Source organism: Ambystoma mexicanum, chromosome 12 (assembly GCF_040938575.1).
Source record: "Ambystoma mexicanum isolate Mex_15411 chromosome 12, UKY_AmexF1_1, whole genome shotgun sequence".
NCBI classification, from domain to species: domain Eukaryota; kingdom Metazoa; phylum Chordata; class Amphibia; order Caudata; family Ambystomatidae; genus Ambystoma; species Ambystoma mexicanum.
The window spans coordinates 574,088,738-574,160,826 of record NC_090936.1 but is presented as its reverse complement, the minus strand read 5'-3'; the positions used below and the strand labels follow the sequence as shown (position 1 = coordinate 574,160,826).

Here is a 72,089-nt window from a genome sequence, read left to right as displayed (position 1 = left end):
CTCTCCTGCTCAGGTTATTTCTTCCCTTCCCCTGCTGCAGAGCCCAGCCCCAGTCCCTCCCTCCTTCTCTCGCCCCCTCCCATGATTGGATACTCCACCCGCTAGGCCCAAGGCCCACGCTGTCCTCCTCAGAGTCCCCGAACAGTGTTTGAAGAGATAAGAAGCCCCATTAGTTTAGAAATAGCATTTTAGAGACAGCATAATTTCAATTTAAAATGCACCTGCGCAGGTTATTTCTTCGCTTTCCCTACAGCAGAGCCCGGGCCCAGTCCCTCCCTCCTGCTCCCGCACCTTCCCCTGATTGGACACCCCATCCGCTAGGCCCAAGGCCCACGCGGTCCTCCCCAGAGTTCCCGAACAGAGTTTGAAGAGGTAAGAAGCCCCATTACATCAGAAATTGCTTTTTACAGAGAGAGCATAATTTCAATTTAAAAGGCTCCTGCTCAGGTTATTTCTTCCCTTCCCCTGCTGCAGAGCCCGGCCTCAGTCCTTTCCTCCTGCTCCCGCTCCCTCCCCTGATTGGACACTCCATCCGCTAGGCCCAAGGCCCACGCGGTCCTCCCCAGAATCCCCGAACAGTGTTTGAAGAGGTAAGAAGCCCCATTAGATTAGAAATTGCTTTTTACAGAGAGAGCATAATTTCAATTTAAAGCGCTCCTATGCAGGTTATTTCATCCCTTCCGCTGCTGCAGATCCTGTTCCCAGTCCCTCCCTCTTGCTGCCGTACCCTCCCCTGATTGGACACTCCACCCGCTAGGCTCAAAGCCCACGCAGTCCTCCTCAGAGTCCCCGAATGGTGTTTGAAGAGGTAAGAAGCCCCATTAGATTAGAAATAGAATTTTAGGGAGCGCATATTTAATTTGAAGCGCTCCTGCGCAGGTTATTTCTTTCCTTCCCCTCCTGCAGAGCCCGGCCCCAGTCCCTCCCTCCTGCTCCCGTCCTCTCCTCTGATTGGACACTCCACCAGCTAGGCCTAAGGCCCACGCGGTCCTCCCCAGAGTCCCCGAACGGTGTTTGAAGAGGTAAGAAGCCCCATTATATTAGAAATAGCATTTTAGAGACAGCATCATTTCAATTTAAAGAGCTCCTGCACAGGTTATTTTTTCCCTTCCCTTGCTGCAGAACACAGCCCCAGTCGCTTCCTCCTGCTCCCGCCCCCTCCCCTGATTGGACACTCCACCCGCTAGGTCCAAGACCCACGTGGTCCTCCCCAGAGTCCCTGAACGGTGTTTGAAGAGGTAAGAAGCCCCATTAGATTAGAAATAGCATTTTAGAGAGCGCATAATTTAATTTAAAGAGCTTCTGAGCAGGTTATTTCTTCCCTTCCCCTGCTGCAGAGCCCGGCCCCAGTCCCTCCCTCATGCTCCCGCCCACTCCCCTGATTGGACACTCCACCCGCTAGGCCCAAAGCCCACTCGGTCCTCCTCAGAGTCCCCGAACGGTGTTTGAAGAGGTAAGAAGACCCATTAGATTAGAAATGGCTTTTTTACAGAGAGCATAATTTCAATTTAAAGCGCTCCTGCGCAGGTTTTTTCTTCTCTTTCCCTATAGCAGAGCTTGGCCCCAGTTCCTCCCTCCTGCTCTCGCACCCTCCCCTGATTGGACACTCCACCCGCTAGGCCCAAGGCTCATGCGGTCCTCCAGAGAGTCCCCGAATGGTGTCTGAACAGGTAAGAAGCCCCATTAGATTAGAAATAGCTTTTTACAGAGAGAACATAATTTCAATTTAAAGCGCTCCTGCGCAGGTTATTTCTTCCTTTCCCCTGCTGCAGAGCCTGGCCCCAGTCTCCTCTCCTGCTCCCGCTCCTTCCCCTGATTGGACACTGCACCCGCTAGGCCCAAGGCTCAGGCGGTCCTCCAGAGAGTCCCCGAATGGTGTCTGAACAGGTAAGAAGCCCCATTAGATTAGAAATAGCATTTTAGAGACAGCATCATTTCAATTTAAAGAGCTCCTGCGCAGGTTATTTCTTCCCTTCCCCTGCTGCAGAGCACAGCCCCAGTCCCTCCCTCCTGCTCCCGCCCCCTCTCCTGATTGGACACTCCACCCGCTAGGCCCAAGGCCCATGCGGTCATCCCCAGAGTCCCTGAACGGTGTTTGAAGAGGTAAGAAGCCCCATTAGATCAGAAATAGCTTTTTACAGATGGTGCATAATTTCAATTTAAAGCGCTCCTGCACAGGTTATTTCTTCCCTTCCCCTGCTGCAGAGCCCAGCCTCAGTCCCTCCCTCTTACTCTTGTCCCCTCCCCTGATTGGACACTCCACCCGCTAGGCGCAAGGCCCATGCGGTCCTCCCCAGAGTCCCCGAACTGTGTTTGAATAGGTAAGAAACCCCATTAGATTAGAAATTGCTTTTTACAGAGAGAGCATCATTTCAATTTAAAGCGCTTCTGCGCAGGTTATTTCTTCCCTTCCCCTGCTGCAGAGCCCAGCCTAAGTCCCTCCCTCCTGCTCCCGCCCTCCCGCCCTCTCCTCTGATTGGACACTCCACCAGCTAGGCCCAAGGCCCACGCAGTTCTCCCCAGAGTCCCTGAACTGTGTTTGAATAGGTAAGAAGCCCCATTAGATTAGAAATTGCTTTTTACAGAGAGAGCATCATTTCAATTTAAAGCGCTTCTGCGCAGGTTATTTCTTCCCTTCCCCTGCTGCAGAACCTGCCCCAGTCCCTCCCTCCTGCTCCCGCCTCTTCCCCTGATTGGACACTCCACCCACTAGGCCCAAGGCCCACACGGTCCTCCCCAGAGTCGGCGAACGGTGTTTGAAGAGGTAAGAAGCCTCAGTAAATTAGAAATAGCTTTTACAGAGAGAGCATAATTAAATTTAAAGCGTTCCTGCGCAGGTTATTTCTTCCCTTCCCCTGCTGCAGAGCCCAGCCCCAGTCCCTCCCTCCTGCTCTCGCACCCTCCCATGATTGGATACTCCACCCGCTAGGCTCAAGGCCCACGCTGTCCTCCCCAGAGTCCCCGAACAATGTTTGAAGAGATAAGAAGCCCCATTAGTTTAGAAATAGCATTTTAGAGACAGCATAATTTAAATTTAAAATGCACCTGCGCAGGTTATTTCTTTGCTTTCCCTACTGCAGAGCCCGGGCCCAGTCCCTCCCTCCTGCTCCCGCACCTTCCCCTGATTGGACACTCCACCTGCTAGGCCCAAGGCCCACGCGGTCCTCCCCAGAATCCCCGAACAGTGTTTGAATAGGTAAGAAGCCCCATTAGATTAGAAATTGCTTTTTACAGAGAGAGCATAATTTCAATTTAAAACGCTCCTGCTCAGGTTATTTCTTCCCTTCCCCTGCTGCAGAGGCCAGCCAAAGTCCCTCCCTCCTGCTCTTGCCCCCTCCCATGATTGGATACTCCACCCGCTAGGCCCAAGGCCCACGCTGTCCTCCTCAGAGTCCCCGAACAGTGTTTGAAGAGATAAGAAGCCCCATTAGTTTAGAAATAGCATTTTAGAGACAGCATAATTTCAATTTAAAATTCACCTGCGCAGGTTATTTCTTCGCTTTCCCTACTGCAGAGCCCGGGCCCAGTCCCTCCCTCCTGCTCCCGCACCTTCCCCTGATTGGACACCCCATCCGCTAGGCCCAAGGCCCACGCGGTCCTCCCCAGAGTTCCCGAACAGAGTTTGAAGAGGTAAGAAGCCCCATTACATCAGAAATTGCTTTTTACAGAGAGAGCATAATTTCAATTTAAAAGGCTCCTGCTCAGATTATTTCTTCCCTTCCCCTGCTGCAGAGCCCGGCCTCAGTCCTTTCCTCCTGCTCCCGCTCCCTCCCTTGATTGGACACTCCATCCGCTAGGCCCAAGGCCCACGCGGTCCTCCCCAGAATCCCCGAACAGTGTTTGAAGAGGTAAGAAGCCCCATTAGATTAGAAATTGCTTTTTACAGAGAGAGCATAATTTCAATTTAAAGCGCTCCTATGCAGGTTATTTCTTCCCTTCCCCTGCTGCAGATCCTGTTCCCAGTCCCTGCCTCTTGCTGCCGTACCCTCCCCTGATTGGACACTCCACCCGCTAGGCTCAAAGCCCACGCAGTCCTCCTCAGAGTCCTCGAATGGTGTTTGAAGAGGTAAGAAGCCCCATTAGATTAGAAATAGAATTTTAGGGAGCGCATATTTAATTTGAAGCGCTCCTGCGCAGGTTATTTCTTTCCTTCCCCTGCTGCAGAGCCCATCCCCAGTCCCTCCCTCCTGCTCTCGCCACCACCCCTGATTGGACACTCCACTTGCTAGGCCCAAGGCCCACGCGGTCCTCCCCAGAGTCCCTGAATGGTGTTTGAAGAGGTAAGAAGCCCCATTAGATTAGAAATAGCTTTTTACAGAGAGAGAATAATTTCAATTTAAAGCCCCCCTGTGCAGGTTATTTCTTCCCTTCCCCTGCTGCAGAACCCGGTCCCAGTCCCTTCCTCCTGCTCCCACCCCCTTCGCTGATTGGACACTCCACCCGCTAGGCCCAAGGCCCACTCGGTCCTCCCCAGAGTCCCTGTACGGTGTTTGAAGAGGTAAGAAGCCCCACTAGATTAGAAATTGATTTTTACAGAGAGAGCATAATTTTAATTTAAAACGCTCCTGCGCAGGTTATTTCTTCCCTTCCCCTGCTGCAGAGCCTGGCCCCAGTCCCTCCCTCCTGCTCTCGCCCTCTCCCATGATTGGACACTCCACCCCCAAGGCCCACGCAGTCCTCCCCAGAGTCCCCGAACAGTGTTTGAAGAGGTAAGAAGCCCCATTAGATTAGAAATAGCTTTTTACAGAGAGAGCATAATTTCAATTTAAAGCGCTCCTGCGCAGGTTATTTCTTCCCTTCCCCTGCTGCAGAATCCGGTCCCAGTCCCTTCCTCCTGCTCGCGCCCCCTCCCCTGATTGGACACTCCACCCGCTAGGCCCAAGGCCCGCGAGGTCCTCCCCAGAGTTCCCGTACGGTGTTTGAAGAGGTAAAAAGCCCCATTACATTATAAATTGCTTTTTACAGAGAGCATAATTTCAATTTAAAACGCTCCTGCTCAGGTTATTTCTTCCCTTCCCCTGCTGCAGAGCCTGGCCCCAGTCCCTCCCTCCTGCTCCCACCTCCTCCCCTGATTGGATACTCCACCCGCTATGCCCAAGGCCCACGCTGTCCTCCCCAGAGTCCCCGAACAGTGTTTAAAGAGATAAGAAGCCCCATTAGTTTAGAAATAGCATTTTAGAGACAGCATAATTTCAATTTAAAATGCACCTGCGCAGGTTATTTCTTCCCTTTCCCTACTGCAGAGCCCGGCCCCAGTCCCTCTCTCCTGCTCCCGCCCCCTCTCCTGATTGGACACTCCACCCGCTAGGCCCAAGGCCTGCGAGGTCCTCCCCAGAATCCCCGAACAGTGTTTGAAGAGGTAAGAAGCCCCATTAGATTGGAAATTGCTTTTTACAGAGAGAGCATAATTTCAATTTAAAGCGCTCCTGCGCAGGTTATTTCTTCCCTTCCCCTGCTGCAGAACCCGGTCCCAGTCCCTTCCTCCTGCTCCCGCCCCCTTCGCTGATTGGACACTCCACCGGCTAGGCCCAAGGCCCACTCAGTCCTCCCCAGAGTCCCCGTACGGTGTTTGAAGAGGTAAGAAGCCCCATTAGATTGGAAATTGCTTTTTACAGAGAGAGCATAATTTCAATTTAAAGCGCTCCTGCGCAGGTTATTTCTTCCCTTCCCCTGCTGCAGAACCCGGTCCCAGTCCCTTCCTCCTGCTCCCGCCCCCTCCCCTGATTGGACACTCCACTGTTAGGCCAAAGGCCCACACGGTCCTCCCCAGAGTCCCCGAACAGTGTTTGAAGAGATAAGAAGCCCCATTAGTTTAGAAATAGCATTTTAGAGACAGCATAATTTCAATTTAAAATGCACATGCACAGGTTATTTCTTCCCTTTCCCTACTGCAGAGCCCGGGCCCAGTCCCTCCCTCCCTCCTGCTCCCGCCCCTTCCCCTGATTGGACACTCCACCCGCTAGGCCCAAGGCCCACGCGGTCCTCCCCAGAGTTCCTGAACGGAGTTTGAAGAGGTAAGAAGCCCCATTACATCAGAAATTGCTTTTTACAGAGAGAGCATAATTTCAATTTAAAACGCTCCTGCTCAGGTTATTTCTTCCGTTCCCCTGCTGCAGAGCCCGGCCTCAGTCCCTCCCTCCTACTCTTGTCCCCTCCCATGATTGGACAATCCATCCGCTAGGCCCAAGGCCCACGCAGTCCTCCCCAGAGTCCCCAAACAGTGTTTGAAGAGATAAGAAGCCCCATTAGTTTATAAATAGTTTTTTATAGAGAGAGCATAATTTCAATTTAAAACGCTCCTGTACAGGTTATTTCTTCCCTTCCTCTGCTGCAGAGCCCGACCCCAGTCCCTCCCTCCTGCTCCCGCCCCCTCCCCTGATTGGACACTCCACCCGCTAGGCCCAAGGCCCATGCGGTCCTCCCCAGAGTCCCCGAACAGTGTTTGAAGAAGTAAGAAGCCCCTTTAGATTAGAAATAGCTTTTTACAGAGAGAGCATCATTTCAATTTAAAGCGCTTCTGCGCAGGTTATTTCTTCCCTTCCCCTGCTGCAGAGCCTGGCCCCAGTCCCTCCCTCCTGCTCCCGCCTCCTCCCCTGATTGGACACTCCACCCGCTAGGCCCACGGCCCACGCAGTCCTCCCGAGTCCCCGAACGGTGTTTGAAGAGGTAGAAAGCCCCATTAGATTACAAATAGCTTTTTACAGAGAGAGCATAATTTCAATTTAAAGCGCTTCTGCGCAGGTTATTTCTTCCCTTCCCCTGCTGCAGAGCCCGGCCCCAGTCCCTCTCTCCTGCTCCCGCCCCCTCCCCTGATTGGAAACTCCATCCGCCAGGCCCAAGGCCTGCGAGGTCCTCCCCAGAGTCCCCGAACAGTGTTTGAAGAGGTAAGAAGCCCCATTAGATTAGAAGTTGCTTTTACAGCAAGAGCATAATTAAATCTAAAGCGCTCCTGTGCAGGTTATTTCTTCCCTTCCCCTGCTGTAGAGCCCAGCCCCAGTCCTCCCTTCCTGCTCCCGCCCCCTCTCCTGATTGGACACTCCACCCGCTAGGCCCAAGGCCCAAGCGGTCCTCCCCAGAGTCCCCGAACAGTGTTTGAAGAGGTAAGAAGCCCCATTAGATTAGAAATAGCTTTTTACAGAGAGAGCATAATTTCAATTTAAAGCGCTCCTGCGCAGGTTATTTCTTCCCTTCCCCTGCTGCAGAACCCGGTCCCAGTCCCTTCCTCCTGCTCCCGCCCCCTCCCCTGATTGGACACTCCACCCACTAGGCCCAAGGCCCGCGCGGTTCTCCCCAGAGTTCACGTACAGCGTTTGAAGAGGTAAGAAGCCCCATTAGATTAGAAATTGCTTTTTACAGAGAGAGCATAATTTAATCTAAAACGCTCCTGCTCAGGTTATTTCTTCCCTTCCCCTGCTGCAGAGTTCGCCCCCTCCCCTGATTGGACACTCCACCCGCTAGGCCCAAGGCCCACGCAGTCCTCCCCAGAGTCCCTGAACAGTGTTTGAAGATATAAGAAGCCCCATTAGTTTAGAAATTGTTTTTTATAGAGAGAGCATCATTTCAATTTAAAGCGCTCCTGCGCAGGTTATTTCTTCCCTTCCCCTCCTGCAGAGTTCGCCCCCTCCCCTGATTGGAAACTCCACCCACTAGGCCCAAGGCCCATATGGTCCTCCCCAGAGTCCTTGAACAGTGTTTGAAGAGGTAAGAAGCCCCATTAGATTAGAAATAGCTTTTTACAGAGAGAGCATAATTTCAATTTGAAGCACTCCTGTACAGGTTATTTCTTCCCTTCCTCTGCTGCAGAGCCCTACCCCAGTCCCTCCCTCCTGCTCCCGCCCCCTCCCCTGATTGGACAGTACACCCGCTAGGCCCAAGGCCCATGCGGTCCTCCCCAGAGTCCCCGAACGGTGTTTGAAGAGGTAAGAAGCCCCATTAGATTAGAAATTGCTTTTTACAGAGAGAGCATCATTTCAATTTAAAGCGCTTCTGCGCAGGTTATTTCTTCCCTTCCCCTGCTGCTGAGCCTGGCCCCAGTCCCTCCCTCCAGCTCCCTCCCCCTCCCCTGATTGGACACTCCACCCACTAGGCCCAAGGCCCACGCGGTCCTCCCCAGTGTCCCCGAACAGTGTTTGAAGAGGAAAGAAGTCCCTTTAGATTAGAAATTGCATTTTAGAGACAGCATAATTTCAATTTAAAGAGCCCCTGCGCAGGTTATTTCTTCCCTTCCCCTGCTGCAGAGCCCGGCCCCAGTCCCTCCCTCCTGCTCCCGCCCCCTCCCCTGATTGGACACTCCACTGTTAGGCCAAAGGCCCACGCGGTCCTCCCCAGAGTCCCTGAACGGTGTTTGAAGAGGTAAGAAGCCCCATTAGATCAGAAATAGCTTTTTACAGAGAGCATAATTTCAATTTAAAGCGCTCCTGTGCAGGTTATTTCTTCCCTTCCCCTGCTGCAGAGCCCAGACCCAGTCCCTCCCTCCTGCTCCCGCCCGCTCCCCTGATTGGACACTCCACCCGCTAGGCCCAAGGCCCACGCAGTCCTCCTGAGTCCCTGAACGGTGTTTGAAGAGGTAGAAAGCCCGATTAGATTACAAATAGCTTTTTACAGAGAGAGCATAATTTAAATATAAAGCACGCCTGCACAGGTTATTTCTTCCCTTTCCCTGCTGCAGAGCCCGGCCCCAGTACCTCGCTCGTGCTCCTGCCCCCTCCCCTGATTGGACACTCCACCTGCTAGGCCCAAGGCCCACGCAGTCCTCCCCAGAGTCCGCAAACGGTGTCTGAAGAGGTAAGAAGCCCCATTAGATTAGAAATAGCTTTTACAGAGAGAGCATAATTAAATTTAAAGTGCTCCTGCGGAGGTTATTTCTTCCCTTCCCCTGCTGCAGAGCCGGCCCCAATCCCTCCCTCCTGCTCCCGCCCCCTCCCCTGATTGGACAATCCACCCGCTAGGCCCAAGGCCCACGCAGTCCTCCCGAGTCCCCGAACGGTGTTTGAAGAGGTAGAATGCCCCATTAGATTACAAATAGCTTTTTACAGAGAGAGCATAATTTCAATATAAAGCGCGCCTGCCCAGGTTATTTCTTCCCTTCCCCTGCTGCAGAGCCTGTCCCCAGTACCTTCGTCCTGCTCCCACCCCCCTCCCCTGATTGGACACTGCACCCGCTAGGCGCAAGGCGCACGCAGTCCTCCCCGGAGTCCGCGAACGGTTTTTGAAGAGGTAAGAAGCCCCATTAGATTAAAAATAGCTTTTACTGAGAGAGCATAATTAAAGCGCTCCTGTGCAGGTTATTTCTTCCCTTCCCCTGCTGCAGAGCCCAGCTCCAGTCCCCCCTTCCTAGTCCCGTCCCCTCCCCTGATTGGACACTTCACCCGCTAGGCCCAAGGCCCACGTGTTCTTCCCCAGAGTCCCCGTACGGTGTTTGAAGAGGTAAGAAGCCCCATTAGATTAGAAATTGCTTTTTACAGAGAGAGCATCATTTCAATTTAAAGCGCTTCTGCGCACGTTATTTCTTCCCTTCCCCTGCTGCAGAGCCCGGCCCCAGTCCCTCTCTCCTGCTCCTGCCTCCTCCCCTGATTGGAAACTCCACCTGCCAGGCCGAAGGCCCGCGAGGTCCTCCCCGGAGTCCCCGAACGGTGTTTGAAGAGGTAAGAAGCCCCATTAGATGTAGCTTTTTACAGAGGGAGCATAATTTCATTTTAAAGTGCTCCTGCCGCAGGTTATTTCTTCCCTTCCCCTGCTGCAGAGCCCAGCCCCAGTCCCTCTCTCCTGCTCCTGCCCCCTTCCCTGAATGGAAACTCCACCCGCCAGGCCCAAGGCCCGCGAGGTCCTCCCCAGAGTCCCCGAACGGTGTTTTAAGAGGTAAGAAGCCCCATTAGATTAGAAATAACTTTTTACAGAGAGAGCATATTTTCAATTTAAAGCGCTCCTGCGCAGGTTATTTCTTACCTTTCCCTGCTGCAGAGTCTGCCCCCTCCCGTGATTGGACACTCCACCCGCTAGCCCCAAAGCCCACGCGGTCATCCCTGGAGTCCCCGAACAGTATTTGAAGAGGTAAGAAGCCCCAATAGATTAGAAGTAGCTTTTTACAGAGAGAGCATAATTTCAATTTAAAGCGCTCCTGCGCAGGTTATTTCTTCCCTTTCCCGGCTGCAGAGCCCGGCCCCAGTCCCTCCCTCCTGCTCCCGCCCCCTCCCCTGATTGGACACTCCACCCGCTATGCCCAAGGCCCACTCGGTGCTACAACTGAATCCTAGGAACCTGACACCCAGAACATCCAGGAAGCACCTAGGTCTGTAACTACCACCATAACCCCTCCCCATTTACCTGCACCCTTAGCCCAATCCAGACGCCCCATCCACCAACGTATAATACCCCCCAGGACAGCCCTCCCGCTGTAAGAGGACCCCATACCCAACTGACTGAACAAAGACACACCCTCGAAAACATCCAGACAGAACAATTTAAGAGGATTAGAACCAACTGACAGAACAAAGTCCCACTGACCCAAGACCCAACTGACCGAACAAAGACACACCCTCGGAAACAACTATATGGAACAATTTAGGATTAAAATCAACACTAGCCTGGCACGAGGCACCACAATTGGAAACTGCCCCTATAAACCTAACACCTAGTCCAACTCCTCCCACCTAAGACCAAAATGACCCGACACAAAATTGGACGCAAAGAGAAAAGGAACACGGTACAAATAACACAGATGTACAAGCTCCTCCGCCCCCATCAGAAGACGCATTCAATACAGAACACAACCCAGCAAAATTATACTATCGACAGAACAAACATCGCAATACAAAAATCCTTAGACCAACCCCCTTACTCCATACATCACAAGAACAGATGGGCACTATCGATACCCACATCAAATGACAAGAGATGAAGAAACAATAGAAGTCAGCAACCCAATTATCAATCTCACAGACGGATTCAACGACAAAGCCGCCTTCACAGAACCTCTAACTCTCTGAGGCAACATAAAAGCGCCCCAACTGAACACCCACAAAACAAAAACGGGGACAAATAGAGCAAATGACACCAAAATGATCCACTGCAACCTAATCAACGCAAGATCAATGTTTAAACACGCCACCGAAATCTATGACCTCCTAAGTGACGGAGGCATCGACATTCTTTTCGTAACCGAAACATGGCTGAATGACAACTACAAGATCACCCTCAATAACTGGCTGCCCGATACCTTCAAGAGCATCCAAGTAAACAGGAAAACCAAAAGAGGTGGTGGACTGGCAATCATCCACAAGGAACACATGGAAATTATAGCGGAAGACCCATTAAACATCAACAAATGTGAATCTCTAAAGGCGAATGCAGACTCAAACAACATCACTGCTGTGATACTTTTAGACCTCTCTGCGGCATTCGACACAGTTACCCACGACATCCTCATCATGAGACTGGAAGAATTCAGAATCACTAACAACGCCTTACTTTGGATCAGATCCTTCCTAACAAACAGAACAGAAATAATATGGATGAAACCTTACAAATCAAGCCCACGAGAATCGTAATGTGGAGTCCCACAAGGATCATCTTTCTCGCCACTGCTATTCAACATCTACCTGTCACAGCTAATTAAAATCATCGAAAACATGGCCTCACCTGTTACAACTACGCTGACGACACACAAATAATCTACAAAATACAAGACTCACAAGAAGACAATTCAACACTAGAGAACTGCCTTTGTGAAATATACAATTGGATGAACTTAAACTACCTTAAACTCAACCCAGGCAAAACAGAAATAATGATCATCGCAAAAAACGGAGAAGACAACCTCTACATCCCATGGCCAACTAAACTTGGTGAAAACCCAGCCCCATCATGGGCTTTAAAAAACCTGGGAGTCCTGATGCACAACAAACTCACTCTAGAGCCACAGGTAAACGCCCTAATCAGAAATGCTTCTTTCTCATGCGAATAGTTAAAAGGATCCTACTGTTCCTCTCATTCATCAAGAAAACAACTATGGTCATCGCCCTCATCATGTCCAGATTAGACTACGCCAACAGCCTATATCTAGGTATGCCGGAACGACTCCTAAATATAAACTCCAACGCATACAAATTGCGGCGGCCAGACTGCTCCTTAAACTACCTCGAAGAGAACACATCACACCAGCGCTTAAAATGCTACACTGGCTACCCATCAAACAGCAGATCAAGTTCAAATCAATGTGCATAACCTACAGAGCAATCCACGACCAAGATGCAGAGTTCCTCAGAAGAAAACTAAACATACATCACACTACAAGGCCACCCAGATCCAGCAGAGACATCCGTTTGGAACCCAAGTCATGCAACAAGAAAGAACTTGGAGGATCCTCTTTTCCACACCTCGCCCCGAAAACCTGGAACGAACTACCAAAGAACATACGGAACACAATAGATCACCTACAATTCAGGAAACTCCTCAAATCATGGCTCTTCACCCAATAACCAGAGGAACGCCCATAAGAACATACAGAGAGGAACTAGGCCGAAATAAGAACTTACCCCGATTCCCTAAGTCATCAACCCTTACAAAATAAGGATATACAGATCTGTAACATACCCACTTATCAATTAAAAGACAAACCACATTGAATCATATCAAAGAACACCCACAGATGAATCGGAAGGGAGAGCAAGGTATGACCCAGCAATGACACAAGGCTCACCTCGTAAACACGGGCAGCAATGGACCACAGACAGTAAATAGAGAGGAAGAGCGGGGAATGATAAGATAACACCACTACCTAAGCAGGGATTCTGCTCGCCCCTGGGTTTACTAAGCTCTAAATTTAGCTGGAGGCCAGCTTCACCATTGGCCCTGAAACTAGACAGTCAGGAAAGGGAAGAGAAGTACATTCCACCTAATGGTATAGCGACAGTAAATAGATAGAAAGGAGATGGTGAATGATAATATAACACCACTATCAAACTAAGGGATTATGCTCGCCGAACCTGGTGTACAAAACCCAATAATCTGCTGGAAACCAGTCACAGTATCACCCAGAAACTAAATAATCAGTAAACCAAGAGAAAGAATATACCTACCCAGTATGACAACCTGATACATAAACAAAACTACAAGGATTAGGAGACATACAACCCACTAACCAAAATCTCAAATTTCTGCATACTTAATTCACACAAAATACCACACAACCATTCTCTCACAGCAATCCGCACGGACTCCACCACACCGCAACAACAAACAATCAGCACATAGATTGCAACAACAGCATGTAAGGACTCGCTTAGATCCTATATGCACACCCAAGCTCAGCGCATGGTGAAAACCGAACTGAAGCTGCCAACAGTACACCACCTCTCACTTTCCTATGCCCTCTTCACCCACTAACCCACCCCCCACCTTTTATTTATAGATCCGCCTGAGCACCTGGAGACCAATTCCGTTGGTGACGGTGTGCTGAATAAATACCTTTAACATTAATATTTACGTTGCCACTGGCCAAAGGCAAAAAATTAAGAGGCCTCACCAAATTTGTTGCACCTGGGCCTCACCTCACCCTGTGACTGCCCTGCCTCCAAGTAGGTCAAAACGTTCACGTGTGTAAGGGTCAATATATTTTCCACTGTATGGGCTAAGTGTATCCCCAAATATCACACTGTTGTAGGGCACCATTATTGAAAGCTAGTACTAATTGACGTGACAGCAGCAATGAGGATCCCTTTGGTCGGATTTATTATGGTTTATATTAAGGCCAGGAAATTAGTAAAACCTGCGAATCATCTGTGTACAAAGAAATTAGGACAATGTGATTCTATGGCATGACAGGAGGCTTCATATTATGCATTACAACCTTTAGTTCTGAAACCACAGCAGCAAAGAAAAAACGTTTACATACAGAAAAAAGTTTCAATAACAGAACTAAACAGAGTTCAATGTCAATGTAGGGGAACTCCCCAATCCATCATGGAGGACAGGGCATGCCCTGCAGGAGACCAATGAGCAGGGACCCTCCTCTATATAAGTCCTTTCCTCCAACCCCAACTCCTCTTTCTTTGCTGCTGACACCACAGCTAAGTCACTCCTAATTTAGTTGTGCCTTGCATCTCAGTCAGTAGTAGGCCTTGATAGTATTTTGGCCTTAAATGGTGTAAATGTAGTTGTGATATGTAAATTATGGAAACTTTCATGTTGTTAGGGAAGCTTTTCTGCTTCGGTAGCTTTGTTTCCGGGAGGCCGCGTGTGGCCTTTGCCTTTTTTATCTCTTTGTTATCAGTGTTCCCTGATTGGACTCTTCTTAGTCAGGACACTATTTAGCAGCTATATGCTGGGTTTCAGGTCAGGTGTGTGGCTCAATTCCTCCATCCAGCTTCTGCCTCCAGAAGACGTAATACATTCTGGTTTATTGGTTTGGGGAAGTTTTCTGGTATACAGGTGTTACATATGACTAAGGACGTTAAGGGAAGACCACGGGGTAGACATTTCTGGGTGCACAGGACCTCAAGTCTGTTTACACTTGAGGTCCACCTAGGTTGGGGGGTTTTCTCCTATAACATGTTAATAAAGTGTTTTTCCACCTTTTTCTCCCACTTTGGCCTTCTGATGAAGACTTGTCTTTCCAACAATGTTCCCCAGGGTAACCATGGGATATGTCTTGGTTTTTATAATACGTTTTTTCTTTTATCAACACATGAGATAGGGCCAACAAAGCATGCACACCTCGGGGAGGGGGGGTAGCTTTCTTTATCTCTAAGAGAACTACGTGTTTAATTTACGGTTGCTATCTAGGTTTGCTAGAAGATGGTTTGACGTTAAGCGTTTTAAATGTTTTGTGTTGAAGAGTTGTCACGTCTTTCTCGTTCTTGGCAGTCTGCTATGCCATCTAGGACAGTTCCTGGGGAGCTTAGCCTGGAGAAAAATTTTGGAATCAGTTGATTGGTCAAAATAGAATGTTTAAGACATTTAAAACATGTTTTCTCCTTTCCATTGTATGGTCACTATGTGTTGTGTTTTCTCATTTTAAAAGTGCTTTCTGTGGAGAAGAACGTTCGTTTTTGCGCACCTGCCCAATCCTGCATTGCGAGCTGACAAGGGGCTCTTGCAGGGGAGTGAACGCTGTTTGTTGGAGGCGGGCCTTCCACTCGGCACGTGACCCATCACGTGACTTGCCTCAGTGTTAAAGTGCACTGCCAGCCACCCTAGCGGCGTTAAGCCCGGCGGGGTAAAGGCCGCTAGCTGTGCTGTTGTGCAGCTGTTAGGCGCTGGTGGCACTATACCGGGTTGGAGACTGTGGAGGCTTAATCTCTTTGATCCACTCCGGATACCAACATTTCACGTGTCCAATGGTATAAAATTGAACGTTCTTTTTATCACAGGTAACTAAGTTTTATGCCATTCTAACTTTGAAGAGTCAAGCTTCTTTATCTTTTCCATTTTCTGCTTAAGTCGATTCTGACTCCAAGGGACCGAAACTATGTATAATCTAACCGCAGGAATGCCATCTGTGATGGACAAGACTTTGTTTGACAATAATTCTTGCAGAACACCAACTGGTGCACTTGCAAATCATTCTTTGAATACTCCGATTAACGATCTGGTACCTAAATCTTGTGATAAGCCTAAAAGCCTTACACGAACTTAAAAAAAAAACATAACTTTAACACCAATCAAAAAAACACCGGTTTCTAATCATGACATCCATGATTTTTACGAGAAGATTACGAGTGTCTCTAATCAAAGTGATAACTCGACTTTAATATCTAAACCTACTGAACTCATTATTTCTCAAACACCCATTGTTGTGACACAGGACGTAGCAGTGTCATCTTGTGTTTCCAATATTTCGAAACTAGACATTACTATCTCTGATTCTACTATACTCACTATTGCACAGTCACCTCAAAAAATTAAAAAATGTCCACAACCTTTCCCAGTGGTAATAGAGGAATCCTTGACTGAAAATGCAATGGCCCTCATTACGACCCTTGCGGAAATCGACTGACCGGACCGCCACAGCGTAAATAGCGTTTCCGCCATTGCACGAAGGAGCAAAGTGCGGCCCATTCCGACCCATCGGGCACGAGCACCACGCCATGGCGGAAGTGCAAAGTCCGCGATGGCGGAAATGACCCCAAAACGGCCCACACCGCCGCCGTACGGCGCCCCAGGTGCAATACCGCCACCCCACTTAGCGGTCACCGCAGTGTGCGCCTACCGGAAAGTACGGTGGCCGGAAATATACGGAAACGGAAGCCAAAACACGGGCCCGGAACGGGAAACATCCCGGCGTACACCTATAAATACACTAAAACCACACAACCACTAAAAACACTACCCTGAGACACACCCCAACCCGTCAACCACCCTAGCGAAACCTAGAAAAATGGGAAAAGCAGCGAAGAAAGCGTGCGACCGCAAGCGGCAGGTCCACTTCTCCCGTGAGGAACTCACCGTGCTAACAGAGACCCTCCAGGAGAATGCTGCCGCCGTCTTCTCCACGCAAATGACCAGGACGGCACTTGCAAACAAGAAGGCCATATGGGCACTGGTGGCACAGCGGGTAAGTGCGGTGGGGACCGCACCCCGCACCCCACAGCAATGCCGCAAGCGATGGGACGACCTGCGGATACGCGTCCGCAGCATACTCTCTGCCAACCGCAACATTGCCACAGCCACCGGGGGAGGTCCTGAATCACCCATCAAGTTGACCCCCTGGGAAGAAATATGTGCCTCCACCATCGGAATGGAGAGCATAGAGGGAGTCGGAGGGATGGAGAAAGGAGTGCAGACATCCGAAGATTCAGGTAGGTGGGCCAGATAAAACAATGCCAGATCCACAGAGTCCATCCATGTGAAGTACCATGTGTCCACATAGTGCAACAGAAACACATGTCCAGGAGAACGTCCACACACATCGGCCTGATAGCGCACGTTAAAACCCACAATAAATACATAAATAATTAAAAACCCCTAAAACACGCACTACACGTGCAGCAGGCACACCCTAACTGCAGGCTGCCAAACAACTGCACCCTCACTCCACACACAAATCAAAGCACCCCCAAGCCCCCGACCCAAATCACCCTCAGGTACCACCCCAATGCATGTGATACAATGCCATTCCAATTCCCACAGACCCATCATTAACCCTCGCCCTCCTTTACTCCACCACAGGGTCCGATCCAAACGACGAGCCACAGGACACCCCTACCAGCACACCTGCAAAGAGGGCCAAGACCAACGGCCAGAGACCCTCCACCTCAGCTGCACGCATCAAGACACGGCAGCAGCACAAATCAGGTGGCAGCACAGAGGAGGGAACATCAACAGGCACCCCAGCAGCCAGCATGGCCACAACACCACCACCACAGGTCCCCCCAATGGATGCCACAGTAGGCACTGCTTCTGGTGGCAGCAGCACCATATGCGACACCCCATTGATGGCAGCATGCTCCGACACAGAAAACGGGGATGCCGAAGTCAGATCCATCCATGACCTGTCCCAATCCCCCTGTCTGTCCCATCCCGTACAACATGAGGATACCACGCAGGTGCACCCACAAGACAACGACTGGCCATCCCCCCCAAGCCCTGTGGCAAGGCAACATGAGGTCAACAGCCCCTCTGCGACACCCCCGCAAATGGCCATGGCCCAGCAGAGGCAACAGTCCCTCGACCAGTTGATCGAACAACAGCAGCAACTGGCCAAACTCCTCAAGGACCATGCCGATGAATGTGGGGGCACCAAGGCAGACATAGAAACATCAACTGAGACACTTAGGGCAGAAATGGCGAGAGGCACAGAGACGCTAAGGTCACAAATTGAGAGAAGCACCGAGAGCCTGAGGGGGGAACTGCATGCGACGTCCAAAGACGTATGTGCCGAACTTGCCGCAGTGCGCCGTGTGCTCACTGAGCTCTCGCAAACCCTTAGGGACATGCATGGACGTGAGCAGGCAGACACATCATCCGTTGCAAGTTCCGTCCAGGGCAGCCCCCAACGTAGATCTGGAAGGACCCGGCGCTCCACAGGCAGGGGTGCCCCTGATACCCGCAGAGGGGGCATGCAATAGCGACTGCCCACTGACAATGAGCATCTTTGGACACTGGTGTTCGGGGGGAGGTAGGAGGGTGGAGGGGGTGTGTTGGGCTCACTTGGGTGGCGGGTCGATAGGGTGTTTAACATGATATCACATATGCCATAAACAGTGCACGATCAACCAATGAGATGTGTGGACATTGATCTTTGTGTACTAGGCCATCATAGGCGTACAGTCCATATTGTGCATGTTCCAGACACACACAGTGGCACGTGTCCCGTGTCCATGTATCAGCCACCAGGCATGAGTGCTAGAAGCATACATCAATGAGATGCTGACGAATGTCACGGGCCTCCGGTGCCTCGCAGACTCCTTGAGGTGCTGCCACATCCCCGCCCTCATCATGACCATCATCCGGTGCTTGCAGTTCTGCGTCAGGGGGCATGGGCACATTTCTACGTACGCACATGTTGTGGAGCATGACACATGCCATCACCATCTTTGCAACCTTCTCATGGCGGTACAGGAGTGCCCCGCCAGACCTGCTGAGGCAGCGGAAACGGCCCTTCAGTAGGCCGAATGCCTGCTCAACAACTACACGGGTACGTGAGTGGGCATGGTTGTAGTCCTCCTCATGCTGGTCCCGTGGGTTCCGGACTGGTGTGAGGAGCCATCTCTTCAGTGGATATCCAGCATCACCTGTATGTGGACGAGAAACGTAGGATGTGGAATGCCATTGATACGTACGCACTCCCCCCCCCCCCTCCCTGCCAGTACATTGCCAAATCACATACCCCACATCATCATGCATGAAATGAGACTCACCGAGTAGCCAGGATCTGTTCCCTGCGTGTCGCTCCATGTAGCGTGGTATTGTAGAGTTCCTCAAGACCATGGAATCATGGGTTGATCCAGGGAATCGGGCACAACAATGCGTGAAGATCCTGTTGGAGTCACACACCATTTGTACATTCAGGGAATGAAATTGTTTCCGGTTGCGGTACTGGGCCTCCATGGCATGTGGGACGACCAATTCAACATGGGTGCAGTCGATGGCACCAATGCAACCCGGTATGCCGGCAAGTGCATGGAATCCCACTTTCGTGTTGGTAATATCGTGCTCCGAGCGTGGTAGAGAGATGTAGTCGTCTGCGTGCAGCAGGAGGGCATCGAGCACTTGCAATAGTGTCCGTGAGAACAGTGGCTGTGAAATGCCATGCAACTGTCCGACTGTGTGCTGGTAGGTGCCTGTGGCCAGGAAGTGGAGTACAGACACCACCTTCAGTAGGGGTGGGATGGCGGTTGGGCTATCTATCATGCTGACAAGGTCAGCCTGTGTCATGTCCACAATGGCGGTTATGGTGTCCCGGTCCAAACGGTAGAGGGTGTGGATCTGCTCATCAGTGAGGTTGAACGGATGTGCTCGGAGGCGTGGGATTGCGGGCTGCCTGCGTGGTGGTAGTGGCTGTGCTGCTGGGCCTTGCTGGCCCTGCCTTGGCCTCCTCCTCCTCCTGCGTCTCCTCCGTGCGGCTGGTTGTAGTTGTTGTTCGTCTTCTTCTTGGAGTCGGAGCACTTGCAGTGCTATCAGGTCCCCCAGGGCCAACATCGCGAGTCCTGCCGGTAGCATTTCGCTGTGGTTGTGGGAGGAGACTGGCTGTGCAATTTATGTGATTTCAGGCTGTATGGCCTCCACCTGTGGTGATTAATTCCACCTGTGCAAACTGCTATCCCCTTTGGCCGAGCACGTCCCGCGCACAACGCTGCAAATCGGGTAATGGTATCTTGCTATTGCAATCATGTATTTGTACCCGATGGGCGTGTAAGATTGGTTGATATGTTCGTTCTGCTGTGGTCCCATTGTTTCCCATACTATCTGTGCAGTCGCGAACGGACTTGTGAAGGGTCGGTGGAACGTAGTACTCGAGTAACGGTGGGCCCTCAGGCATCACTGTACCGAGTTGCAACGACGGGCGTGGCTTCCCATTTGTGGGTGAAGGCAGTTGCCATTTTCACACACAGCCGCACTCGATGGAATAATTAGTGATCTCAAACGGCCACAGATGCCTTCTCGACGTGATGTTGCAATTGAGGAATTCGAAGGGCGGCGCTTTCGGTTTCCAGCTAGCGGCGAGGAGATGCCCACAGGTCTGACTGCATATATAACGTCCTATTGTTCTATGTCCTTGAGACAAGGCCCATGGCGAGGGAGCAATGATTGATATGAATAGTTTGGGATGCGCAATGGCTACGTGGGCGATGAGTCCGGCCATTCCCAAATACATGTTACATCACATCACTGGATTTACGGGCTGGGGCACTGTGGATTTAGCAGGCTGCATTACGCACAGACTCAATGGATGTTTCTAATGTCATGTGAGTAATTATTCAGGCGTTTTGATCCCGGGATGAGGGAATGATGAATGGATGCATGGGCAGGTGATTTGATACAGAGTTTGCCATGTACAGGGCTTCTTGGGATCTATCCGCCTCCCCTACGCTATGTGATGCAGGGCTGCCATAGTGGGACCATCGTCTATCTGGCCTTGTTGAGCCCTCCCTGTCTCGACGCGCCCTCAGACACTTGTGTCCATGCACGTTAACATTCCCATCTGATGGATTCTGTTTTGGCAGACGCATGCATAGGTACACTCGTTCGTGATGGTGTTTACACCTAGGTATGGATGGTTATGAGTCGCAAGTGGCTTTGGGGTGGTGATGATCCTTTGGAGTGGGCTAGCATGCAGATGGCTGTGGATTTCGTGTGATCATTGGAGTGAGTTGTTCGAATGTAGTTCTGATGGCCATTCTGTTCTTGTTCTTTTCTTTTGGTTGACAGGTATCTCCTCCCCTTTTGCCACTGCCATCTGTATGCCACTCCTGCAGATGGATTTTACTCCCGACACCTGCTGCTTCGTGTTAATCGGTGGAGCAGCATTACGATCTTATGGGACGATCGGCAGTGGCCCACATGCCCTTACGCAGTACTGGTGGCTCGGAGCAACATTTCGGCCTTTCAGCTGGACTAGTGCCTCCCCATTGGGTCGGCCCTGCGGTTCTGTGCGCTTCCATGTTGCCTTTTCGTGCGTGAATGTGGCTCTGTGTACCATGGGGGAACAGGGCGACACTCAGGTAGTGGCTGGTCATTTCTTGCGGATGCAGCCCACAATGGTGATTTGTGTTTTGTAGTTCATGGCCTGATGGCTGTATGGGCTTGGTGATTTTGATGTGCATTAAATTCAATTCTGATTTGGCCCGTGTAGCTTTTTTCTTTGCAAGTGATGTGGCATGTGCCTATTTGTGGGGCGATGTGTTGTGAGGAGATCTGCATTGGGTTCCTGCTTCGGGGTTTAGTTGCGTGGTACTGTACTGGGCGCGTTTGCCTACTGTGCCCGTGAGGTCAGGGATGGGGGCTGCCTGTATGTCTGTTTGGTTGTTGTCATGCTCAGGGGCGGGGGATTGGGTTTTGTGTAACAGATGGCGGTTAGCCAGGTGGACTGGTGGAATGATGTGATTTTCGGAATGTTGCTGGTCACAGGTGCCTGTGTTTGCGTGCGTTTCTTGGTGGGGGACTGTGGTCATGTCCATTGGGATGGCTTCTGTATTCGTGCCATCTGTGCCCTGCAGCTCCCATTGGCCCCTCTTGTGTTTCTTTTGTTCGTTGGCATGCATGGGTGACTTGTACATTTCACTGGTTGCATTGTGACTTCATTGCACCTACGGGGAGTTGTGCTTTGTGGGCAGGGAGCGGTGTACAGGCACTCAGTGGGGCCGTTTACGGTTGATTCGCGATGCCGTACTTCTCGCCATGGCGGAATGGTCCATTCCGCCATGCCTGATGGCGTTAGGTGCATGTCCGCTAGGGTCGGAATTGGCGTACCCTTGCGCCATGGTGGTATTTGCGGTTTGGCATGGCGCGCGCGCGCGTGCTTGGTGCAGTTAGCGTTGGCGTTCACTACGGTGTCGCTAATGGCTTCGTACTTTGCGGTGACGGGTCGTAGTCGCACCGAGCGCTATTCGATGGCGGTTTTGCATTTCCGCCATCGTTTTTCGATTTCCGCCAGGGTCGTAATGAGGGCCAATATCTAGTAATGAAATAGCTTTGAGTGATTTGATAATGGGTATAGAGAATGTTGAAATAATAGAAGTGGTGTCAGAGGAGGTCCCGTTACTAGATACATCAGTCCATGTAGATGGCCGTGATTTAGAAAGCTCGAGAGCATCAGTCCAGACAGATTATAATCTACCTGGCTCTATGGATTCAACAAGACATGGTGAGGATATATCTTTCTTACAACCAACACCGCGCAGATGTCAATCCACGAGGAAGCCTCGTGAACATTCGGCTAATCCTGCTCTCATGGAGATTACCCTTGGAGCCATAAACACTACTATATCTAGTTTGATTAAACTGTACGAGTCCTTAGATTGTAAGATCACTAGTCTTGCCTCTAAGCTAGATTTAATTGGAAATGACTTGAAACTTAGCTCTCACTTTGTCCCTAATACATTGACACTGGAAAAGATCATGCAAAGATTGTCTAGTTTAGAGACCTTCTGTTTGTCCAACCAAACTGATCAAAGTCATGTTGGCTCAAGTATTGCACAGAGACTCGGAGCATTAGAGTCTCTTCGCAACCCACCCATCATGACAGACTCAGTTTTGCCTGCATTTACCCATATCATTCGTCCTGTAGAAAGTGCAGAGATCACCGCCAAAATAAAAAATGATTCTTGGATAAGTGTCGATTCTCCTGAGAGAAACACCATCCAAGTCCAGTGGGGTGCTAAAACTGACAATAGAACTACACACAAAAAAAAATCTCAACGACCGACACTAAGCAATAAAAAGAAAACGTCACAACATAACGTTTCTTTAAGAAACACGAATGCTTTATCTAAGCCCAATTCACAGCAAGAAAATGTCTCTGTAGTGAATCAGACACATTCTGATTGCTTTATACCAGCGTCAATAGAGACATCTCGAGAACCTTTAACCAATAATGTCACTCCACACTCGAGTGTACTGGTGCCATTAAGATCTGTCCACATTCCAGTTAATCATTCAGTGACACAAGAGTTGACTTTGGGTTACACGCCATTAGATGATCTCATTGATTTAGTGTCTCACGATTCAAATATAGATATACCAGGTCAGCTTCAAAAGTCAGCAGAATCTATGACACACACACTCAAGAGTGATGGTAGTTGGTGTTGAGAAACCTTCCACTTCAACTGCTATACTACAACAAGGCCCTGACAATCGATTGAGTATTCTCAAAGCTGCAATTGATTCCTATCTCTTGAATAGATTGTCAGAGGTGTTGCCAGAATCAACTCCCGTCAATCCACAGTCCCTTCAACCCAAAACAGTACATTTTAGCAACGAACAGACTAATATCCCATTTAAAGATGCAAAAAACGACAAACCCTAAGTCTTCCACAGCCTCTATAGTTGGTGGCTGCTCTGGGCCTAGGGCTATTCAAACTTCTAAAAACACTGACACTCAGAAAACAATGTCAAAAGTTCATGTGGGTGACAAAAGAGATTCTAATGTTTTGAGATTTAAAACTTATCATACTTTGATTTTGAAATGCCGTGATGGTGATTTCCCTAAATACGATCTATATCGTGCTAGTGTGCTAAATATTTTTGGTGATGTTGAAGGATTGTAAGCAATTGCTTTGAGTGATATAGATCAAATTGAATTTCTTTGTGATAGGAATTTGTCTGTTGTTCGTTTATGGGTTAAATCAGGAGTAGTACGAAATCTATTATGGAATGCAAGAATGCAACTCTTTGATATGGGGTTTTTATTGGCTCAAGATCCGGCCCGACAGAACCATCTTAAGCCTGATAATGTAGAGATACTTACAACTCCTGCAGTAGAGCCAGTTTGTGTATGTCATTTTTGTGTCAATGAAACCAGCCACAACTCAATATCATTACCAATGCATAACACTCATTCATAACCACGAACGAGAGTCATAAGTATTGAAATTTCACTTGCCAGTTGGAATACGCGAGGTTCTTCTCATCTCCAGTGGACCAAAAATGATCACTTGAATAACTATGATATCCTAGTTTTGCAGGAAACATGGATGTTACATGCTCCCATATGGGACGACCATGATCTGGTCCTACTACCTGCGGAATTCTCTGGTAAAGGAAGACCAACCTCTGGCCTGCTAGTGGCAGTGAAATCTAGTAGAGGATTTGGAATCTCAGCATGGAAATCTCCAAATAAGTTTCTTCAGTTAGTCAGAATCACCATTGGCTCTGAAATATACGCCTTGATTAATCTTTATCGAAATCCAGTGGGTATTCTCGAAGAAATATTCTACAATACTCTGTCGAGTCTTTTTGAAATAATTGCTAGAGACAAAGAGATCTCTGGAATCTTGGTAATGGGTGATTTGAATCTCTCATGCCTTGAAACTAACAAAAAGAGTACAAATTCTAATAGTCAGAGATGGTTGCTATTTATGAATGACCTTAATCTAAGGATGGTGAATGGTGCTATTATTGGCGATATTCCTCCAATGAACACTTGGGAGAGAGGAAATTCCAAATCCACTATTGATTATATTTTTTGAGTAATAATATTTTTATGAATACTACTAAATTTGCAGTTGTTAAACAGGTACAAAGTGACCATCATTTATTATCCCTCGGTTGGTCCATTGAAAATCAAGTTGTGCCGACCACCAAACAATGGTATAGACAAACTCTTGTGGTCAACAATGGTAGAAATCGTTTTAGCTGGTCCTATGATAAACTATCAGCCTTAAACACTGCTATTTTGAACAGCCATGGAACGAACAATGTTGAATCATATGTTGATGTCTTAAATACTTTTAAGAATATTCACTTGGCGAAACATAAGACCTCCGTGATTCACACCCATGAATTTGACTTAGCACTTCATGCCCGCAAAAAGGCACATAGAAAAGAGATTAGAAGCCTCCGTAAACTACCCATGGCTGATCAAATAAAAGCTATTAAATCAGCTAACTGTCATTATCGTAATTGGGTTCAATCAAGGAAGGCTGCTCTTTTTCAAAGTGATAGTGAGAAATTTTTGACAGCGTTGAAGTGGGAGAATGGAAGACCATGCTCCCGTCCTTCACCTCTCGCGCTTGGCCTAAAGGGTCACGACCCAGACACCCGCCACGAGAAGAGTTTGTCCATTTACCAGACGACCAGATACCCTGGTACAGGAACATACGGATGTGTCCATCTGCCTGCCCAGCAGCCCGCACTGGCCATGCCGACACCTGCGGCACAGACCAACTAGACTAAAATCTACACGTCGTTAGAGATGCCATGACGACCTAGCCAACGGTTAAGCACACCTGTGCAAATATATACACTGGACACTCCCGCACCAATCTACACGAAGAATATACCCAGTGCTATGACGTAGGCGACAGGCATACTCACGGACATGCATCTTTATTATTTTCTACATAGGCTTTCAAAATGCAGAAACGCAAGACGCGTCATGAACTCATCTACAAAGCTTGCTCACGCTTCTCTTAAAACCAGTTGCCACCATGAGAAATATAATGAAGACACGATACTGGTCATGGAACTATATGCTACTATAACCTAAAGCACCTATGCACCAAACGGACCACTTATGCACCAGGCCCAAGTAGGCCTCAAACAAGAGCTCCCGTGGACATTAACACAGCAAGAGTCAGGTTGCTGATCCTGCAGAATGAGCCCGGTGAAACAACCAGCCAAGATCGCAATGTTGCAAACCCACATTCCAAGAACAAATCATCAAAGGCACGATGTTGCAACCTCGCACTCCGCGCACCAACGTTAAGGTCACACCTGCAAATTAAACCAGACACACAGTGGGAAAGCAATATTAATTGTGCAGAATTCTGCCTCAAACACGGTCCCTCCCCACGTGACCAAGCCGAACCTGACGAGATGCCAAACCCAGGAGAGAAGAGGCGTCTGGATCCCTCGCTACGAGACACAGGCAGATACACTTGAAAGGCTCAATGGACATCTGCGACAGTGGGAGCGGTCAGCCTTCCAGCTATGAATAAATCCTCACATTGTCTGCACGTACCCATAGTGAAACATTGTTGCAAATTGCAGGTACACCGAGAGCTGGGAACAGCGGTGGTCCCAGGCTGGGAAGCTCACGGGTGCACCAATCAGAACATGGGGCTCTTATCACTGACGCCAGTAATATTAACCAATCCTCAGGAGTCTTCATGTAACAATTCTCATGTATCTAATTGTAGGGACAACCCAGATATATCACCTGACTACCCTTTGTCCACTAACATTGTTCTCTATATGTGTGCTATACTAACCCTACCACTCGAGCAACCAATTAAGAGTGGCGATAGGTTTTTTGTTAAGTTTCTGAAGTGACGCAAGTAGCGCGTCATAATACAGTAAAAAGGGCCTGCGAGCCCCACGATTGTGTGTGTGTCAGGACGGACGCGTACGCTCCTTGACCCATCCCTGCCGTTTTGTCTAATAAACAGCAGAGTCACCTTGCTCCTTGTGTGTGTCTCATACTCTATCTCATCTGGGATACACGGGAGGAGTTGGGGCCTCCCTGCCTGGAGGTCTGCGGACAGCCCGGCCGACCCCGGCAGAATTTCCCCCCGACAGCGTGTTACAAAAAAAATTCTGCCCAGGTATGGAAATTACTAAACATTTTTAAGGCTGGTTCTCAAATGAGTTCTCAAATTAATGCTGTGACAGAAGCACAATAGATTAATCATTTTACTAAACTGTATGCTGACAGTAAAATGTGCAATTACACTCACAATACGGGCATGGCTGGAAGGTGGCGTTTGGAGTGCTCTGTAGCAATAGTTGAGGACTTTATAAAAAAATCATCCTCCTCAAGGGCAGCAGGCCGAGATGGCCTTTCGAATTACATGTTTAAACAAAATGTAAATGAGTGGGCAAATATTCTAAATAATACGTTTCAATACATTATACAAAACAAAACCATTCCTAATTCATGGCGTTCATCTATAATTGTACCAATATATAAAAAGGGTGACCGTAAGGACCCCAAAAGCTATCGGCCAATAGCATTGCTAGATGCGCCAGGGAAAATCTTTTCAAGGATGGTATTAAGGGAATTCAATGAATGGACAGACAATGCTGGACTCCGTGATCCTGCCCAAACCGGGTTTGTCGCGGGTTTGGGGACTGTGGTAAATCTTACCACCTTGAATGCCATCAGACATCAAGCCCAAACTAAGAGATTTCCACTTTATTTTGCATTTGTGGACTTACACTCCGCATTTGATTCTGTTTCTAGACCAAAACTTATGGCTAAACTAATTCATGCTGATTGTCCTCCAACCTTGATTGATGTTATTTTTTTGCTTCACTCCCAGACAAAGGTATTCATAAGATTAAATATGGAAGGGCTACTTTCCAGAGCTGTTGTTACAAATAGAGGCTTAAAACAAGGATGCATTTTGGCATCAGCATTGTTTAACTTCTTCATTAATGATGTGCAATGGATTTTCCCCAAGCTCGTAGCTGATGCTCCAAAATTAAATGGTGTAAAGATGTAACGCTCACCTGACTCCCACGGAGGCGTTGGTCTAGTCTGGGTGGCCGTGGCCTCTTCGAGCGTGATACGCAGAACTCAGAACACCGACTGAACAGGACCCTCAAATCTTGCTTGTCTGGCCCGCAGGAATATCCTTCTGCAGATGAGAAAGGGGATTAACAGTCTGCAGAATAGTGTGCTTGCTCCCCCCTTCCCCCTTCGTTCTTCTCTAACCTCCTCCGAAATCCCCGGTTGAAGCTCACCTTATGGTTTGAAAGGATGAACTCTCCATCCTGCTTCTGGTGCAGGGGCGCGTGTTTGTCCAGTTACTTCACTGGTTTTCAGAATGGCGCTGGCAAAATCCACTTGACTTTTCCGAGCGGAACGCCGTAAGTATGAAGATTACAAAAGTTCAAGTGTTGAGCCTCCTTTTCTGTTGCCTTCCTAACCTGTGATCTGTCCTTTATTTCAGGTGCAGAATGAAGGCGATGCGTTGAGGGATTGAATTGCCGATGGTAAACTCAGGTGAGTTAGCGATGGGGGCGATCCCTCTTAATGTCTTTATATTCCTCCAGTAATGTCTTTTGTCCTTTCCCCATAGGGGCCGGGGTGCGGTACCTGCCAACGAAGCGGCGCCGACCCGAAATGAGGAGTGATCCACCAACAGAAGACCGGTAAGTGTTATGGCGAAAAATTAGGCTTTCCTCATATGTTCCTTCTGCTCACCTTTTGTCTCTTCTTCTCTTCCCTAGGCGCAGAGATGTGGCGACCGGTGCAGACAGTCGCGGTGGAGCCAGAAGAACTCCTGAGGATAGGTGAGTAAAGCGCGGCGCTGCAGCGAGCAACGCGGTGCTTTTAAATGAAAGTCTTTTCTCAGGAACGCTGGCGTGAAGGTTCCGGATGCAGGTAAGAAGTTTGATAAAATTCTTGGTTTTCACCTTTCTCTTCTCTTCTTTCCTTACAGGTTTTCCAGGATCGAGGCGGGCGTGGCTGGAGACCAGATGCAGGAGCAGACACGGTGAGCATTCAGCTGCTTGGATGCAGAACAACGCGAAGCGTGAGCTACTGTCTGGGCGTGGCTTAAATAGCCCCAAAGTAGTTCCAGGTAAGTATCCTTCCCTGGCCACGCCCGTGTGGAAAAATAGTCCCAATGAAAAAATAGTCCCTTTCAGGTCTCAGGGAGGTCTGAATCTTGCAGCATGGTCTGCATCAGGTAAGTGCACAAAACACCTTCCTTTATGAGCCTGGCGCCTATAGCGCCAGGACTGATGTCCAACATGAGCCTGGCGCCAACAGCGCCAGGCAGAGTCCAAAGAGCCCCTATAAGGGGCCGCTGGGCTTTTACCCGGGGGCATGATGCCTGCTCCCGGGGGTGCTGGGCCTGGCCTGGTGCTCCGGGGGTAGGCATCATGACAGCACTCCCCCCCAAGGCCCCTCCCAAGGTCGTTCCCTCTGGAGGTTTCGGTTTGTTTGGGAAATTCCAATGGAACCTTTTTACCAGCCGAGGTGCATGTACGTGGTCGCTGGGTTCCCAAGACCTTTCCTGAGGCCCGTACCCTTTCCAATAAATTAGATAGAAAAGTTTTGATTTTGAGATCTTAGAATCCAAAATGTTCTTCACCTCGAATTCAGGCTCCCCATCTATCTGGATTGGTTCTGGTGGCTTTATTAATCTGGTTCCTGGTTGCACTGGTTTCAAAAGTGACACATGAAAAACAGGGTGAATCCGCATGTTAGCTGGTAGATCGAGCTTGACTGCCACTGGGTTAATTATAGCTTTGATCGAGTAAGGGCCCAAATACCTTGGATTAAAAGTTCGGGGTCCCTTAAGCAATACGTGTTTGGTAGCCAACCATACTTGATCCCCTATTTGGTATGGAGGCGCATCACTCCGATGCAGATCCGCATTCTTTTTGTATTTCCCTTTCGCTTGTTGCAAATGTGCAGTTGCATCCTTGAAGGCTTGAGTTATCGTGGAATGCAAATGGTCCACTGCGGGCATTTCAAGGCTCAGAGGTGAGTCCAGGTCTGAAGTACGAGGGTGATGTCCATATAGGGTATAAAAGGGGCTTTGTCCAGTTCCAGAGTGTACCGAGTTATTGTATGCATATTCGGCCACCCATAAAATATCCTTCCAATTACCCTCCGATTGGTGCAACATACATCGTAGGTATTGTTCAAGGGTCTGGTTCGTTCTCTCCGTCTGACCATCGGTCTGTGGGTGGTGGCTGGTTGAGAGTCTTACGTCGATTTGTGCCAGTTGACAACACTTTCTCCAAAAATGAGAAATAAACTGACTTCCCCGGTCGGAGACTAGTATGGACGGGAATCCATGCAAACGGATGATATTTTCGAGGAATTCCTTGGCTAGGACAGAAGCTGAAGGAAATCCTTTCAACCGAATAAAATGGGCCATCTTGGAAAATAAATCCACCACAACCAGAATAGTATTGTATCCATTACAAGGGGGCAGGTCCGTGATAAAATCTAGTGACAAGGTGTGCCAAGGTGCTGGTGGAATGTCTAAAGGCTGAAGAAGACCGGCGGGTTTTGTCTTTTGGCCTTTGTTTTGGGCGCAAACTCCACAGGACATCATGAAAGATTTAATATCCTTTCGCCAGGACGGCCACCAGAATTGTCGTTTAATTTTTTCCTCAGTTTTGGCAATGCCAGGATGTCCTTCCATCAGGGTATCATGATGACGGGAAATAACCAGTTCTTGCAATTCCTTTTCTGGCAGAAATAAGCGTCCTTGGAAGTAAGGTAGGTGTCATGATCTCTGCTTCCAAAAGGTCAGGGTTTTCCCAACTCCCTTGGAAGCAGATCCATAACCCAGGTTCCGAGTGCCAACCAGTCCCAATTGGGACCTTTTGGACCCAGTCCTGGCGCCAGTGGCACCAGGCTCATAAATATGCCCAGTCCCAGCGCTGGAAGCGCCGGGCTCATAATGCTTGGGTGGACTTACCTGCAGCAGACCATGCTGCTTACTTGCCTGCCAGTTGAGCCTCTGATCCTCTTCTGTTTGGAACTACTTTTCCTGTTGGGTGGGGCAGGAGCCACTCCCTAAATTCAGAACACTGGAACTCTTCTGGAAAGCAGGAACTCTTTTCTTACCTAGGCGTGGCTGTGGAAGGAGGGACCTAAGCACTACAGGAGGCTATTTAAACCACACCCGATGGATGAATCTTGCTTTGCGTTATTCTGCATCCTCTGCAGCAGAACGCTCATCGTGTCTTCTGCATCTGATCCTGGGCCTAAGGAAAAAGGCTTACCATCCTGAATCCAGTCTTCAGCAACACCTATAAAGACAAGAAAGAACAGGTTAGCATTACGGTCTTCAGTGACAGCTGTTCACTTACCTGGTCCATCGGCTGTCACCAACGCCTCGCGCTGCATTCCGGCATCTGAAAGACAAAGGCTTACCTATTCTTTGTGCGCTCCGGAGGTCTTCACACTGCATTCCGGCATCTGAAAGACAAAGGCTTACCTACTCTTCGTGCGCTCCGGAGGTCTTCACACTGCATTCCGGCATCTGAAAGACAAAAGCTTACCAACTCTTCGCACGCTCCGGAGGCCTTCGGCGCTGCATCCCGCATCTGAAAGACAAAACAAGGTGCGTTTAAAGACATTGGGGAACTTTAATACTCACGTGCCATTACTCCTTTCCACATCTAACCCAGTGGGTATTCCGGCACCCTGCAGCCGCTCCGAACTTGTACCTGCAAAATAAAAAGACAGTTAGAGCGCATCGTGAAGCAGGCAACAAGCGCTTACTTACGTGCTTCCAGGCGCTTCTATTCATCACACGGGCTCCATCTTCAACTCACTTCAGCCCGTCATCCGCCATCGCCGGAACCCTGCAAAACAAGAAACATCATTACTAAAGACTTTAAAGACATTAGAATTACTCGAAACTTACCGTTCGTGCAGTAAACGACGGACAGCAGTCCTCTGAAGTCAAGAGGCCTGCTCCCCTTATCCAGTGAAGAAACTGGTTACAGCACCCTGCCCCGAGGCAGATGGAGAGCACGGCGTTCACTTACCTAAGGTGAGAGCGTTAACCTTTGGGGTTCTACAGGAGAAGAGAAAGGGAAGAAGAGAGAGACATTCAATAACCCAGTTCCTTAATCCCATATTTTCTATCTGCAGACATCTTACCCTTCGAGTCAGACATACAGTGCACACAGGTCCAGCCCAAAGAGCCAGCCGTGTGTTACACATTACCTTTGAAGATACGGTATACGCCCAGTCAAGACCGGCGCCTCTACGGGAATCAGGTGAGCGTTACAGTAGGCCATCGTTGAACGAAAAGTAAGAACCCCTTTGGATCTAATCCTGCAAGGCTGTAGAGTCCAGGAGTTGTTTTACCCGTGCTTGAATGTCTTCAAGGGTTTGTAAAGAGGTTATCCCCAAAATTCTTTGTTCGGGAATTATCGGCACAGGTTCTGAGTTTGTGTCTATTTCTCCCATTCCTATTCGAGATAGTGCGTCCGCTTTGCCATTCTTACAGCCGGGGCGGTAAGTGATTACAAAATCGAACTCAGCAAAGAACAAAGCCCATCGGAGCTGACGTGACGATTGAGCCTTGGCAGTTTTTAAATATTGTAAGTTTCGGTGATCAGTGATCACAGTGATGGTATGCCTGGCGCCAAGAGGATAATGCCGCCAAGCCTTAAAGGCGGACTTGATGGCTAATAATTCCTTGTCGGTGATTGCATAATTTACCTCAGGCGGCGAGAACTTTCTGGACCAAAATGCTACGGGGTGCAGTTGGTTGGTTTCAGGGTCTCTCTGAGACAGGACAGCTCCCATGGCTAAACTGGACGCGTCGGTTTCGACTATATATGGGAGATCGGGACGCGGGTGCTTCAAAATAGGTGCGGACGTGAATTTAGCTTTCAATTCCTGAAAGGCCTGTTCGGCTTCCTCGGTCCATTCGAAGCGTTTATTTTTCCGCAAGAGTGCAGTGATGGGTTGTACCACACGTGAAAATTCCGGGATAAATCTGCGATAAAAATTGGCAAAACCAAGCATGCTTTGGACACCTTTCACCGAACTACGTGATGGCCATTTGAGGATGGCATCCACTTTTCGTGAGTCCATTCGGACCCCTTTAGGTGTCAGGATGAATCCAAGGAACTCAACCTCGGTGGTATGGAAAACGCACTTTTCCAGCTTTGCAAACAGTTTGTGCTGGCGCAATTTCTCAAGGAAGGCCCTGACATGCTTTCTGTGATCAGATTCCGAAGAGGAGTACACAAGAATGTCATCGATATATACGACAACACAAACATCGATGAGTTCCCGAAGGACATCGTTCATGAAGAATTGGAAGGCAGCAGGCGCGTTGCACAACCCGAAAGGCATCACCTGGTATTCGAATAATCCATATTTTGTACGGAAGGCCGTTTTCCATTCGTCGCCTTCTTTTACTCGCACCAGATGATAAGCCCCCCGGAGATCTAACTTGGTGTATACGCAAGCGTCCTTCACCTGGTCAAGGAGTTCAAGGATCAGAGGCAGAGGGTAACGGTTTTTAACAGTTATCTGGTTCAATGCGCGGTAGTCGATACAAGTTCTAAGGTCGCCTTCTTTTTTGGGCACGAAGAACAAAGCCGAGGATGCCGGAGACTTTGACGGGCGAATGAAACCATTGGCTAGGTATTGATCTAAATATTGTCTCAAATGCAGATTCTCAGGTTCAGTAAGGGCATAAATCCTGCTACAAGGGGGTTGTGCACCGGGTACCAGATCGATTTGGCAATCGTACGATCTGTGGGGAGGTAACGTGTTGGCCTGTTCCTTTTGGAAGACGTCCTGAAAGTCTTGGTATTCCGGAGGTAGTTGCATGGAGACAGTGGTTACAGACGCTAGACTAATCTTCCGATTTTCTGGGTAGCAGGTTTGTGCACAATCCGGGAAGGTTATTCTCTTCGCTCGCCAATCAATTCGAGGATTATGTGTCTCTAACCAAGGGATTCCGAGAATAACCTGAAACTGTGGAGCCTTGATTACATCAAACACAACTGCCTCCCGATGGCCGTCCGGACCTATAAGTGTCACCCCAGCAGTGGAATGTGTTACTGGTCCAGAGGCAATTTCGGTTCCATCGACTGTGGTGATGCCATCTTTGCTGGTTTTAGGACGCAGAGGGAGGTTAATCCTAGAGACCAATTCACGATCCACATAATTTCCTATAGCCCCACTATCGATGTGTGCCTTTATTGCATGCAACCGCTTAGGCTGTTCCGAATCTACGAGGACCATTGGCACAATGAAATGCGAGGTCTGAGAGTTAGTTTTCAAGCTCGGCAAGAGGACCCCTACGCTTGTCGGGCATGGTAGTTTCCCGAAACAGAGTCTTCATGGTTTTTATCAGCGGCTCCTACCACCTTCTTGGGCGGTTTTGCCAGGCAATCTCGTAGAAAGTGTCCAGAGGACCCACAATAAAGACATAATTGCATCTGCCGTCTTCTTTCACGTTCTTTTTGAGTTAAAGGTCCTTTAACCCCTCCGATTTGCATAGGCTCTGAGACATCAGCACCCTTGGGGTTAGCGTGGGTCTTGACCAACACCCGGGTCTCAAACTTGGACCGATCTGCTTTTCTGTTTTGAAGTCTGTGATCCAATTGGACCACTAAGTCTATATATTCTGTGCATTCTTGGGGCGGATTTACAACTTGGGCCAGGACATCTTTAAGTTCTCTGCGTAGACCTCGATAAAAAATAACGTGATTCTTTTATCCTCTGGCCACCCAGTTTCCACAATTAGTCTATTAAAGGTTGCAATGTAGGATAGGAGGTCCTGATTGCCCTGTCGCAGGGATAGGAGTTCGTCATCCAGAGCCTGCCCCTGAGAGTGTCGAGCAAATAACTTTTCCATGCTTGCTTGAAATCCTTGAAAATCACGGAGAATCGGGTCATCTTGAGTAACCAGTGGAACTGACCAATCGGCAGCACAGCCGCTGAGATATGACAATACAAAGGCTACCTTGGTCTGGTCATTAGGGAAGGCCCCAGGTCTGCATAGGAAGTGCAAACGACACTGATTCATGAATACGGCGAATCGTTTGGGGTCCCCAGCAAAGCGTTCGGGTGGGGCCAGCGGCATGTTTCCAGGTAGATTAATCTGCACAGGGTTACTGGGAACCACAAGAGCGGGGTTCCCCCCGGAACCGGGTAGAGGAGTGTGTCCAGCTTGACCTTGCAAAAACTGTCTAGCCAGGTCATCAGTTCTTTCCTTTGATACAATCACTTCCCTCCTGAGAGCATTAGTCTCTTGACGAGCGGCGTGTACTTCGGCCCGTAATTCCCCCAGTAGTTGGGCCAACTGATCAGTCTCAGAAGTTTCCATAGCGCCTGGGTGGGAATTTGTAGGAAGGCTTCGCGTTCTGTAACGCTCACCTGACTCCCACGAAGGCGCTGGTCTAGTCTGGGTGGCTGTGGCCTCTTCGAGCGTGATACGCAGAACTCGGAACACCGACTGAACAGGACCCTCAAATCTTGCTTGTCTGGCCCGTAGGAATATCCTTCTGCAGATGAGAAAGGGGATTAACAGTCTGCAGAATAGTGTGCTTGCTCCCCCCTTCCCCCCTTCGTTCTTCTCTAACCTCCTCCGAAATCCCCGGTTGAAGCTCACCTTATGGTTTGAAAGGATGAACTCTCCATCCTGCTTCTGGTGCAGGGGCGCGTGTTTGTCCAGTTACTTCACTGGTTTTCAGAATGGTGCTGGCAAAATCCACTTGACTTTTCCGAGCGGAACGCCGTAAGTATGAAGATTACAAAAGTTATAGTGTTGAGCCTCCTTTTCTGTTGCCTTCCTAACCTGTGATCTGTCCTTTATTTCAGGTGCAGAATGAAGGCGATGCGTTGAGGGATTGAATTGCCGATGGTAAACTCAGGTGAGTTAGCGATGGGGGCGATCCCTCTTAATGTCTTTATATTCCTCCAGTAATGTCTTTTGTTCTTTCCCCATAGGGGCCGGGGTGCGGTACCTGCCAACGAAGCGGCGCCGACCCGAAATGAGGAGTGATCCACCAACAGAAGACCGGTAAGTGTTATGGCGGAAAATTAGGCTTTCCTCATATGTTCCTTCTGCTCACCTTTTGTCTCTTCTTCTCTCCCCTAGGCGCAGAGATGTGGCGACCGGTGCAGACAGTCGCGGTGGAGCCAGAAGAACTCCCGAGGATAGGTGAGTGAAGCGTGGCGCTGCAGCGAGCAATGCAGTGCTTTTAAATGAAAGTCTTTTCTCAGGAACGCTGGCGTGAAGGTTCCGGATGCAGGTAAGAAGTTTGATAAAATTCTTGGTTTTCACCTTTCTCTTCGCTTCTTTCCTTACGGGTTTTCCAGGATCGAGGCGGGCGTGGCTGGAGACCAGATGCAGGAGCAGACACGGTGAGCGTTCAGCTGCTTGGATGCAGAACAACGCGAAGCGTGAGCTACTGTCTGGGCGTGGCTTAAATAGCCCCCAAAGTAGTTCAAGGTAAGTATCCTTCCCTGGCCACGCCCGAGTGGAAAAATAGTCCCAATGAAAAAATAGTCCCTTTCAGGTCTCAGGGAGGCCTGAATCTTGCAGCATGGTCTGCATCAGGTAAGTGCACAAAACACCTTCCTTAATGAGACTGATGTCCAACATGAGCCTGGCGCCAACGGCGCCAGGACAGAGTCCAAAAAGCCCCTATAAGGGGCCGCTGGGCTTTTACCCGGGGGCATGATGCCTGCTCCCGGGGGTGCTGGGCCTGGCGCTCCGGGGGTAATCATCATGACAAAAGATTAATGCTTTATGGTACGCAGACGATCTTGGTTTGGTATCAAAGACCCCAAGTGGATTAAATAATTTGTTAAATTCACTATGTTCATATTTTTGAGACAATGAATTAGTTGTTAATAGTACCAAGACCCAAATTGTTACATATGTACCAACGGGCATGCGAAGAAAGAGAATGATCTGGCGAATAGAAAATATTGCTTTACAAATAGTACCAAATTACATTTATTTGGGTCTCATTTTTGATGGCCGTCCCTCCGACCATTCGCAACTACGTAAAATTGAACAAAAGCTATCTAGTGCCATATACCAAACCAGAATAGTCCTTTACAAGTATGGCAAATTTACATTAAAACCCGCTATTATTTACTGGAGTCAGAACATAGTTGCTACATTATTATATGGTCTTGAGACATATTGTACAATTCCAATGACTTTTCTGAATTCATTAGAAACAAAATTTTGGCGTGCCATTTTACACTTACCACAATGTATTCCAGGAGTGTTTATTCGCTACGAACTTGGGTTAATCTCATTAACTGCAATGTATAACTGGCGTCCATGTGCCTTGTTACGGAAATGTTTGATGTCTTTATGCAACAATACCACATTAGCTATAGTTACCAGCTATTTACTTAAAACCTCTGAAAGCTTTCCGAGACAGTGGTTAAATAACATCTTCTCTGTCATGCTTCATGCTGATATTTCTCTTGAGACCCTCCTATTTAATCCAGACCGGGCTAAAAAAAAATGTATCTGATGGATTGGATTGATACGAGGGATAGATGTCTCCAATATAAGGACTTTGATGCCTCAGTATTCAGTCCTAAATGCTATAGAGAAATGGCTTCCTACTTAAATCTAGCAACATCAGCTGCATCAAGATATGCCATATTACGTTTCCGATTTAATATCCGGCCTACCCGCAAAATTAAAGCCAGAAGGAAACTGATACCTCTTGATGAGAGATGGTGTCATTTTTGTAATGATAATGGTGTTGTTGAGACGCTGAAACATGTAATTATTGACTGTCCGGCACTTACAAATTTAAGGAGGATTCATTTTTCAAAACATCTAGCGTATTTTGCACAGATGAACCCTGAACACCGCTGGATAGCATTGGCCGCCTCTAAATCAATGAGTATTAATCTAGCCACCATTAATTTTTTGACAGCTTTGAAAATGCAATGAATGGCATTTATTGACCTGCACAGATGCACCTTAAATTAACTTAAAATTGAAAAATTGTAATTGTATATGTAAAAATTGTCTTTTATCTTTTCCTAATTTTCTCTTGTAAAATTGAATGATTGATAAAATTGTATTGATTGAAAAAAGTTGATTAAATTCAACTATATTCAATAAATAAATAAATAAAAATAAAATAAATAAAAGTATTGTCACTATTGTATTAATCATGTTTCTAATCATTTTGATGCAAGGGCTTCAAACTTGCATAATATGAAGCCTCCTGTCATGCCATAGAATGCATAATCCCCCTCACTAACGTGACAGGGGCTTTAGATTCTATTAAAGACAGGCGGCGAGTATTAGTATTATCCCACCCTCCCACCCCCTTTTTTGGTTTGTCACCCACCAAAAGCATCCAGACACCCACCCACCCGCCAGCTCATCTGTTTCACCCGCCTTGGAGCCATAGACTAACTTTTGCCGGGACCCGATTTCGAAATCCCGGAATCGGTCCCAGCGCGACTCTTCCTGCGCGAATGGGGGCGTGAAAAGCAAGTGAAGTGCTTTTATTGCCCCAATTTCCTCCCCCTTCCCGGTGCTCTCCTCCAATGAGTGCCAGGGAGTACCGTCCCCCCAAAAGTTCCGCGGCATAGAAGTAGGACTACCGTTGTATTTGTTTTTGCAGCAGTCCTACTTTTATGTTTATGGCCCGTCTGGGTTTTCTTTTTTTAAAATCTGGTCACCCTAGTTTTCACCGGCTTGGTGTCAAAAAAACATAGCTCTCAACTCACACGCTTTTGGCGGGTGTCACCGCCTGGTAAAGGGCTAACTCACCCGCCAAGCCTCCTGCACGCCCATTTATTCCAATGGGCGTCTCACCCGCCAAAAACAAAATCAGGTGATTTTCACCGGCCTTTGCAAAACAAATGGTTGAGAGCTATGCAAAAAAGGTTGAAAGCTATGTGTCAGGTTAGTGAGGGGGATTATGCATTCTATATACACAGACCTTCTGCGTGTCCTTCTCAGAGGGCAGGAGCAAGGGACTCAACCACTAGTGCAAATGAGAGCAGCAAAAGCAGATACACCGAATACACCACGTGAGAGATTAAAGGTTTGAGACAGTGTCCCGCTGGTGATTTATCTTCGCAGTAAATTGAGACTATAATAACTGCATGGTAGCTATAACATTTTCAGCTAGCACCATTTTAAGCAAAATCACAAACTAAATGGGCCGTTCCCAAAAAATCACATCCCGTTTTAAGCTTCTGAAAAAATAAATGTGTGGACATTTTAAGACATTTCTCATAATTTACAATTATAAGAGATACATAGTGCCCTACAGCCTCAAACCATGGTGTTGAGACAGGACTATCCCACTAGCCTCCACAGGGCCAAGGATACTTAAAAATGGCCGCGATGTTCCTATCAGTCGGCTCTAGCAGCTAGGCCCCTTTTGCCTTCATCATCGCGTGCGCCAATGCACGTTTTGGCACGTATTTGAGGGCGTTCCATGTGTGAACGTTTGCAGCCTTACTTGGACTTTCACTGCACCCGTGTTAAGATTAAGGCCGTATGTGTGATCTAAACGCTGTTTTCATTCTGCAGCCGGTAAGTTTTATTCCCAGTGGACTTTTTCTGACACTTACTGGTACAACGTACACACGAGAAGAGGTGGGCGGTTGAGCCAGGTGTGGGGGAGGGAAAGAGAGAATATTCACTGAGGCTGCGAGAAGAACTGAAAGGCCTCTGGCAGATGTGGGCGCGCAGGAGCTGCCTGTTACACAGAGACAGGTAAGGCACAACCTCGCTTGCTTCTCCATATCTCAGCCCCTCACTATTGCCTTGGATATTTCCGTCTAGCAGTGCAAGTAGAGCTAATCCAAGTAACCGCTGTTAAAAGACTTGGTACGGTAACGCTGAACTCACATGTGTATTGCCTAAATACATGTGAAAGGTAAGAGTGATATTTTCTAACCTTACGTTCGTTATCTATTTCAGTCTTTAAAAAGAAAGGCCATGCTTAGCCACACCAATGAAGTTGCAACGCTGAGGTACATTCAGATGGTAGAGCTCGTGCCTTAACTGCCTGAGCTACCACAAGAGCTTACTGCTTCTTAGGCCTTGGCTGCGGATCTGGTATGCGAACTGCTTGTATTACGACAGGCTGCCCTCTCTATTAAATCCCGGTTGTAAACCTTCATCTATATAATGTTCTTATCAGCGAGGGGCACTCGGCCTCTTGGAATCCTCTCGCCACTTGTCATAAACCAAGAACAGCCGGGGGAAGTTGGCTCATCTTCCCGGTGGTAAACATTCCATGTCAACCCAAAGGGCTACTGTTTCCTCTTCAAGCTGACCAATGCAATTCAATTTGACATGGGTCCCCTAAAACTGCACCTCCAAGAGCTTGTTTTACACAAACAACAATGCTCAGCATTACATCAAAATAATAACTCCAGTTCATGCTCATGAAACTAGACTGACCAGAGGGCCACAGAAATAGTTCTACATTACTGCACTCTAAATGTAGCTATCATAGCCTCATTTACATGCATGTTTTAGATAGTGAAAACTTAAATCTTATCCAAGAAGCCTGAAGTAACCAAGGCGGGGTACTTCCACCAGACAGGAACCAGGTAAACTGCATGTAAGTTTATTAGGCCCAAATGTACAGGTAAGTTCTTGAGTACACAGGGAAGAACACTGGCCCATGCACACAACTCACTCGGTCCCTGAAATATTTGAAATCTCCATGCTCCAAGGACAACACTCCACACCAACATTCCACCAACTCAAGATTCCTCAGCACCAGCACGTAACCGCACTTCTAGTTAACACAAGCCACAAAGAAGACTTGCTGAACAGAACTTGAGAACCAACAACAACACGCTGCTGCAGATCGTGAACAAGACCCTGCACAACAACACTGTGCACAGACACAAAATGCATCCAGAACCAACCAGATCAAATTTGGCACCTACCCAAGACAAGTTTCACGGCAACAGCAAGATGCACTGCAGCTATGGAAGCACCCTGAACTAGACTTGTATACAAACTGCAATTGCTCCAAAGACAACTTGCCAAGCATAACCACAAATCCTAACTGGCAGAAGATAAAACCAGAACAGGTTATGGCAGAGATGCGTTATGTACAAAAACCCTCAATGTGTAACCCACCTCCTACGGTGGATAAACCTGCAGATAACTAACGCCAATTGTGAGAAAAATGTGGCACGCCTCCACAGAACACAACACCTTTGTGAACACTGCAAATGTAGACAACCCATACCGTACGCCGGACACGGGAGTCAAAACATGCCTAGCAGTGGGAATGCGCCAACATGACCCGTTACCTCCCCAGCACCAGCCTCAACTCCCTATAACCACGCACCCCGTCCAATGGAACACGGACAATTGCAACCCACAAAATCCAAAACGGAAGAATTTCAGTAAAATCACAATTACAATTTCCCCAAAATGGAAGAAAATGTCCCTGCACCATAAAAATCCTCCAGTAACGTCCACATAGGTCCCCCATGACTAGGGTTGAGACCTAACCAGTCCCCCATTGCATGATATAATAGCGCTCACCCTGAACTCGCATGTCTGTAAATGTACACCAGTAAAGCAAACAACGTTAACATGAACAGTAAAACACCAATGTTACTGTCCCACTTGATACGGTACGGTCCCCGCACCCCCATGTCCAAGTTGCACCTCTGCAAAGGAAAACATAACATCCCATAAACAATACTGAGAACACTAATCAGGGAACCCAGGGGTCACAATATAAACATCCACCACCACACAGTTAACATGCCCGAGAACAGCACAACCTCAAAAAATTACCAGCCCCACCCCCCAGACACCTACCTGTGTCAGTCTTCCGATAAAGTGAGGTTGTTACAAATGTACATTTAAAAAAAAAAAATAATAATAATAAAAAAAAAGAGATCAGGGTCCATTTCCCTCAAGTTCTCCACAGAACTACTGCATCTTTCACAAAACTCACAGGATGGTTTGCCCACCGTACAGATGAGACATTTAGCCTCACTCATAGTTGCATCGTCGACACACGGCACCTTTGTTTCTCACGCTTCAGGTCACCATCCATAGATGCACAATTCACTGAAACCTAGTGCTGCCTTTTTGTACTTCTTGCACCAAAACACCAGGCCCTGCAGTGACTGCTCCTGCCTTCTGCTCCCTGCAAAGAAAATTACTGGCCGCCAGATCGGCAATAGGGAACACCGAATGTACTGGGGAATGTACACTGCGCGTTCATGTCCACAATGAGAACGCTGCACTCCATAATGTTAGCAACTGCGTTCCAGTTGCCATGGCTGGCACGCACGCACCAGTGCCGATGACGTCACCCTTTCACTTGCTGGACCAGAGAGGGGATCACCTCACCTCTGCCCTTCATGTAAGCGCCGCTCACCGACTTCACTCCTTAACACCACACTCCGCCCTCTGTTGCTGCGCCACCCGGCCCACAGCTACCGACCTCTCCTACAATTGCTGCGCCACCCGGCGCACAGATACCGACACCTCCTGCAGCACTGCTCCTTGTGCTGCACACTGCCGATATCCTCTAGGCAGGGGGACAGACTCCTCCTGCTCTGCCCGGCCACATGACTCCCCCACTCTGTACTGACCGCAGAAATGCTGCCAACTTGAAAGGCCCTCCAACGCACACTGACAACGGAAAGACTGCTTGCTACACTGGACTACTGGCACTGTGTCCGTTACACCAGACAGGAACCAGGTAAGTTACATGTAAGTTTATTAGGCCCAAATGTACAGGTAAGTTCTTGAGTACATAGGGGAGAAACGCTGGCCCATCTACACAGCTCAGCTTGCTCTCTCTAACTGCCCCTTTGGAATCTGCACACTCAAAGGACAACATTCCACCAACTCAATCCACAGCACCAGCATGTTGGAACAAAACCCATTCAAAAGAAAGTGAGTTTTTGGTTGCAATGTTTGGAAGCCTTGTTTTTTCACACAAGGCCCTAGACAAACTGTCTGCAGCAAAAAAGAGAAGAATGCATTGTCTCGCACCTGCTGCTATTGCTTCCCCTGCAGAATGGGTAATGATATACTTCATGTGTGGCACTCCTAGTTATTGAGAGAATATTCTGTTTGTTTGCAAGAGGAGAATGCAGAACTTGTATGCAACCAAGGAGCACTTAAATGTGGCATACCATTTGAAATATGTTCAATGGATGCACAGCATCAGGCGGTTTCTTGAATTTGTTCTGCTCACTCAGCTGTTTGTGGTCTTTCCTGCGTTTCAGTTACTTCCTCGCTTCAGGTCTCATGTCTAGAAAACTCAGTATTCAGGCACAGAAAACGCGAGTTTATTTCTGGCAAGTAGACATTCGTAAGTGGAAAATCCTTTGCCAGTTGGAAAAATTGGTTGCGGGTACTTGCCAGTTACATTTCGAGCTGCACTGAGCCAGGGCTGGCCCTAGGATTTATGAGGCCCTGGGCGGCAAATTGCATCGCAGAAAATGTCTCAGAATGAGTCCTACAATTTGTGGTGATCAAATAAACTTGACGGTTCATTATCTGAATTTTAACTGTTAATATTCTGGATGTAGCAATATCAGAAGTGAGTATTGATCCGGAAGGATAGCTCAGGGGTAACGTGCCCGCCTTGGAAGCAAGACGACACGGAACACCACAGGTTCAATCCCCGGGTCCGCGCTTAGAAACCTCTGGGTATTGCGTTATAAATAACCTATCATATTATTTTGGAGTAGCTGACCGAGTGAGCTGAATCATTTGTGGAGCTGGGTACCTCCAAAAGAAAGTACTGTGACGAAGAGCAGGGCCAAGAGTTATGAAGATCACAATAAAAGTAATCCAAACATACCTAATGTGACTGCACATTCCAAGGATGTATGGACATGGCTAGGCCACCGTTGTCACCTCGTTTAAGTTTCCCTGTCTGTCGGCAGCAGAACCAACAGCAAGGTAAAAGGCTGAGATTGGTCAGGTTAAGTGCGTTCCATGCTGTTTTGCTTAAGGCTCGGCTTCCGTCTGCAGAAAAGTTGCCACTGAGGGCAGAGGTGGCTGAAGTAGTACAATATTTCCCTGCGTGTTCTTAAGACCAGATAAGGGATTTAAGCAGACAGACCATAAACCCAACCCAGTTGCAGCCTTTCCTTGAGGCAATCAGAAACCAAGTTATATAGTGGTCCATATCGAGCCATGCATGAGGAGCAGGACCATCTCGGTGCATGGTACACTGGGAGGATGGATACAGGTGCATACAATGCAGGGTGTGCTTTGGTCACATGTGCCTAGAAGCAGCCGGAGACAGGCCAGTTAGTAGTCGGACGCATTGAGGACTAAATGCATCTGGAAACCGGGTGCTTGGCCGGGTTGGGGGTGGAGGAGTGGGGGTACTGAAGGTAGTATTGTGGATGCACATGGTACGAAGGCTTTGGGCATTTGGCATCATGTGTGCCTAAAGGTAGCGGTAGACTGAGTGCTCATTTGTCTTAGGTAATTGCCAGCTGTTTACCTGGGGGGGATGGGGGGGATTGAGGGTAGCTGCACACTGCCTGGGAGCACGGATGCTTTAAGGGCATTCAGAGAAGGGGCACATGGTGTGAGCATATGGACCTGGAGGCATGTGTGGCTAGGGTAACTGGCATATTGAGCGGGCAGTGGGCATCTGGATACATGGGGCGCTGCAGGTAGCTGCAGCATAGGAGTTTGACTGGCGATTAGGAGGGGATTGTGTTCCTACGAGCCAGATGAGGAGACTGGGGACTGCCTAAGGGATGGGGGAAAAAGCTGCCTATGGCAAGGATATGGGGCTAGGCCTGCTAGGACAGAGGAGGCAGAAGGTAACTGCAGACCGAGTTCAACAATCTCCCCTCTCCGTGTAGGTATCCTCACAGTGCAGACACAGAGAGTTTCCGTACATACTGTGTCGGTTTTTTCATTTTACTAATCACTTCAAATTTTATATGTTCTGAACACCCGTGTTGCTTACTAGACCGATCTTTCATACATTGAGGGTTCCCCTGATCCCAACTATTGCTTTACTTTTATATTTGTTTTATGTGGAATCTCCATCTTTATGCTTGTATGGATTGATTTAAACCTGGTTATGCATCACTTGTACTCTTGTGACCCAACCGTTTTCTGCCTCTAGCCCGAAGAATCGAAAGACGTTCTTCAAGGGGAACGTTTTGTTGTTTTTTTTTGCAGCGCCAGATCACCTCCATAGAGAATCCACTTTAGCTCTGGCGACCAACATGTGACTTGGCTGGGCCAGCGATTTCTGGCAATCGCAGTCTGAAACACGACTTGCCCATAGGTGCCAAGCAGCCAGAATGAAGCTGTAATTGTAGTCGAAAAATGCATGGGACCAAACAAGTAAATCTGGAGACTGTGTAGAATGATAATTGAGTTGGAAAGATTAATTCTAGTGTTCTGAGAACGTTTTACAATGGTGTGCCCTTCACGAAGACCCTACGTTTGCATGAAATCAGGGGAGTATCCAGCATTGTTGGTTCAAACTTCTTGTGGACGATGGGCAAGTAACGCCACAATATTGATTTTCGAAAGAGAATTATTCATTAGTAACCATTGTTGTCACTGCTACTGCACTGACTGGCACAGTGGAAGCTTTTTAAAGGTAAATACTTTAACGCCCTTGATTATTTCGTAGTTTAGTGTTTTCTGCATATTGTGCGCTCCATTCCTAATTTGTCTAAGCCTATGCACACATTTCTCCGACTGCTTTTTGAGTGGCCGTGTGTCATATGCTTGCATTACCCATAAACTTTTCTGAAATATTTACAGCTACTCTAATTTTCTTTTCCTTTTCCTTTCTTTTCCCGTTTTAAACACTGGAGTGGAGGTCGGAGGGGAAATTGCCTGGCCACCATCACAATATACTGTCTTTATATTGATTGTTGGCGAAACGCGGAAAAGGTCTTTTGCCTCTTAGGGCCGTTTTAGGCATAGTCACTGATACTCTTCTACAATCACGGTGTGAGAATTCTCTAACTAATAGGGCTGTGTAGGGAACTATAGGTGCCCATCTTTTACTCTAAGCCGGTTTACATGAAACAAGTGTCTGTAAATTACCCCATCTCACAAAGATCGTGGGGAGTTGATCTTGCTGGATGACCCTGTCTCCAGGCAGTACACACACTCCTCCCCCCCCCCTATTCTATAAATGAGGCTTCTCTGATTCGTGTAGGAGTTATCCCGTTAGTTTATCCTGTTGGATTACACTACAGACTACCTTTCACTTAATAACATTTTAGGCCATTATCTTGTCATGGTCTCCTCTCCCCGCCAGTATTTCCCGGCTCTTAACCATGGATTAAACACGTAGAGTTCATGCAACCCAAGAAGCCGAACCATTCTCTTAAACAATGAAGATGCATAACATTCCTTTTTGTCAGTATCAGTTACACAGCCGTGGATTAATGGCTGACTATTATCATCTTGTCTGCGGTGTTGTGAACTTTGTTTACATATGACGTCATACGCACTTGGCCCAGACACACAAGATGCATGCTAATTCGATACCAATACTCTACTATTCTAGTGTGACCTTTTTTAATGGTATCCTTGTACAATTTTAGTCAAGAGACCCTATTTTAAATCTTCGCCCCTCCTGTTGGAAAGATAATTATTTTACCGTGATTTAATCAGACATCTGCATATTCACGTCACACGTGCATGCGCGTGATGACGTCACCGTACTGTACCACATAAATAATGACACGGCTCTGCAAATGGGGTCTGGACATCCCTTTGGGTATCCTGATTCCGGTTTGCAGTGCAGCGCACCACAGTCAAGAAAGCTCCCCCCACATAGCATTTGGTATGAGGGCTTGCCCTTTCTCCGCCATGGTGGCTGTAATATTCTTATAAGAGCGGAATTAGCCAATCTTAAAGTTGATCTCTCTTTATCTCTTACCATTAGATCCCGCTTACTACTAGAGACAAGCATCCGTTTGATCTCCAAATTTTGTACACTGGGGTCCCATTGACCACCATCCAAAGGAGACTTCTCTTATACCACTGTAAGGGCTTTTTGCAAACCTTGTGACTTCCTTCAAAGGTTTTTAGCTATCTGTGTATTTGTCACACCCTCTTTTGACTAAACACACAGGAAACGGTTTCCAGATTTGAGAGAGATAAGTCATTTTTCTCGCTATGAGCTAGTCTCATAACAGTTGCAGCCAAGTGAAATAATTACAGTCCAGAAGTATCCTGAAACTTCTATTTTTATCCAAAGAAAGGAATACAAGGTTAGAATACTAATCTTTACTTTTAGTTGGTAACTGTCACCAGGTGTGCTTTCCCAGGCCTTTTCTTAACTCTGTTTTTAGCTACACTTGACACAATATGGCTTTAGGGATTTATGAATATCTTAAGAGATGTTTCCTAATGTACTGAGATCCCAGTTAAAGTATGTATTGTAATACAATTGCAACCTAAAATGAAAAACCACAGTTCTGTTACTTAAAAGACGAAATTGAGTAGGTTTCAGACAGGAGTCTAGTTAAACTGTTTTGACTTGAAATAATTTTCATTGCTTAAACCTAAAATATTGTATATAATTTTTTCTCAGAAACAAAATTGCCCCTGATGAAGAGTGTGAAGCACTCGAAACGCGTTGGGTCCTCCTTGAGTACATCATCATGAATAAAATGAAGATTATTCCTTGTGACCTAATCTAATTGAGCATTTTTTCAAAATCGCTTTCTTTCTAAATATTTGTAATGCAAATAGCTATCTGAATTACTAACTATTTAAATAATATGAATGTTTGTTCTGGTTTTCCAGACAAAGGATACTGTGCAGGGGACGTGAGTTCCCGAATTGGGAACTTGTATTCTCTGTATTTAGCGCAACCTAGGTGTCAAGGTTGCATCTCTCTCCCCTGCACCTTAACTTATTCTTAAAAACATTAACCTACCCAATTATACTACTTAGACCATACAAATATCTGACAAAGGGTGTGCTTTTGGTGTCCCTATTTCTATTTGCACAAATCACAATATACCACCCTAACCATTGGTTGGCAGATATGCTTTCGAAGTCTTGTTTGAGCTCATTGATATTGTAGTCCAAGCTCAAATGCTTTTACTCTTAAAGTGGAAGGGGGGCTGGAATCGCATCGCTCTCAATTTTCCAGTGGCCATGTGTGAGGCCATCCAGCGTTTGCTTAGAATTCTGGGACTTGTAGTTTTTGTACTTTTCAAATGGAAAAGAAACTACATGTCCCTTGATCCAAAGGGGGGGAGGGGAACAGGACTGGATGTCCTCATGCGTGGCCTCTTGAAACTTGAGAGCTCTGGAATCACAAGTGGACAATTGAGTGGCGCACTAAAAGCTGCAACTATAGTCTGTTTGCTGTGGCTTTTGCTGCGTTGTCTCTTTTTTTTCTTTTCTTTTAGGTTCACGTTGCATTAGTTTAAGTGTAATTGTGCACCCTGACCACTCACTGCCATTTTCTTCTATGCCAGGTTTCTGCAACCTGTGGCACAGGACTGGGAGCAGGAAGGCCGGTCAGGTCTGAGCAGACCAAGCAGGAGCAGCTACTTTGTCTGGAACCTTGAGATGACGGTAACTGCAGGCAAGCCAAGGTAAGTGAAATGCTTACCTTCATAGTAATTTGGTAATATGGGCCTATACACGCTGGTAACGCTACATCTGGTGATCCATTCTTGTATGAAATGTATATCATACTAGTCATGTCATAACCATATTTTTCGCAGTGTACTAAGGAACAATGCTATATGATACCACAAAACTGTTTTGTCAAGGGGTGAAAGGTTGCATGCCATCAGTTACCGTGATGTTACTTTGGGGGGGGGGGGGCTGGGTGCGGGGGTGTGATGTCCCTTCCACTACCCCTGGCATTTTGGTGAAATTATATCCATGTCTGTTTAAAGCTCCTCAGTCCTCTTTGACCACTTAAAATGCGGTCTGATTCGTGTCTCCATACGCAGGCTAACAGCCAATTAGGCCTTCGCCTCACCATAGGATTGCGAGACACATATTAGGCTCCCACTGTACTAAATTCTAAAAGCAATTCAATTTTTAATCCCCTTTAGCATAATTTTTTTTTTTTTCTGTAATAGCATAAGTAGCTTCAATTGTTATGAATCACCTTCCTTAACTTCCTGCTCATCTGATGGATTTCAAAACCAATTTCTACATTTCAAAAGCTGTGGATATAAACCTCAAAGGTACCCTAAAGCACCATTGGTCCTCAACAGAGGCCTCATTAAATTGGATGGGGCAGAACTCCCATTCGAGTTCCCGCCAGATCCTTAATAAGCCAGCAAACTTGCTACAGTTTTATTTTCTGCAGATCCCTGAAAGACCGGAGTGCACGGGGAGTGCCCTGCAGGTGGCAGTGCTGTCTGAGAACTCTGCATGAACCGAGGCGGCTGTTGGAGGCCCGGCGCTTAGGATCCTATGGCGGTCATGTGAAGAGGAAAACTATTGATAGTGGCTTGGCGCTGTCGGAGGATCGAGTGCTGCTGGGGACGGGGGGGCATGAGGGTGGTGCCAGCTGCTGGAGATACGAGAGTTGCAGGACTGTACGGCACACCTGGACTGTCTCCGTTGGTGCCCGGCAGGTAGGCCTGCTCCCGGCATCGGAGGGTGGCCGTGTCCACGCTTGCACCTGACTGCTGATTGCTACAGCTGGGGACACCAGAGGGAAGGGAATGGGCAGGAGCAGGTCTGACCCCTGCAGCGTCCTTTTAGAGGCAAAGGGTTCTGCTTGTGAGGCACAGTGCAGGACCTGACTGACCTCCTGGAGGTCTTGGCTCACTCAGTGCATGTGGCACTGTGGAGGTGAATGAAGATGGATTTCTAAACTCTGACCCGGTGGGCAGAAGTTTAGGAGGCCACCCTAGTTTAGTGAAACAGGGGAACCTCTTCTGGACAAACAAGACCAATCTATGGTAGCTTGGCAGGCGGTCAAGAAGTCTCTGGAGGGGTGTGAGTGATCGGAACCCCACAATGACAAATTACTCTTAGACAGATGTATATCAAAAATAAATGTTAGGCCTTTATAATCAAAACACAATTAAACCACAGTTGTGAATCAACGATACCCCACATGATCATTCACTAGCTATCTGCGAATAGCCTAATACTGATGATGGGGTAGGAAAATGACGACAACCTGTAACAGAAAGGGGTTAGTTCAGCACATATATCAGTTTAGGCAGTCCTACTTATGTAGTCCAGCCCTACGAAGTGCGGAGCCTAGCGCTCAAAGTACTGTTGTGCGTTAACAATGCGCGGTTGTGCGTAAAGAGTTCTTTTCAGGGGCTGTAGCTACTCAGGAAGGAGCTTGAGATAATGAACAATAAAGTTCCTATTCCTAGAAGAGTCTACCCTTGAGTACAGAGCGTCTTTCAGAGTACGGGACTAGCTGCGGATGCGTTTCGCACTCAAATCTCCGATAGCCAATGGAAGACCTGCTCTCTTGCATGCACGCCAGACGTGGGACAATTGTGGACCACAGTGGTTCCAGCCATTCATGGCTACCAGACATACTGGCACCAGTAGTGTGGATTATACCAGACAGTGCCAACCATCTTCCTGGGCACTAGCACACAAGACATGCAGGAGCCCACGAATGAATACCCGGGTCTCTCGACCTGGGGGAAGGGACAACAGGGCTAAAGGACAGAACAAAAGACTTTGTGGCACGGCCATTTTTGGCACTGGCCACAGTCTTGGGCCAAACGCAGTATGGTCCATAAAAAGGACGTAAAAGAACTGTTGCCACCAGTTCATCCTAGGCACACTTGCACAAACACCAAAAAATCCCTAGGGTGGCTAGGGCCATAAAACAGATCCCTATGCCCGGTACAGTAAGTAACTTGGCACAGAGATAAAAAGTTACCAAGAAAAGGCAACATAGTCTAAGAAAAGGGAAACGTAGTTTCCCAGTACTGAGAGCCTGAAAGACGTGTTATTTTCCCCATAACAAATTAATGAACGCCCAGAGGAGTGCAGCTGAAGGCTGTGCTCCACTGAAAAAAGTTAGTTAGGTAAGCCAAACAAAAGCAAAAAGTTTGGGGCGTTCACAAATGGAGGGAAAATTACACCAAAGGGAAATCTTTCCTAAAGGTGAAGCGGCGCTTCTGCGCTGTTGGGGGACGTGTTAGGACGGTGCTGCAGGTGCAGATCAAGCAGTGTGAAGAGCAAACATGGCAGACGTTGCGGGACACTGCTGTGAACACAGTTGGCAACGAGATGCATGATGCTCAGCAGTATGGCGGCCATCATTCTGCTGGGTCCCCTGTCTTCTTGCGAGTTCCCTCCTGCAGTGGGGGCAGTGTGGGTCTACTGCTGCTGTGGCCCGCTTGGGGCACTGAGTGCGTTGGCATACAGCAGACCTGGACTGTATGGGCACGGAGTGCGTTGGCATACAGCAGACCTGGACTGTATGGGCAAAGTCACCCTCTTCCTTCTCAGTTTTCTCTCTTTTATTTGGTTTTATTTTGTTTTTGTGCTTCTCACCTTACGCTGCTACCCTGTGGACTGGAAACGTTACCTTAGTACATTGGGAGTGTGGTGAAGCGGCTGACTACTGTGGTGCTGATCTTGGGGGCTCTGCCGCCTGCAGGTTTTGCAGGGCACTGCTCTAGTTGCCTCTCCGGCATTGATTGGACCCCAGTGGAGAGTGATTGCAGTGGGGTCTTGCTGTCTGGCCCTGGTCTGAGGTGATCAGAATACAAGGTGGGCAGATTGCCTCTGGTTACACAGCATGCAGTGTAGTTGCGTGCAGTGTCTGACCTGGGCAGGAGGACAGAAACCTGAGCGGACGGCATACAGATGCCAAACAAGTATAGCAGGGGCATGGCTAAGCAGACGGTCATGAAGGCCTTTACTTAGAACATCAATATTCAAGTGGGGGGGGGGGTGGGCGCACACAGCATTGGAAAAGGGGAAAAAACAATGTTTTTATTTGTTGGGGTCACACTGAGCGTGTGCGATGGAGAGCCACTGTCGTCGCCCATGCCCAGTGCGACGCATGGGGTGTGAGCACAGATCCAGGAAATAAAGAACACAGCCTGGACGTGCACTTTCCACCATTTCAATCGCGTGTCCAGGCTGTGTTCGTTCTTCCTGCTGCCCCACTGATGAGACAGACTGACCAGTTTCTCCAGGTGTGTGGCATTTTGCCGATCCACATTCGCCCCTCTTCTCTCTTGCCACCCCCCCCCCCCCCCCTTACACTCTACATTAACAACGCCACTTCAAGAAAGGGAATCCGTTCTAAACTATAGAAAGTGGTGGTTATGACGGAGCTAGAAGGGAGACCAAACTTTAAGCAATATTGGGCTGAGAAAATAGGGCAGGAAATTTCAGAAGCTACCTGGGGTAAGATATATAAACTAATTTCCTTTGGTAATATTTATAACTCTGCGATGGAGCACAATTTCAAAGTATTGCACTGCTGGCATCTACCTCCCCTGAGACTTTCCAAGATGTTCTTGGGATATTCCCCTCTCTGCCCTAGACACTTGTGTGGTCAGACTGCTTCATGCCGAAAGGTAAAGGTTAACTGGTCTATCCTCAGCTGGATCAGGCACAGTGGGAATATTCCCTGAACTGGAACCTTTACAAGTACTCTTGGGTGTCCTGGATTAGGATTCTAATGATCTAAGAATCCCAAATCAGTGAAGCGATGCTGCGAGCTGGCAGGGTGGCCTTAGCCCAGAAATGGAAAGGTAACTCCATACATTCCAAAAATTACTGCATGAACAAACAACATATTCATAATTGTCTGCTGTGGTTATTGTGTGGAATCGTTCCATCTTGATGGGGGAATTTTTATTTTTAGATGGGGAAGTGACAAACGCTGACCTGACGCGATACCCTTTATGATGTGTAACGCTTGACCCTAGACCAGGCCATCTTTTGCAGGGGGAATATCGTGATATGCAATGAACTGGTGCTGCCATCATTCCACATAAACAAATACAAACAACAAGACATAACATGTAACTAGGCTTGAATGTACGATACATTAACAAATCTCTACATTATCAGGGGAACACTAGGGAGGCTGAGGTGCAGTAGAGCCGATCTTAATTGGGAGGTAAAACTCAAGTGCGCCGCTACATACATATCAAGCACAGTATCTTGAACAGTAATGGTAACGCATTCAAGTAATGGTAATGCATTCAGGGAGGTTTATCATCAGAGGGATGGAACTTTAAGGTGAGTGGCTTCCATCGCATGGAGTTGCACTGCACTAAGCCACGCCTTCGTTTCAACCTCACTCCAAAGAGGAAAGTCCAGGAGCCACAGTGCGTATTGCGGCCCATTTTTGAGTTTCCAAGTCATGGCTATGTGTATTTCACCAGGATGCACTTAACATGTTTATTTTTACTAGGCCAAGGATACACACCTAGCAAGCATTCAAGTGGGCTCCAATGGTACTTAGAGACTCCAGCTGCAGTGCTGTCTGTTCAATCTGAGCCCAGAACCCTTGCACCTTCACACATTTCCAAATCGTATGGCTCATGTCTGTGTCCTCGTTTGCACCATAGCCTGATGTAGAGTTTAGATTTAATCTAGCCACCCTGCAAGGGGTCATGTAGGTACGATGCAACACATTTACCTGGAGCAGTCTTAATCTAACGTTTTGGGAGACCTGTTTGGTAAAGATAAGCACTTTGTCCCACTGTGCGTTATTTCGGACCTCCTAGCACCATTTTAATGCGCTGTTTCTAGTCCTAGTCCCCTTTAACAAACGACTTGTAACATCTAGTGACAGGTCTCCAGCCATCTTCAAGGCTACAGGAGGGCGAAGAGTGGATTTACCTCTAGTTCAGCAGGCCATGACTCCCACTGATGTTTAGTATTCCTCATCACCCGCATGTACCTCAAGAACTGATCCCTGGGAAGACCTTCCAGTCGGTGCAGGCTGTCGAGCTCTCAGAACTTCCCGTCAACATACATATCCCCGAGGTGGATATACTCAAGGCCTTCCAGGACCTGACTATGATTGGGGCGTTGAATAGGGGGGGGGGGGGGGGGACAGTAACTTCAGCGCTCTGGCCCAAACCCGGCTGTCCTCGCCCACCAGGGGAGGGGAGGGGAGTGGAATAGCTCACAGGAATCCAAAGCGCCTCCCTGAGCCAGGTGGGTCTCACTCTCATACAGCCATTTTGCGATACAGCTCAGTTGAGCAGCCAGGTAGTAAAGTTCAAATTTCAGCAACTGCACCCCACCATCGCTATAGGGCAAGCACAACACCTTCAGTGCCAATTTATGTTGTCTCGTGCCCCACAAGAAATCTCTCAGAAGAGCATCCAGGGAGAGAAAGAAAGCAGCCTCGATGTAATGGTGGACGTTGGTGAAGAAATACAGCAACATGGGGAGAATTATCATTTTAACAGTAACTACCCTGTCCATGAGGGAGAGTGGTAATTTGGACCAGAAAATCATGAGTTCCTAACACCATCTACTGCTCGGAGTGTGTTTTCAGGTGTGTGTTTCCTGGGGAGTGTGTAATGTTAACACCCAAATATCGAGCAATCCTAAATCGGGGGAGTCCCCTCATTGAGCTGGTGGCATGATTTATTCTTTTTAAAAATAATCCCAGACAACGCTGCAAACCCATCTAAGATGTCCAGCACAACATGCAGGTTGTGCTATGATATGACATTTATAACGCGCCTGTATGTGTTCCAAGATGCGACAAGGCAAGGGAGGGGAAACGGAGGCAGGACAAAAAAAACGATCTTACTAGGCCTAGTGATAATGAGGTCACGCAAGTGCAGGGGGTGGGGGGAGAAGTGCCGGGGAGCGGGGGGAGGAAGGACAAGTGCAGGACAAGAAATCGGCACGGGTAGTGCAGGTGGTAAGTGCGAGAGCTAAAAGGGCACATGAGTTGTCTAAGTGCAGGAAGGGGTCTGTATGGCTACAAATACAGACCACAAGTGCAAAGGGTGTCAGGAGGCAGTGCACCTGGTCCCGAATTCAGAGGGTAGCCAGGTGACAAGTGCTGTATCAGATAGAAGATCAGCAGGGGAGAGGAAGCGGGAAGGCAGAAGTGAAGGAAGGTCTTGAGGTGCTTCTGGAACCAGAGAGGGTTCTGCTCAAGTTTCAGAGAGGCAGGGACGCTGTTCCAGAGGGAGGCACCAGCCGAAGACAGATCTGTCCCCAAAGCGTTGCTTGGAGGAGCAACTGACCCTCAAGGAGTTGGAGGAGCGAAGAGCTTGAGTAAGAACATATTTCCTTAGAGATAATTGGAGGTATTGCGGTCCCAGGCTCCAGAAGGCCTTGTGGACAATGAAACGTTGGCAGCCAATGGAGAGATTTCAGTGCTGGAGAGCTACGATCACTGGGCTTGAGGCCATGGACAAGTCTTGCAGTCCTGTTCTGGATGAGCTGTAGAAGACTGAGTGTAGAGGCAGGTAGATTTAGAAAGAGGTTGTTAGGAGTAGTCCAGCCTGGAGACAGAACCAGAGCTCTGGAGACAGTGAGCTAGTGGGGAAACGTGAGGAAAATACCTCTGAGGAGGTGCAGCTGGTAGTTTGACTTCTTAGAGACGTCGGAGATGTGCAGAGAGAAGGAGAGTGTGGGGTGGAAGATGGCTCTGAGGTTCTTAGCCTCGCAGGTGGGAGCAGGAAGACGGCCCAAAGTGGACGGCCGAAGAGTGACCGGAAAGAAAGGTGCTGGTGAGCCTGAGGAGGATCTCTGTCTTACTGGAGGTCATTGACGGCACACCATTGCTGGATTCCAGAAAGACCATCCTGGATGAGGGGGAGACCGCTGAGGGGAGCCTGAATGCGAGCAGAGTTATCCGCACAGCACTGAGTTGGAATGCGGCTATGCGGTGAGTGAGAGGTGCCAGGCTTTGGATGAAAAGCCAGGGAGAAAGATGCTACCCCTGGGGAACACCACAGGTGTTGAGAGAGGAAGGACCCAAGTTGGACCTGGGAGGGTCAGTCGGAGAGAAGGGAGGTCAGCCAGGCCAGAGACCGATAGGTGATACCCAGGTTATCACGGAGCCGGTTGAGCAGGATGGAATGCTTGACAGTATAAAAAAAGCAGAAGAGAGATCGAGTAGGATGAGGACAGAGGGGTGGTTAGTATCCAGGTCTGAGAGCTGGTCTTCACGGATGTTCAGGAGAGCAGTTTACGTGCTTCTGGCCCCTTTGAAGCCAGACTGATGGTCAGGAAGACAACCAACAGATTCGGTGCGTAGGTTAAGCTGGCAGATGGCCAGCTTTTCCAACAGTTTGCCCAGAAAAGGAGTAATGGAGATCAGGCGATTGTCAGCCGGACAGGAAGGGTCGTCTGCGGTTTCTTAAGAAAAGCGTGCACAAAAGTGCTTCAGGGAGGAAGGGAAAGTTCCAGTATCGAAAGAGTGGTTACAAAAGTCCAGCCAAGGCTGGAGCAAGGGAGTCAATGTGGTCCTTGATGGTTTGGGGTGAACAGGGAAGAACTTGTTTTGATTAGACTTTCATAGATCAGACTTGTCTAGAAACCTCATCGGGTGTGAATAAAGGAGGGCGACGGAGGAGGAGAAGTGGCTGCAGCAAGGCCAGCGGTAGACTAAGGTGGAGAGGGTGGACAGGATGTCCTGGGGTTTCGAGTTGAAATGTGAAGCCAGGGCCGTGCAGAGACTGCAGCAGGATTGTCCAGCTCCTTGCAGATAGTTTGGCCAAGTTGTTAGATGCCGCAGAGAGGTAGGCTTGGATGGTGACCTCTCTTCTCCGTGTGGACATTCAGTACTGCCTTTGGAGCAGGTGGCAGGCCAGTTTGTCAGAGGGTAAACCATATGCCTGCCATCCTACACTTGTATTTAAGGGTGGCGAGGTGTGAGTTGTACCAGGAGTTGCACTTGGCTGTGGGTCACAAGCAGATCCTCGTGAAATCGAGAGTGTCGGCAATAGAAGAATGTAGGTTTAAAAGGCTGTCAGGATGTGAGTCAGAGAGACATCTACTCCGGGAAGATCAAGGCTACACCCCCCACCGGGATGGTTTGATCTGGCCGCAGGCGAGGATTTTGTAATCGGCGAGGAGAGTGTCAAAACACATGACTGATCTGGCCGTGATCCATGTCTAGGTAAGACCGAGAACATCAAGGTTAGTTCTTCCAGGAGACGGCAGATGTCAGGAGTTTTTCACAGCGGAGCGAGAGTTGAGTGGCAATGTGGAGAAGGTTGCCACTCTTGAAAGACTTCCGTGGCGGGGTACAGGTCAGAAGTACGCTCTGCAGAAGTGGCAGAGGAAGGAGGCAAAGGAGCCGGAGAGGGGAAAGAAGGGAAGTTGATGACATGCGGTAAGCGTCTATCAAAGAGAAGGGGGCTGGCCTGAGGGCCTTGGACCAAGACTGTGCCATAGATGGACATTAATGATGGACTTACAGGAGTGGAAGGGGGCCAGGAGGACCTTCCACCGGGTGCCACCATTAGTGAGAGGAAAAAGGAGAAGGCATGGATTCCATAGGTCTGGCGATTGAACTACAGGATTGTCAGTGAGGGTCTGTCTGGAGGAAGCGCTGGTGTAGCTATTGGTGATGGGTAGGCCTGGGTTGGAGACAGGATATCCCTTTTGAACTTCTTCCTCCCAGACATACTAAGAAGGACATGATTGTCAATAGACAAGCAGTTAGAAAGGATGGGAGAAATCTAGCACCATAGAGGATGCAAAGGAGGAGAGAAGGGGGGGGGGGAAGGGGCGGTGGAGGTGAGGGGAACAAAGGAAGGGGGGGGGTGAGACACTAGGGGCGTCCGCAAGAGGGGAGCAAGCAGATGAGAACAAATTAATATGGTACACAATGGGCTCAATGAGAAGAGCAGTCGGTAGATATGAAACCAGTTAACAGAGTGAGAACGGGGGAACCTGAAAGGAACACAGCAAGAAACCACAGTCCGAGTGAGGGCTAAGTGACGGGACAATATCAGGGGAACCTAAAGAGAAACATACAGAAGTAGGCAGTACAAGTATACAGTAGTCAAAGATAGCGGACACAAAAACAGTGCAGTTTAGCAAAAGGGGGCCAAGAAGAAGGAAAAAACAGCCGATCACAGAGAAAGAGTTCGGCTGGCGAAGAGGGTGGAGAGAAGGAGCCTGCTAGGGGGCGGGGGAGCGCAGGGGATGTGGAGGAGTGAGCAAACCAAGGAGGGAAGGGGCGTGAAGCACACGTGATCAAGGACTGCGACAGGACCACACAGACTGACGAATTGCAGACGCAAGCGTAGCCAAGCTAGGCAGCGGCGTGGAGCACACGCGGTCAGGGATTGCAAGGGAACCGCAGGGGCCATGGATGTGCAGACTGGGGGAATGGGGGTGCTGGGGTTCACACAGATGGAGCAGTATGTCCTTGGCATATAGTGATATAAGGTGTGTTACTGATCCGGATGCTTGCTGCCAGGTACTCTTGTCGCAAGTACAGAGCCATTTATTCCAGGGCAAGTATGTACAAAATCGGAGAGAGGGGGCATCCCTGGCGGATACCCCTTTGTAAGTTCAATGAGGCTGACACCTGACTTCAATCTGGCTGTTGGAGAGTTGTAAAGCCGTAACACCCAGCGAACCAAACCCTCCCTCCAAATCCTCTCGGCTGCAATCCTCCTCCTAGCCAATAGACTGAATGAAAGGCCTTGACAGCATCCCGAGATGCAACTGTAAGGCACTCGTTCCCAGGGTTAGTCTGCTCTATGGCCTGTTGTAAGCGGCAGAAATGGGGTGGCTTTGCGGCCAGGTACAAACCCGGTATGCTCTCCGAAGGTACAGAGGATCTTATCCCAGGACGTCGGGCCGCGGGTAATGCGCTCTCGGCCCCCTAAATCCTTTGGCTCAGCTATTTGACCACACCCCCCCCATGGAGTATTCAGTGCAGGAGCGGAGTCATGAATGGGGAGCAACTGCGCGGGCAGCAAGGTGCCGGCAAATGCAGCCCCCGTGTGGCCGCTCCACTGGGTCCACTCGTTTCGGTGCATGCAATGGTGTCTCACTTCTGCTCGCTCCAGGATCAGAGACAGTAAGGCATGTCCGGCTGTGTCGCAGTCGTCGTGCTGTTTTCCCCCCCCCCCCCATGCAGCACAGTCAGGTCCCTGCAGGGAGTCACAGGCCTTCGTGGCAGCCATCTTGGAGCACGTGGGTCGGCTTCCGGCACAAAATCCCAGCTGAACAGTGTCTTAATTGCAGCTGGTTATTAATCCGGAGGGTGGACAACAGGTTTATCTGCCTGAAAAGGCTGCTGGAATGTATGGGCGTGGACCTTCAATACTGTAACATGTTAGTTTTTCGTTTTCAACTGTTTGTATTGACATGTATGCACTGTATTGTTATGCTTTTTATCCTCTGTATGTAACCTAAGCTCAAGTAACCTTGTACCTGCTGCGCCCGGCTACCCCTGGGTTTTGTGCGCATTATCAAGTAATAAACATAAACATAATATTGCTGCTGCAGGAAGGATTGTAGAAGGGATCGCAGTGGGAGCTCCTCTCAGCCGCTACCTACCACATGAGCTCGGGCCGCGCCCACAAGTGCAGCCATTAATTTTCGTTCTGTATAATGTAATTGATCCACTGTCCTGACTTGTAGAATGGTCGTTGTGTGTAACTCACTGAGGGGCGTGGGGGGGATGGATGTGGAGTTTGTTCAAGGAAGCTTGGATATTCTTGTGCTTTAATTCAGTAAGATGTAATTACTAAAGAAAATGTCAATTTTATGTTCAGAATAAAGTACTTTTTATTACCCTGGTATCTGCGTCTTTGTCTGGGTGTTATATAGCCCCTACTAGCCTGGCCCTGTGGGGCCATAGGCTAAACTATCCTCTCCGCGCCGTCTCCCCCCGGGCATGCTGCACAGTGACACCAGGGGGTGTCGCTATGAAGAGCCCCCCCCCTCCCCTGCCGGTACTCAAGGGTCTAGCCCATCTTGGCGGTGCCTCCAATGTAGCCCCTGTTTGCCCGCCCTGGTCCATGCAAGGAGTGCGCACCTCGCCACCAACAGTCCCCATGGGATCCAGCACCTAATAAAATTTAGATGGGCCACACCCTCCATTCCTTCATCACTAATAGACATGCAAGTGCATTTTCTAGGGATCCCAACGGGGACCCGTATAAACAACTTGTGTACTTTTTTCCTTCTTTTAAATTCCTTACGATTCCCCTGGCATGAGCACTGTAAAGAGGGACTAATTGCATAAGTAATCTGAAAAAAGGTACAAGAATACTCCACAAGAAGGAAAAAAAATGTTTTATCAACTCCCCAACAGCTGGTCGAAACATTCAGACAGCCCTGCAAACTGAAATTGTTCAAAAGGTAATTGCATTTTGGGGCAGATCAAAAGAAAGGGATTGGTGCAACATTATTATGGCCCTATATTAGTCCATAGATTGGGACACCTCTATTGGACAGACATTGCTTGAACCCTTTAACACCTATTTATGATGTCATAATACTTAAATATCCCCATTATTCTTTCCACATGCATTCGACTGATTGTGTATTGGGTCCCAGCGCCGAAATCCTGCAGGAGCAGACAAATAGTCCTCCTTAGCCTCCGTTGAGTGTTATCGGGAGGCCGATCACTGTTCTTTTTTCTGCCTTCCCATGAAGCTGACCGGAACACTCGCAACGGCTTCGCTTCACATTTTCAGACAAGCGTCGCTAAATCCTCTTCTCTAACGCGACATGGCTTGTGCCCGACGCACTCGCAATCAAAAAATAAACCAAGCAATGATCAAAGCTATACGCATGCAAGGATTTTCAAACGAAGCAACGTGTGCGCAGATTCCTCCTCTCACTAGTTCCTTGAAATCATTCTCAAACCAGATAACTTCAAACTTGAAAGATAACTTTTTGCTAGAGTTGATACAGTTTCAGCATTAACTACTACAATACTGTACAAAATGACTTCCCTTTGTCTTGTAAAAGTTTTAAGAAGAATTGCTTTGAGCAAATTAAACTTTCTTTTTGTTCAGTCACAGAGTCTTGTACTCTGGCACTTTCTGAAGTCTAGGCTGTGGTTTCTCTAGTTTGCTTTTCTCTGGAGCTTCTTCAAAAGGCTGAGACCTCTCTTGTAGATCCTGAATGAAAGGTAGTTTAGAACCTCTCCTGAGGTTCCTGCATCACAATAGTCTCTAAACCAATCCCTGCTGTCCAGGAAGCTCTCCATCTTGAACTAAGACAATAGTAGCTGGCTGATATTATTGATAAGGAAATTTACATATACAGCCAATCCACCCATCAAGCAGCAGCATCAATTACTAAAACCACCTAATAGTGCCTAAACTATATCCTCCTGTTACCTGGGGACCTGACATTGTGCCACCCTTGATCTTAGACACTGGCCTAACATACCAAACCTTCACTCCGATAATGTCGAATCAATTAGAAAGTGAGAGGGGAAACACTAAGGCACCCGTGAAGCGCCTGCAATTCCTGTTTCGATTCAGAGAAACAGCCTAACATTGGATCCCCGTCCACAGCCGCTTTCTATATTTTTCAGCAATCTAAGAAATGTGTTGGTGGGAGAGAAGATGAAGCAGGGAACAAAAAAAAATCAACCCCCCCCCCCCTGTCAAAGGCGTAAATCGAACGAGGCAAGGAATATCTTCAGATGTATTGATGCCACTGATCCGTGCTTGTCTGCAAGACAGTAGCCTCAATCCATTTAAAAAGATGATTGACGAGAGGACTAGCCATTTACAGCCGATGAGCTTGATGGAAGAACTCGCTTCAAATGAATGATGGCTGTCTTGGAGCTGACGAGAACATACTGGACTTGTCTACATACGCAATACAAGAGGAGCTACAGTTCTAATTGATTTGTCAGGCTTAAAGCAGCCTGCATTTTAAATTCAAATGTAGGGGAATCTTCAAGGACTAAGGGAACGGTCCAATGTCATATGGATGTACCCTTGAACCCCTCCCCACCCCAATACCGGTGGGTTTGCCCTACTTTGATCACCAATGCTTCAACACTGGCTCAAAACACTGAAAATTCCTTTTGGAACTGTCTGAAAAATGAGCTGCAGTGAATTTGGAATGGAATATACCGAGTAAATCCTGTGGGAGCCCTTCTATTTCCTTGAAAGGGGTGACTAGCTCATATAAGGGTAAATTGCTCGAGAAGGGTCCAGGCATTTGGGCCTATAATTCCTTGCAACTGGAGCGTGTAATCCCAGCAGAGGATGGTTTGATTTTTAAATCGCTCAAAGGTTGTGAGATTATTCAATCACGTCCCTTTGTTATTCAATCGGAGGATATCAAAACAGAGGAATTTTTAAAAGACTGTCTTTGAAGTGATTCTACATTTAACATCTGGCATGGTGAAAGCTTCACTAATGGAAGTGGCCCATTAGGATTTGAATTAAGGAACTGTGCTATAAGCAGGAACGGTCGTCTCTTGGCTCGTGCAAAGGGGATGTCAATTGATCATTATTTGGCAAAATTGACAGGAAATAAATCTGCATAAGCATCAAGATGGAAATGGTAACCAGAGAGCCATCAGGAAAGGCCAATTGGAGGCCCAGCCTCACTCGACCCGAGGTCCTGAAGGGGGTGGGAGCTTGGGACGTCCAAGCTGTGAAAGAGCTCACCTATATGAATCCACAGGATTTGGAAGTCTCCCACTCTGAGGTCATGAATACTACTAACCATGATAGGTGACATGGACCTTGGGCTCCTGGAATCACCTGAGGGATTTATTCACTTGGCAACGTACCAATACTTCTGCAAGAGGGAAATTTGCCATTTGTCTCTAAGAAACATGGTTGAGGCGAGCACCGGTTTTGAATGCATATAGTGCTTTTTTAAACCTGCCGTATAGTAGTGGGGGTGGAGGGGTAAGGGACGGGCTGTTTATTGATGTTTGAAGAAAATGAGCTTGGTTATGAGTCTGAACCCATTTCTTCAAACTGTATACTTGAAACTTGACTCTGCATTGTCTACAGATTATAACTGTGGGTTGATACTTAACTGGTAAGCTGTTATTGATCAGTAGCTGAGGCAATTGACAACTTTTATGTCGCAGATAAGGCTTCTTTTGTAATAGTGATGGGGGATTTAAACATGCCTTGCATGAATGAGAGAGGAGATATGTTGGATGAAAAAATATCGGCCCAACACTCAATTACAACGTGCTGCCCTATGGTTGAGAACCATCAAGTTGACAAATTTACATATGCTCAATGGGCTATCTAGTGATGACACTCCTAACACAACATTGTTGAATGGGACTCGATTGTGTTTGTGTTTTTTTTTTTACTATTTTTTTTCTCTCTAATATTTTGAAGAAGACTATGGAATAATAGTCCAAAAAGCTAAAAGTGATCACCCTCTTGTAAGGTTTCCTTGGGAGGTCAGGGGGGGGGTAAACAAACGAGAACTAAGAAGTAAGTCTGGATTTGCCACATGTGAGAAATAGTTTGACCACATTATTGCTGCTGTGTTAATCATTTTCAACAGGCAGTGGGATAATTTAGTGGGCTTAAATTATGTACCTTTACTGATGAAACCTGTGAGGCCGGAATGAGCTGGAAAACGGCGCCCTCTCCCCCATACTCGTATTCAGGATGATATAGTCAAGTTGGAAAAGAGACAACTGCGTAAAGATTTGAAGGAAATTGTAAGATTGGAGGGAGACTTACGAGTCCCTCTTTAAAAAGAAAAAAAAGGAAGCAAAGATCTAAATATTGGATGTTGGGACATAAGGCCCTGCTTTTACGAGATGCCAAAAATATGCTAGAGGCTGTGGTCAACGAGGCCTCTAGGCAGATTTGGCAATGGTAAAATAAAGCTATTCCATCTGATCTCCCCTCTTTGACTAATGTATTGACAGAGGACGCTTGGTGTAAGTTTAATGTTGACTTATTTTATGCCAAAAACCTTTCCCCTTCATGAGGGCCCTCTTAAGACAAAGGGTCCTTGGTACTTCCCTATGGACATGTTGAATTTAGAGATGTTGATTAAAAAAGGCTAATCTGTCGAATGCACCTGTCTCTGATGGCCTCACGAAATCTATGATCAATATATATATATTTTTAGTACCGGAGGCAGAGAGTGCCTTGTGTGAGGAGGTGGTGGTAGGATAGAGTTCACATAGGGCTGTGTGCATTGGGTGGGTGCACATTGGGGGTGCCTGTAAAATGTGGGTGGTATCTCTGGGTGGGCTGGTTCGGGGCTAATGCTGGGCGGTGCGCAACTGGAGCTCGCATGCCTCAGTGGGACTGGTCTGGGAGTGCTGCACAGGTTTTGTGGTGGGAGACTGTATGGGGCCTGTAAGGTGGAACGGCTGTATTTTGAGAGGCTGTAGAGGTGGGTGGATCTCTAGAAGGAGCAGACTTCGTTTGATGCTGCATCGGCATGCAACTGGAGTCGTGTTAAGCATTTGCATACTCTGCCTGTTCGGTGCAACTCTCGGTTTTGACAAGGGATACAGTGTGGCGCGGGTACTTGCAGGGAGTAGGGGGCTGCTAACTGAACCAGAAGTGATGGCAGTCGGTAGGAGGCTTGGGCAGGGGGGTGGGAGGGTGTTTCTGGCAGCTTTGGGGGTGTTGGTCCATCGTGGATAGTAGATACAGCGGTAACTGTTGGTACAACAGGCTTACTTTCTGCCTGGGGGCAAGTTTCTGCGGCAATGGAATAGGATTCCCAATGGACATGCTGTATGGGGGTCTCCGTGGTAACGTGGGGCTTTGATGCAGGCCTGATGCAAAGTTACAAATCCAAGGTGAACGGGCTCCATTGGGGTAACATAGCGGACGAGATCTGAGGCACCATTGTTCAGCGCCACCTGTTGAGCACAACACCGCCCTTGGCCTGTGCAGGCTTTGCCGCAGAGGTTTGGGTGCATAGGTTTTATCGTATAGAGTGTGGTGAAGAACGTTTATTGGGCAGCGTGAACACTGCGCCTTTGCCCTGGGGTGTTCATGCTGAATTTGTTCCTGCTGAACATCTTAAAAGGAGAGGCTCTTAAACATTAAAAAAATCTACCTAGAATTTGTAGATTTGGGAGAAGCCTTCGATGGTGTAGACAGAAATTTGCTTTGGGCAAAGATTCGAAGTATCTGTTGGCAGCAATACAGGCGTCATATACTGCAACGAAGGTTCACGTTAGGCTCAACACTCGGGGGGGGGGGGGGGGGGGGGGGGGGGGGCGCTGCTGACTAAAGGGATAATTACATGTAGGGGCTTAAAACAGGACTGTCTAGTGGCCCCCTACTTTGTTTAATCTTTCTATCAGATCTGAGGGACAACTGGGACCATATGAGCTTTTCCCTGGACATGAATGGCCAAAAGATATCCATAGTTCTCTGTGCGAATAATCTGGTCATACTAGACCAGACTTCGATGGGTGTTCGGACGTCTCTGGTTCAGCTAGAGAAGTTTATGAAAAGAAATGGCCTAGAAATTTCGAAAAAACTACAGTGCTGGTCTTCCAGACGCGGTAGACTGAAACCGTCATTAAATGCTATTTGGGTGATCAGGTCACATCTGAAACCGTCATTAAATGCTATTTGGGTGATCAGGTCACATCTGATCTATCTAGGGGTGCGTATAAATACTAGCACATCAGAAAGACCTGAAAAAATTCAGTTATTCAGTAATAATCAATTTTGCTACTCACACTAATTAGAATCGATGCAGATTCTCTGACGTCTCTTCATACCAACACCATGCTTGTTGGCTCTCTGTAGAGAATGAGAAGGAGCTTAGAGAGAGATTTCACAAAATCTATCTGTGGTCTCATTGCCCTCTAGCTCGCAAATATCTTCTCTACTCTAATCTTCTCTACTCTCCCTCTCATACTCTACATTCCTATTTTCTTCTCATGATTTCAGTACCCTGTGCTTCGTCCTGGTTTTGCTCCTTCTCATTACACAATTTGATGAGTGGGTAGGAAACCGCTGTAGCAGTGGTATTATTTTCCAAACAAAATTGGTCTTGTACAGGAGTTCAAGATGGGAAACTGAGGCATATGACCATGATCATGGACGCTCAGCGCAGTAAGGCCCTAAGACATTGGACGCATTGAAATTGCAACTCTGATTGTCGGTTTGGTAAAAATTGTATTACAATTAAATCAAAATAAAGAATACCACACTTGTTTGTGTAATAAATCTATATAAACTGCTTGCCTGTTTAGGCTCTCAAATTCAACTTCCTCTGCCTAGTTTTCAAAGCCCTTTATTGTCTTGCTCCTCCCTAGCTATCCTCACTTCTCAATTTCTATACTCCTTGTTCTCTCCGTTCTGCAGATCACTTCTCCTCCTTCACCCTGTGCCCATCTCCGCTTCCGCTCCTTCCAACTTCTCGCTCTTTTCCATTGGAACCACCTTCCCCTCCCCGTCCGCTCTATTACCTCCTACCCTTCATTTCGCACTTCTCTAAAATCCTATCTCTTCCACTCACCCCCTTAGCTTCTTTTGCTTCCTTTTTCTCCACTGAAGCCACCTTCACCTCCTACCCACCCTCTCTCTCTGGTCCCTCTCCACTTGCACTTAACCTCTAACCTCATAAATAATGTAAATTGTTCCTTGTACTGTTTTCTGGTTTAGATTTGTCTTGTATTGCTAGTTGTATTTTCTTGTTCCTCATGTAAAGCGTCTTGGATTAAAGCGCTATATAAATAAAATTAAACACCTTTTAAAATATTTCTCTACCTTGTCTTTCGTCTGTCTCTCCGTAACACCCTTTCGTATTTCACTCAGGAATCCCCCCCAACCTCCTGCCCCCAAATTCCCCTATCCTCCTCTTTTGTGGTGTTACGCCATCCAGAGACTTCCTCTGTTATCGTATTGACTCCTATGCACGTCCCTTCGGTCAGTAATTATCCAGAAAGTTCCATAAATACATGCAGTACAAAAAATACATCAAGTAATCACTTTTATTTTACTTCTCAAACAAGCCGACAGCTGTGCATAGTTTTTAAGTAGTTTTACCGTTTCTTCACAAATTCGCCAATCCAATGTGGGCCATCTCATCTGGTGGGAGTTTGGCTTAAAAATGCATATGACCCATCACAATGATGACATTAGCAGCCAAACTGGAGTGCTGTTCATGTAGACTTGGAACCTTTTACATGCAAGCGTTGCTGGAGATGAACCTGCCCTCACTCCCCGTTTGCCATACATTGGTGCCTGCTGGGAATTAACCCGTTTTGAAAGCATCCAGCTCATATTATCGATTCCTCCCTCATTAACATTTGAATGCCTAAGGTGCACTTACCTATGCCGTTCTGGGCAATTTCAGGCATCTATTTGTTTAGGGTGGGTTTTCAGCAGGAATGGTTCAGTCCTCTTGTTTCATATTTTTTTCCTCAAGATATTAATTCTTTTGAAGTTTATGCACTCTTTGCAGGTGTTTTAATTTGAAATATTTTGAAGTTCATAGTGTCCCTGTCTCTGCTGACCGGAGGCTTGCTCTGTGGCAACGCACAAGTCTTGGAAGCAGGACCACGCTGAGCGAACACGGGTCCGAATTCCGGACCCGCGCTTGGAAAAAAACCTAAAAAGCGTGTTATAAATAACCTACCCTTACACAATGAATCTAGCGCTTAGATGCCTATGGGTTATGTGCGCTGTAAATAAATGCTATATATTTTTTTTTTTTTTAAATTGGTCTTTTTGTGTGTTGGGGGCTTTTTCACCTGTAAGATTTTGGAGAGGCATGTGCTAATGCCTCATCTTAGAAATATATAATTCTCTCTGGATGTCTGTGTAGTATGGACAGGGCATATATGCACTTAACCCCCGCCCCCTCCACAATAATAAAACATTCTCTAGAAATAAGAAGCAAGGCAGACAGCCTTTCCATGCAAATGGAGTGACAGATGACACAAATTGTAACCCCACGATCCAAATCTTTAAGTTGTTGGAATCGGTTTACCTGGTATATACACATGTTTGTGTTAGGGTGAGTGTTCTGAACAAGTAAATGAGCACCAATTTCAGTGTGTATTATGTACTTGGTGATTCAAGCATATGACCAGTTTATTAACGACATATTGGTGAAAAATGTCGATCTGTGGTCATTCTTAAATTCTCAAAAGCAGCCAGAGATCCGATTCTATTTGTCCCCTTTCACTTTCTCACAGGGGTATTTCGAATCCGTACAATAGTTGTCAGACTATCGCTCTTGAAATAACCTGCATCAGAAAATAATGTATATGTTTCATTCTAGGTGTTGATCATTTGAGTAACCGCTGTTGAAGGTCGCCCATTGGAATTATTGGAACTGCCTGCGAAGACTTTGCACTATGGCTGAATATTCCCCCGATATGGACTTTTCTTCTATCGGAAGTTCCAAGGATGTGGCCAACGCTGAGTTGCAGTCCATGCTGGCCGCAGAGCAGCAGAAGGCGCAGTTCACTGCTCAGGTTCATAACTTCCTGGAAGTTTGCTGGGACAAATGTGTTGAGAAACCTAGCACAAAGTTGGACTCCAGAACAGAAACCTGCCTAAACAACTGTGTGGATAGATTCATTGATACAACGCTCTCCATCACAAACCGCTTTGCTCAGATTGTACAGAAAGGGACACATTAACAATTAGTGTGAAGAAGGCATGGACAGTTAACAATGTTCATCTGCCAAAACTCTGAAGCTTTACATGGTAAATGTGAATAAAAGTTGTACACTGCATTTGATAGTAAAAATAAATTACATTCTTATTATGAATACAGTATATACTCTAAGTGATAATTGGAAGTTAATATTAAAACACTTCACAATGTTAGTGTAATTAAATAATTTGCGTTTTTCATAGCTTCTCCCTACGAACAGTCCCTCTCCCGTTCAAGAATCTGTGAGACTGGTGTCGGCAATGGCAAACCGACTCCTTCCTGCAGAGAGATACAGAATTGAGAGATATGATATGCGCGGTACAGCTTTAAAATTAATACCATTGTGCTTGCTTTCTCATTCGACTTTCACTGTATATGTAAAGATTGGGGTAATGGTCCGAGCCCTTTCAGAGTGTTTTGACTTTTAGCCTGAACTAACAACGGTGACAAGATGAGGATTTGAAAGGTGTCGGAGCATGATGGCTACAGCTCACCCTATTTCCCTCCCATATTACCCATAGCGGGGGGGGGGGGGGGGGCATGAAATGATGGATGTTGTGATGGGGTGCTGTGTATCTTCATCCTTGATGCCATTGCGCATCACCTAGGCATTGCAGTCCACATGCTGCTGCTTTTCAGAAGTAAGATACTTGGTCCTTCATAAGAAGATGGAGCACAGAGTAGGAGAAAGCTGGGACATAAATTCACAAAGGCGAGGAATGCACTCTTCAAGAACAGTACAATCAATTGTTTGGTATAGGTTGATCTAATGGAACTATATCATGAAACGAACTTCGCATCCTTACAAAGTATACTTGGCCTGTCGAACACCTCCTGTACAATGGATTTTCTCACCTTTTTGCACCAACATCTTCCCATCCTCCTCCCAACACCACTTCTTTACCACATTAAATCTAGTGCAATGAATGCAAGACTCGCTGATAGATGACTATAGCTGCCAGCTGTTCATTAATGAAGTTCTGAAACGGCTTTTGTGTGTGTGTGTGTGCGCGTGTGTGTGTGTGCGCGCGTTTCAGAGAATTTCTGTCTACCTCATGCATGAGGGGCAGTGCATGGTTTGTACTCGTGTGTGCCGGTAGTTGCTTGTGTGTATGCTTCCAAGTACGTGTATACCTAAGCGTGTTTGGGTATTTTCTGGAAGTGCGAGAATGTTTCTTTATTTGTGAAAGGTGGTGTCTGCATCCCTGCCTGTGTGTGGGCGCGTACAGGGGTATGGGTGTGTGGGGGAGTGCATTTTGGTGGGAACGTATGTGGGTGGGAGTGCATAATGCATATGGTTAGGAATGATGTTCACAGGGTTGGAGTGATCACGCATGCATATGGCTGAGAGGACATTTGGGGGTGCAGGGAGCACTTTGGCAGTGATTGGGAGGGGGAGGGTACCGGCATATGGTGGCATATGGAAATAATAATAAAGTGTGAGTGCATGAGCATATTTTTGCAGTACCTGGCAGATGGGCCCAGCTATATGATGGCAACTATTAGCATATGATGTGAGTACCTGACATTATGATGAGAATACTTGGGCATATGATGCTTATACCTGGTCTGTTAGGAACACCCGGCCATGAGATGTCATTGTCTACTGTGTGCTAGTGGGAGCTGGCCCTATCTCGCAGTGCTGTGCTTGAGAACAACTTTTGGACATTTCACACTTTTCCCCTCTTTGGAAATGCTTGTCTTGGTGAGAAAAACGACTGAAATGAATCGCTAATGAAAAGGTTGGCATGGACTGTACACAATACTTAGGCTTTGCCACTTATCAGGATAGCAGCCATCCAAATGCTGGGTTCAGATCTAGACAACAAGAAATCGGCAGCTATTTCATTTCTGAATGCATAATTCTGAATTCCTGGTTTCATTCACAAATGTAAGAAACCTTTTGTGAATGCAATCGGGTAAAGTCACATTTTAACTAACAAGATATGCAGCATAGATCGTTTAACATTTGTAACGCTATGGCGATAAGTCAGCAGCTGCTTTTCAAAGAATCTAACTCCACATAACAATCCTATACTATATAAAGAAGGCCAGATGTATGTTTGTCTGAAACCGTCTGCCTGCTTTGCCAGTTATCACTAGAGGGAGCTGTTGCTGTACGCATAAAACAATAAGACTTCAAGTTCATCATAACACTTTTTTTCTATTAACATATACATTGGCTTTTCCCCTAGTATATAAATATAGTGGCACATCGGGTCAGGGAATTAATGTTAAAGGATATTTGTACCGTGCGCTATCGCCACCGGTGGTCCCCTGGCGCTCTGGTGGCTCTGAAAAGGGAGAAAGGGGGGGTTGTTAGTGGGAATAAGCTGGAAAAATGCAAGAGAGCAGTGTGCTGTTGGCAGCCTCAGCCTAGTCGGTCTGTTGGCTGGGCTTGGGGTGTTATACGGTCTGTAGTAGTCGTGTGCTGTTGTGGAAGTCTATGGGCCTCATTACACGGACGGCGGTAAGGGTTAACGGTCACCGTTAATGGCAACGGTGACCGTTAACCCTTACCGCCGTACTACGAGGTCCCTTTGCGGGTTGGAGGATTTAACGCCTGCTTTTTGCAGGCGTTAAAATCCAACCCGCTAAGGGACCTCGGAGCTAATTACGGCACTGCAAAATTGCGGTGGCGTAATTAGCGCCTTCCCCATTTCCATAGAGCCCTATGGGGCAGAAATGGGAATGGGGAAGGGCAATGGCGGAAAGGGAATTTACCGCCCCTCCAACCTTGGAATGGGGCGGTAAATCCCCTTTCCGCCAAGGTGGTGAGCCATGCCGCTAATAGCGCCATGGCTCACCGTGTAATGAGGCCCTATGTGTGGTTTGTTTTGTTGTTGCAATGTAGTGAAGTTTGTGCAGATTGCTGTATTTAGGCTTGTTTGTTAGAGTTTGAGAGGTGTATGCGGAGGGCTGAAGTTATTAGTGCATTATTTAGTTGGCATAGCTGTCCTTGCAATTGTGTCAAGGCGTGATGCCCGCTATCATTCACTATTCCATCCAGGTGTGGAACTTGTCATCCCTCAGTTTCATTCAAGTGTATCACATGCTAACATTCATAACCCTGTCTAGAAGTGACGGAAACTTGAATTAAGGGTTACATCTAGTTGTGGCACATGCTAACATTCACAATCCTGTCCAGATGCGACGGAGGCTGTTTTTTTCTCCTCCATTTGTTCAGACATAAAATACATAATGATCATCAAATCAGAAACAAACAAATTCTCAAAGAAACAACATCTTCACCGAATAACAAAATGATGTACCTTTAAAGGAAGTATAGTCTTAATAATCACCCCACCTCCCATATCGACCCCCCATCCCCACAAGGTCCATAAGAAGTCAAATAGTCTAGTACAAAAGCATAAACCTCCACCAAATATTATCAAAAAGAGAATTGCCTCTCTCCTATATGTAGTTTTCTTCAAATCCGCAAACTTGTGCATCATCAATTTTCGGTGAAACCGCAGATGAGTGCCTGTAATTTGTTATTGATGCATGCTGTACAAAGCAGTGGCTAAAATCGTCATTCCAGAATGACTACCACTGTTCAGCAAGTAATTTATTCCCCTTCTGTTATGGCAGTGAAACGTTCCAGTTAACAATAAAGTGATTGTTCTGGGAGATATGCGGCTGTTCGTATTGTGGTCAGGAGCACAGCATGTCTCATCGTGATTATAAACGTTGACAATAAACACTTTACCCTGTATGTCTTGGGAGAACCTGGCAATGTGATCTGAAAACATGGCACACGGTGGAGTACCTACACAAAAAATGAAGTATAACTGGCATAGGAACATATTACCTGGCCCTAGGATGGCAAAATGTTACATAGTTTGAAACCACAAACATTTGACCCAGAACGCCGATTGGACATTTTTATTCCAGCTACTCAAAACTAAGGACAGTAAAAAGGCATTATTGGCATTACCCTCCTCCCCAGTCCTGCACCTGTCCCTGTGCCTCTGCACCCTGCCTTGC

The 72,089-nt window shown here is 47.6% G+C and overlaps 1 protein-coding gene across 2 annotated transcripts; it reads left to right on the top strand.

The window, feature by feature from the left end:
* The first annotated feature begins 39,030 nt into the window (after positions 1–39,030).
* TIMM8B (translocase of inner mitochondrial membrane 8 homolog B) lies at positions 39,031–68,217 on the top strand. Of its 2 annotated transcripts, none has more exons than XM_069628899.1 (3): positions 39,031–39,146; positions 48,053–48,172; positions 67,722–68,217. In XM_069628899.1, the coding sequence occupies exon 3, from the start codon at positions 67,798–67,800 to the stop codon at positions 68,083–68,085; it is 288 nt and encodes a 95-aa protein (XP_069485000.1). In that variant the 5' UTR covers positions 39,031–39,146; positions 48,053–48,172; positions 67,722–67,797; the 3' UTR covers positions 68,086–68,217. The 2 variants fall into 2 exon arrangements, with proteins under 2 accessions (XP_069485000.1, XP_069485001.1); XM_069628900.1 differs by lacking the exon at positions 39,031–39,146 and adding an exon at positions 39,301–39,329.
* Positions 68,218–72,089: the final 3,872 nt, after the last annotated feature.

Bases quoted from the DNA above. Each gene is read 5' to 3' on its own strand.
- TIMM8B (XM_069628899.1), top strand. From the start codon at position 67,798: ATGGCTGAATATTCCCCCGATATGGACTTTTCTTCTATCGGAAGTTCC.